A 72,089-nucleotide genomic window follows, 5' to 3' on the forward strand; every position below is an offset into this window, starting at 1 on the left:
AATTGTATCCTGGTTTGGATTCCGTTGAGTGATGGTTCGGAATCCCTCTTACTCCGTGATCCCGTTGAGTGATGGTCGGGGATTGTATCCACCTTAGTTCATTGAGTTTAGTTTGAGATGGTTGCAAAGGTGTAGGCTTTAGATGAAATGTGTCGCCTTACTTCTACTTTCATTGTGTGTATGTGAATATGGATGTGAGATGTTATGGTTGTTTGAAATGAACTTTTGGATGTCTGGGTGACTCCCTCGGAGTTTTCAAAAGTTTGGTATTGATTTCTTATGAAAGATTTATATTCAAGGTTTATAAATTATGATTGATGGCTGGTTTTATTATTGCATCACATGCTTATTTTATTGTCCCTCACCCGAGCCTCTCAGCTTATCTGAGTGCCTGATTTGCCAATGCACCAATTCCATAATATTGGCATTGACTTTACATATGACAGGTCTGGGTAGATTATGAGAAACCGCTTGATATTTTGGTTCCATTGAGTAGTCCGGAACCCAATGTTGTTGGATTCCGTTGAGTGGTCGGGAATCCTTGCTCTTGTTTATTCCGTAAGGTGATCTTAGAATCCTAAATTCAAGTAAATGGGAATTACCCACAATAGATATTATGAAAATAAATTAGAATCGCCATGTTATTATTCATAACCCAAGTTAGGAATTATGTAGAGTTCATTAATTAAATTCGTGAAATGATATGTTATCTCACTGATTGATTAACGTAATTAAATGTTAATATTGTACTTCGTGATTCCTTGATATGTTACAAGCTATGTATTGAAATATAACGTTGGAAGTATAGTGATTAGTATGATGAAGTGAAATGTGATTTGACTTGTGTATTGGAAATGGTTGTGACATGTGATTGAAACGCATATTGAATTGCTTAGGAGATATGAGGTCTAGTAAATGACCGATGATCCATTGTGATGTGGTTTTTGCTCAATATTGCTTCGTTTCGTTAAGTTTCGTGAATTGAGTAACTTGAATAATGTCTTGTTCCTTCGAGCCGTTGTTATGTTTCTTAGACTTCCGTTCAATTCGGTTGGGTGGATTGGAACTGAGTTCTGTTTGGATTCCGTTGAGTGATGGTCTGGAATCCCTTTTGGAGCCTGGGTCCGTTAGGTGGTCCAAAATCCCCTTTTCCAAAGATGTAGTCTTCAACTGAATTGTGTTGCTCTAGCCTTGCGTTTCGACTTGTTGTATGTGTTTTTGATGATGTGATGGTTGACATTATTGATTGATGTGATTATGGAATGACGTTGGATATGAGTGGAGTTATCATGAGTATTTTAGTTGATTAATATTTCTAGAGAATAATGTGTACTTTGTTAATTCTTAACTATGTTACACACTATGAAATGCGATTTTATGTGGAAAAAAAATGATGATTTATGTGATGGTTGAAGTGGAAATGTTAATCGTTATGTGGGATTGTTATGTTGGATACCATGGTTATTGTTATGACTAGACTTGTTGATAAATATGGCTAGAGAATGGTATTGTGCTTCGTTGGTTCTTTGAAGTGATATATGTTGTGAATTGCAGTATCATGTTGCGACATAATGATTTATATATAGATGGAAGGGAAATCATGATTTCAGGTGGGTTTGTTTTGTAACCCTGAGTCAAGTAATTTCATGCTTGTCGAATTCTATTGATTGATTGAGAAACGTTATGCCTTTCGACTTAATCGGACTGTGTTATATGTCAATTATTGTGCTTGATGAACTACGAATGGCTTGATCCCTGTCTAGGGTACGTAGGCAGTCTAACAGGGAGGTTAGATGCAGCCATAAAGTATACGAAAAATAACTATGTGATTCGATTTTTGAGTTGTGTTTGCCCATATCCCGGAGGTGGGATATGATAGATACGGATTTTTGGTGACGTCACGCGTCAATTCTGGACGTATGTCAGGATTGGGGCGTGACACACCCCCTTTGGCAGAGATTTTATGAAGCCTGGAGGTGGTCTTGCAATCTTAGTGTTGCCTAGCTATGTCAAAGGTAAAAATGCATTCGTCTTGAGCAACTTTACATTATCATTCTGCAGCTATGTGTCGGGTTTGCTTGATCCAGTTTCGAAAAGTGGAACGGCTGAGAAAACTTTAAAATGGTACCACATATATTAGAGGTCTTTGAGAGAAAAAGGAAGATCGACAATATCAATATTCGTATGTGGTTTTACCTCAAAGCTGAGAACTCGGGCCTCAAGTATATGTTGGAATGTAGCCTTCATTCCTAGATTCGACCATTTTTGGATGATCTGTTTGGCATCGAGGTAGGTTAACGCCAAATCAAGAGACTCTTGGCATGCTTTAGGCAGGCCATAACTCCCGTATTTATTCCAAAACCTCACTGAGAAACGGTGGGTGGTTATTCTGTTTGACCTTAATTAATGGCTCTTGTGGAGGTAGCGGATGAAGTTTACTTTCGGCTTCCTTCCAGAAATGCTCGAAGCAAGCTTTCATCTTCCCTAGTTGAAGAATGAGTTTGATCGCTTCTCAGATTCTTCAATTGTGTTGTGGTTTCAAAAACACAATTGATTACCTTCTTTCCTTGAAGCGTCTCGATCATGATTGCTAAAGGTTGTTGGTCATCTTCGTTACCTACTGTTTCTTTTGGCTGCCACTTGGTAACTAGGGTAGTCTGGGCTGCTTGTTAGTGAGCCATACAGTTTATTCTTTGGCAACAACGTTTCTGCAATTTGGATAGCGATAGAGGAGTTGTAGCTATACCAATGTTGGTCGCATGATTTAGATGGCTTGAAGGTTCGCATGTTCATGGGTGAGCTTGAGCTGCTAGTGTTGCATATATAATAATCTTCATTGTAAAATGGCGCATCAAAATCAAGTTACTGTTTGGCCAAAGACGACTTGTTATTCTATGTTTGAAGGCCGAACCTATTGAAAACTTTCTAGCGTTAGCCTGCACCAAGCATATTTTGAGATGTTACCGCAATTGCAGGCACAAATTGCGGTGTTTTAGCCTGAAATGGCTATTCATTCAGCTCAGTTATAATGATGCTTGATTGGCACCGACTACATAAAACCATCACCCCATTAGTTTTCTCTGTACTAAAGTCCGACATTGACTCGACATAAATTGGGTTTGAAAAGTATTTGGGTGGCCTATTCGAGGATAGATCAATCTTCAATCATGGCCAAGAATTCTAGTTAGGGATGTATTGCGTCGGGATGAACTCAGATTTTCCTGTCCTTTTATCCTTGGGTAAATAAACAGCTACCATGCTTACAGTCACTAGAGGGAAAGGATCGGCGTCCATAATCATTTGAGGTTTCTTAAGAAACTTGAGTTTCCCATTGTCGATCCAGCTCTGGATAACGTCACGAAATATGACACAATTATTTGTCGTATGCATGTTTGAGCTGTGATATTTGCAATACGTCTTTCAATTCAAACCTTCAACCTTGGGAATATTATGCCTTAGCCGAAGCTTGACGATTTTTGCAGGTAACAACTGGTTAAAGATGGCGTCAGCCTTGGTGATATCGAAAGTGTATACCTTTGACGTTTTTGACTGTGGCTTCCATAGAGGTCGAATGGGTTTTAACATCTTTGGAATTAGCATAAGCCAATGCTTTACATATGTATGGTTTGTCAGTTACTATCTTGGCCGTATCTATACTAGCATATTGGGACTCTTTGCCTTCGACCGATGCATAACTTACCGTTAGGTTTTTGTAGATCGTCCCTCAGGTTGGGGATTTCGAGATTTTCTCTTCTTGGAGTAAATAATCATATTGCTTGACATGTTAAGCCAGTTTGTACATATATCGGAAGTTTGGCTCCAAGAATTTCTTTTTGTACTCTATATCTAGGCCATTCAGGGCAAGCCTGGCAAACTCGCTAGCACTCAGCACCAATTTTTGGCCTATTTAAACCTCGTAAGATATTCCATTGGTGAATCATTGGAAGATTAAGCCATCTTGGCCAAAGAAAAAATTGACATTTCCATCTCTGGCTGATAGAATGGCTTATGAAATTTCTCCACTAATTCCTCCCAACTTTGAATGGAGTTGGGCAGGAAGTTTATGTACCATACGGATGCTGAGCCAGTTAACAAGAAATTGAACAGTCTTAGTTTATTAAAATCACAGTTAACATCTCCACATTGAGCAGTGAATCGAGCCACGTGTTCTAATGAGGACAAGGATGATTCTCCAACGAAAAGGCTTAAGTCTGGAATCTTGAATCCCTTAGGATATTCAAACCTTTCGACAAAAGTTGGATATGGGTGAATGAATTTTGGGAACTTTAGCCCATTTTTAAGGCCGAATCAATCATTATCTAGACCTCGATCATGTCAACAGGCACTGTTTCTACTCCTTGATCAATTCTGACCAAGTTGCTGCTTGGTTTGCCAATCTTTTATAAGCCAATCATTTTGAGTCGAGCAGATCCTGTCTCGGCCTGTATCCTTGGCAAAGGATTATTCTTTAGAAGATGAAGCTGCCTAGTTCGATCAGCTAGTCCAATATCATAGACTTTATTAACCAGAACTTCGAGCAATCTGTTGTGTACAAACTAGTATCACGCATCTCTTCAAGTATGCTCTTTACCTCTTGCCTGAACATTTGCTTAAACTGCCAAGATTGTTCTTCTAATCGTCGTTGAAGAAAAGATCTAGATGGTGGATCATAAGCCTCATCATTGTCGTCGTCACAATCTTCCACTAGTCATTTGATAATAACCCATTTTGTCGTTTTGGTAAGGATTTCTGCATCATGAGTCTAACTGCCAAGATTAGCTCTATTTTCTTGGCATGTTGTATTTGTGGCTTCAAGTGTTACGACAGCGGGAGGATTTTATGTCTGTGACAAACCATCTTGTCCTGGGCTCTGGACTGTAGGTAAAAGATTAGTCGTTGACTTACCCATGATTGTTTTCTTTTTTACTGACCGTGTTTTAATGGTCATGAACTTCGTAGCTTTAGCAAGAGTCCTACTGGGCATGCCAAAATGTTAACCCTAAAAACTACTAAGCCTACGTGGCATGCAAGCCGAGTAACTAAGAAGCTAACTACATCATTAGATTGTGTGTAGGGTGTGCCAACTTATCTGCCGAGTTTGGCCAGGGAGTAAAATATGTTGATGTGGCGTTGGGTGCGCTCTTGACTTCTTGAGCTTGCGATTACGGCCAAGGAAAGAACATTTCTCGTCCTTCGGATTCTAGAGCCTAAAGACAAGGCTGCTAGTTCTGCGAAGTTCAATTTCAAATTTGGTTTTTAATGTGCTGAATGTAGTAACCTAGTAACCTAGTAACACCTCACTTCGCTGAGAAAGCTGATTAGATGACCTCTACCAACGAAAACTCGAAAATCCTTGTTGACCGAGACTTGGATAAATAACCAGTGGGTCTCAAAGTAGTGTTGTCTATCTAAACTGAAGGTACTCATCGGTTGGCTGATTCTACAGCTCCAATACTGTTTATCCAAACTAAAGATGTCACCAGTTGCCTTCACAGTGTTGTCTATCCAAACTGAAGATGTGTTGACGAGAAAAAAAAGGAAGAAGAAAAAAATCTCAAGGTTGTTGAGAAGGTTTGCGCATGGCAATTTGTGTGTTGATTTGAATAGGGCTTGAATGATGCACTCCCCATTCTATTTATAGTAGCGAACCCCCTCATAGCCGAACTAGAAATTTACTAAGATTTGAACTCCTCAACCTAATCTAATAAGGTTTCGGCCAATTCTATTCTCTATAGGAATTTTAACCAAGCTCCTTAACGAACCATATTCATCCCCTAATCCTAAGCATCCTTAGCTTCAAGACTCTTTGTTGCACTAGGGTTCGACTACCTCACCCTCATCTAAACCAATCCTCTTCGTAATAAGATTCTGCTGACCTTTACTGGATGGCCTATTGACAAGATTCCAAATGAATGTTATTGGACCAAGAACGACTCTAAGCTTGGCCCAAAATATTATTTTGGGCCCAAACAATATGTCATGATTTATTCGTTTTGAGAAACCTCCTAATTTCATTGTTCTTGGTTGGTTTCACTTAAAGTGGAGGCTTTAGGCTTATACGTATCAATTGATTTTTAAGAGGGACAAGGATCATCTCCAGATCCTTTTTGTGGGGATCCGGATATCAATTAACCATGTCCGTTCATTGTATATCGTACGATTAGAAATCATTTTAAATTTAAAATTTTAAATTGAATATAAATAGTACCTAACGAAAACTGACTGCATGATATATGATGAACATACACGATTGATTGATCACCCGGATCCCCACAAAGAGGATCTGGAGATGATCTTATTCTCAACAAGGACGACTTACCTTGTCCTTTTGTTAGCTAGTCTTTTTGGGGTGCTACGAGGGGACGTTGGCACTTAGTGCAACGTCGATGTTACTCTGTGCTTGTGGCCCCCTGTTGTTGTTTATTGTTGATTATGTTTTCGTTTGTCTTGGTGTCGGTTTTCTATGTACTCAATTGGCTTTTGATGAATTTCCAATGTTTTTTAAACAATATTTATTCACCAAAAAGGGCTAGAGCTCGATCTTCAAAGTCCTGCTCAAGTCATTTAAGCTCAAAATATGATTTTTCATATCGTAATTTTTTTTGTTTGAAGATAAATGATAGCATTTTATTGAGAAATCATAAATCAAGAAACATCAGAAAGGGCCTCCACGGTCAAGTCCAGAGGCTCCTCATACCTAGAAGAAGGAACAACCAACTTAGCCATACCATGTGCTGCAATAGCATTTCCACCATAGTAGGGTTCGATGTAGGGGATATTTTACGAACAAAACCTCCAGCATAGATACCGACTTTGTCGCGAAATACCGCACTTACACCTCCCATATTGGATCCAGTATGAAAAGAGCCATCAACATTAATTTTCACCTACCCAGTTGGAGGGGACTCCATCACAACGACGCCTAATGAGGGTGGGAATTGGAACCAGGTTTGGCTTTCTTAAACTCAGCCAGCTGCAACTTAGCAAGGTGATAGACTAATGACGGATTACTCGCTTTGTTCTCCCAAAGCAGTAAGTTCCTAGCACACTAAATACCTTGAAGAATCATGAACAGTAAATTCACTTGGCTTTTGGATATATGTTCCACACATAGTGACAGCCAATCACAAATTGAAACTTGGCCCGCAAGCCTTGATCCCACACTCAATGAAGAGGTAGCGTATACCGCACAAGCGAATGGACAATCTTTGAACACATGTAGCTCTGACACTGAAGAGGAACTACAGAACAGATAAATATTTTCCATAACAATTCCCTTGGTTTCCAGATTAGCCCGAGTAGACAAAATATCACGGCAAGCCCTCCATCTTTACACTACCTGGAATAGTCGCCCTCCATATTGCTTTCTACACGGAAGCTCCCCTCTAGTTTGATTGTGATGATGAAGTCTCAAAGCAACGATTAAACGCAACTTTATAAGCATTATTTACAGAGAACAAGCCTTTCGCATCATAATGCCATATTAATTTATTAGATAAGAGTCTACAGCTTAACGGAGTAGCAAGAATCATTGCAGCCTCATTAGGAGGAAATAATTCATTAACCAAGTTGACGTTCCATGACGCCGTTTCTGGAACAATCAAATCAGCCACATACTTCACCCCAACAGTTGGAGAAGGAGGCATGAGAGGTCGGAAAAGATGGGGACGATCAAGCCACCGATCCTACCATATCCTAATCGAGCTGCTATTTCCCACCCACCAACGGGACCCCTTTTCCAGAATTGATCATGCTTCCAAGATGCCCCTCCAACACACTGACGGGGAAGATCTTAGTGGCGCATGATGGAAAGTATTATGAGGAAAGTACTTGGCCCTTAATAGCCAAGACACCAAGGAATCACGGTTCTGAACCAACCGCCACCCTTGCTTGGCAAGAAGCACAAGATTGAAGTCATACAACGTCACAATTTTTTTTATTACAAGCAAAAATGTCTAATCTAAACTTTAATAAAAAATAAAAAAAAAAGAATTGGAACTTGAACGTAATAAATTGAAAAATAATGCCCTAATTTCAAGTGGAATTTGCCACTTGCTTCCATATTGTTAGAATTAAAAAAAAAAAAATTGAACTCGAACGTAATAAATTGAAAAATAATGCCCTAATTACGAGTAGAATTTACCACTTGCTTTCATATTGCAATTCTAATTTAGAAAAATACGGCAAAACCTCTAAAAGTTAGCCACACGTGCAAAAAGTTGTAAAAATTTGAATATCATTTAAAATCATATTATTTCTTTCTAAGAACTTGTTCAATCTCCATCCTTTCGACACTCCACAAGAGTAAAAGAACTTGGGGCTCGTTGTGTAAGTTAGATGAGATTGACCCTTAGAGATAGGGTTGATAGGGATTGGTTACGCTTTGAATCCCAATCCATTGTTTGGGAAACACTTAGTTGGATGAGGCTGAATTGGACTTAAATCCAGTCCTTTGTCTGTAGATGACTAGATTGGACTTAAAAATTTCATTTATGTTTTTCAATTTTCATTTATTCAATGCCACATATAATTAATCCAAACAAATAAAAGAACCACATATTTGATAATAAAATGTCATCCATAAAAGTCCGATTTTTGGATTATAACAAAGTCGAAATTAAAAGAGAATCACTTATCCTAGCCAGCTCACCAAATTGGTGCTTCGTGTACAAAAATCCAATTGATATCGATGAAGATCTCATACCGGGCTCTTGTATATTAATCCAGTCCAAAAATTAAAAAGGAAAATATTTTATTTCTTTAGGGTTTTTGTTTTATGTTATTTTATTAAAATTTAGGTTTCTCTGTTTTAACTTTTAAGGAATTACGTTGACATAAGATTTCTATCCTAGTTTAGCCTTACTGTATTGCTATTTATACCCCACATTCTATAACGCAACCACAAAATACCGAAATCACCTGTCCTAGCTAGCTCATCAAATAGGCCCGTGTGTACAAAATTCCGATTGACTTACTCTCTATATGAAGTGATTGTGACACCACCAATTAATATTGATTAAGATCTCATACTGGGCTCTTGTAGATTAATCCGGTCCGAAAATAAAAAAGGAAAATATTTTATTTCTTTAGGGATTTTGTTTTATGTCATTTTATTAAAATTTAGGTTTCTTTGTTTTAACTTTTAAGGAATTACGTTGACATAACTCTGATTGGGTTTTGATGTGATAAGATTTCTATCCTAGTTTAGCCTTCCTTTATTGCTATATATACCCCCCATATTCTATAAGCCAACCACAAAATACCGAAGTCATAAAGGTTAGCCTATTTTTCTGTGCGCACCAGAAAAGAAAAGATGAAGAATAATTCGAACTCCCCTTCAACAAAAGCACTAATATTTCTCATTCAAATTGTTTGTCTAGTTGTCTTTCTTCCAACCAGCCACTGCAACAGGCTGACGGTCTTCTTTCCCATGGATGCCAATCTGATCGCACAAACATGCAACCAAACACCATATCCCGATCTTTGCGTCTCTACGCTTCAATCAGACCCTCGAAGCGCCAAAGCAGATGTCAAAGGCTTAGGCATCATAATGGTTGATGCAGTTAAGGCTAAGGCACACGAAGCTAATCTCCGAGTCGAGGAGCTGGTCGATAAAGATCCGGGAAATGTAGCCTTACAAGACTGCAGATTTAACTACGACGATATTTTCCAACTTGATATTCCTCAAGCTGTTGAAGCTTTCAGTAAAGATGATTATAAGTCAGCAGAGCTAGGCATGACCAATGTCGCCGCAAACGAAGATTCATGCGAAAGACGTTTTTCCGGTGGAAGTCCTTTCAAAGATGAAAGCCAAGCTCTCCATGATGTTGCTTATGTGGCTGCAGCAATTGCCAAAGTATTGCGCTCTTGATGTATTCTTCTGTTGTCATGATAGAGTAGTAAATTTGATAGAATAATCAAGAATAGCATTTCTTGACAGCGACTTCTCATTTGATGGCGTCAATATTTGATCTATGTGGTCATTTCAATAATTGAAAATTGTAAAATCCCTTTACAATTTGGAATACAATGCCGTATAGGATAAAAGATGTCCATAAATTTTAGGTTGTTCATAAGATCATGCCACCAAATCCCCGATATAGTGCGTATTATTTTGGTAGACATTTAATTTGTTTATTTTGTTTGGCGATATCTAAATTGTTTAAGTAATTTTTTGGGAACATTACACATGGAGGCAAAAATATATATATTATTTCAAGAAACCCCTTTGATTTTAAACATTTCGAGGAGAAGCAAACAATAATACCTAAAGCTCAATCTAAAATATGAAAATAATTTTTAAAATACCAGCATACTCCAAACAAATATGTTTGCTAACATAGCCCAGGCCACACAACTTTAAAGAAATCAATGTGTCATCAGCTTAAATCCTCGTTGGTTATTTGTGCAAGTTCATTTTCAGAACTATATGTAGAATCAATTTGTATCCTTTATTTCTATAATTTGTCCAACCTGTCCTTGATTATTTTTGCATAATTAGTTTCAAATACATGTATAATCAATTTTATATACTTTTTAGTCGAATCAATTTCTATAGTTTATATATATGCCATCAGTCCCACCCATTCTCGACATTTGCAGAATCAATTTCAAATATAAGTAGAATCAGTTTTGTGTACTTTTTAGTCGAATCAGTTTGTATAGTTTTAGTAGAATCTGTTTATATATTTTTAACAGAACTACATACATGCCATTATTTCTACCTGTCTTCGATCATTTTTGCATAATCAGTTTCAAATATATGTAGAATCAGTTCTGCGTACTTTTTAGTAAAATCAATTTGTATAATTTCAATAGAATCAGTTTGTATATGTAATTTCAACAAAATTATATATATATATATATATATATATATATATATATATATCATCAGTCCAACCTTTCATCAACTATTTTTGCGAAATTAGTTTCAGATATGAATAAGTTTTGTATACCTTTTAGAAGAATCAGTTTATATAGTTTTAGTAGAGTCATTTTGTATATATTTAACAAAATTACATACATGCCATCAGTCAAAACAGCCCTTGATAATTTCTTTTTTCTTTCCAGAATCTGTTTAAAAAATATGTAGAGTCAGTATTGTATACTTTTTAGTATAATCAGTTTGTATAGTTTTCAGTAGAGTCAGTTTCTATAGTTTTCAATATAATCGGTTTGTATATTTAAACCTCTCTTCTTATCTTTTCTTCTTTCTGATGAATGACAATGTTTGCAAAATTTCACTAATCATTTTTTGATTTATTAAATCCCGGGTGTGTTCAATAAATTTCCATTTACGCGGCTTGATTTTACCAATTTACAACCAATCATACAAATGTTGATCAAGGCAATGCAGTCCTCTTATATCAAATTGCATCTGCTTCCAGGTCTTTTGTTACCCAAACTACAATCCACCATTTCCGTTTCTCCCTTTTGAACCCAAGGTCCCATGCATAAATGCTAGCATTGTAAGTTCACTAGTTTTCGCGAGTTTAGTGACCATGGTCGGTATCCTTCATCGCATTGAAACTCGGTTTTGCTCTTTACAAAAATGAAACACACTTTTTTTGTGAGTTCATTGCTACCTCTTAAACATCTCAACCGTTGATAACAGCCATAAAAATACCATGTTCTCTCGTTCAGGAGAAATTTGAAACAACATAAAAACCTTCAAAAGCATTTACCCAAGCACCTTTGTAAACTTTTTTAACTTTTAAATGCCTCCGGAAATCATATATCAAAAAATCCCCTACGTGGCTGCTTACGGATTAATTGGGTAGACATTTATTTATTTATTTTTTTAATTTTTGTGGTCAACAGCATTTAATTTGTTTAAGTTTTTTTTTTCTTTGTTTGGAAATTCCTAAATTTAAATTCTCATTATTTATGTGTGTGTACATAGCTAATTGTTATGGGCATTCCAAAGATGTTGTCCACCTCAAACGTACTATATTAAAAGAAATAATCTTATAAAGACTGCACAATTAAAATCGCAAAAGAAATTAAAAATTACTCCAAATACCAGCAGATTATGCACATCCTATTTGGGTGTTGTATAATTACATGCATACTTGAAGGCTGTCGTACTAAAAGAGATTTTACAACTCCAACATACAAAAAAACAATCACACTGACAAATACACAGCTCATATAAATATATTATCTAGCAACACCGTTGATTTGTTTCATAAATTTAAATGACAAAACGATTTCTAATTGTACCACTTCGATGATTATTCAAGGGATAAAAACAAATCAAATTCTTGTTAATTTCCTCCAAAATCGATATATCAGTCAATAGGTCATGATTTATTCGTTTTGATAAACCTCCTAATTTCATTGTTCTTTGTTGGTCTCACTTAAGAGTGGAGGCTTGTAGCCTTGTAAGTAGGAATTGATTTTTAAGAGTACGAATCTATCCTTCCTCTCTCTCTCTCTCTCTCTCTCTCTCTCTCTCTCTCTATCTCTCTCTCTCTCTCTCTCTCTCGTTTTTTTTTTAATTAAACTATCCTTCCTTTTGGCTTCTCTTGTAGCCAAAACAATGTTTATTCACCAAAAAGGGCTAGAGCTCGATCATCAAAGACCCGCTCGAACGAAATGTCTAATCTAAACTTTATTATAAAAAAATTTGAACTCGAACGCAATAAATTGAAAAATAATGCCCTAATTACCGGTAGAATTTACCACTTGCTTCCATATTGCAATTCTAACTTTGAAAAATACGGCAAAACCTCTAAATGTGATCCACACTTGTACAACAAGTTGTAAAAATTTGAATATAGTTTGTCATCATATTATTTCTTTCTAAGAACTTGACCAATCTCCATCCTTTCGGCACTCCCCAAGAGTAAAAGAATTTGGGGCTCGTTTTGTAACCTAGATAGGATTGGCCCCTAGAGATTGTTGGAAATTATATATTATAATATGAAATATTGTAATATATAATTTTAATAATTGAATGAAAAATAATGTTAACCAATTTCTTAGAAAGGTTATGTTGTTTAGGTGATTTCCCTTGATAAGTGATGTATACTTATAGATGAAATGTTACATCTCTTTAATAAGTAGAAATTGGATTCTATATAAACCCATGAAACCATTGGTATTAAAGATAGAAAATTAGAGTTAGTTAGTTTTTACTGTTGAGAAATAGTCCACTTTGTTTCTCTCATACTTTGTGAGTCAAATTCCGAGTCGTGTCTTGAGAGTACGGAATATATAAAGTTCGCCAGAGTCCAAAGATTGAAGTGCTTTGACTTCGGATTATAGATTGTAGAATCCTGGGAGATGGACGCCTACCGAACTACAAGCACAAGAGTAGGGACGAAATCCTATCTTTAGGACATTGCATTTATGCAAGCCTCAATCTCCAAGTTTGTCAGTTATTCTAACTTTCTCTCTAGTTGTTTATATTAATCTCATATATAATTGATGTTGTGAATTTCTTTATAATTATTATCATTGGAATTATATTGTTATTTTTCATATTTTCTAATATTGCTCCAATAATCTAAAGATAGAATCTTTTTATCCAAGTTTGGAGTAATTAGAAAATATGATGATGTGTTTGTAAGATGTATATGCAGTTTACAGGAAAAGCAAGGGGGAAGTTCATACTGCAGCTTAATATCAATCCTTGGGATAAGTTCCTCTTTAAGGAAGGAACTTCATTTGAATTTGATGCATTCGATTGATATATATATATATGCGACTAAGAACTTGTGCCAAACAGATCAGAAATGGCGAATCAGTTTCATATTCGGTGGATTTAGAGAACTGTCGAACGGTTCGGCTATTCATGGAGTTTGACTCATGCAGATACTCGTGTCTGTTGGTGGAAACATACCAGTATGTATAAATTAAACTATACGATCTCTACAATTTGGGTCCGTGATGACAAGGCCAAGGTGAACAGGTATGATTGTTTGATTTCGATAATGAGCACTTGGGGGTTCACTCTCGCTTGTGCCTGCTAAAAATGGTTTCTTAACCATGTTTTTATGAAGTGTCCTACAAGAGAATCAAATTGATATGTAGTAGTACATTAGTTTAGAGAATCCCATTATTTAAAATGGAAGATGGAGTGGCTTCATGATCCAGACAAATCATGAGCTCTGATGTTTTAGGTTCTGTGAGCATCCACTGGAGCAATCAGGGCAATTCAATAAAGCAATGATGTAATCCTTATGAACGGCCATTCTATTTTGAAACAAAAATTAAGTCATTTTGTTTTGGATGTATGTTACTCTAGATCGCAGTGCTATCATAAGATGTTTGTTACAGAACCAAAAAACTTCCACAAATGCTTGAAAGCGGTGCTTCATGCATATAGATGTTCTGATGTAACATGATCACAATGATCAATTCGTGGATGACAGTCATCGCAAGGCGATGAGTAGGCCAACTTACAGGCCTACGCATGGAAAATGTGAGTGTGCAAGACGAGAACAATTTTGACACCGTTATTTGTCACAAGGAAAGATGTGGTTTGCATCTTTATTATAGACACTGTGATTAACAAAAGAAAACAGCATTACTACGTTAGTATGTTGTGAGATTAATACTAGTATGAGTACTAGTAACAAGAAGGCAATCAGAATTTAGAAATATGACAATAGTCAGAAGAGTGTCTTGTCCCTTTATATGTTAGTCATGGGAAAGTCATTGAATTGGACTTCACGTTGTGGCAATATAAATAGGTGCGGTTCTTAGTCAAATATAGATTTAGAACTCACTTTGGATAAGTTAGTTTCGTCTTGGAAAAAATGACAATTGAATTGTGGAGGCCAATGCCTGCTTTCGAGAATTGAGAAATCTAAAGCAAGGCGTTAACCATGAGAACTTTGAAAGTTCGCTAAGAATCATGAAGGTGCCTCTAAAATAAAGTGCCAAATTCTCCTATTTCAAAGGGCTGGTGAGGCTAAAAGGCTTAGCAAGTGAAGATAGATGGAGAACTTATCTTTGACATGTTCTTACTTCTTTAAGTATGAAAGTGAATTATTGATAGCATTAAAAGAAACTACAATTATGAAAGAATTGTAGGGGTTGGTTAAAAGTAGTTTGCTAATTGAATGACATTTAAGATGTCATCTCTTGTAATGAGTAATTGTTTAAGGTATGGGCCGTATGGCAAGCTTAGAAATCTTCTTACAAATACGTTAAATGTGGGGGAGTTTTCCCAAGTGCTTATTGTTAGCAAACTACCTAGTAATTAAGTCCTAATATAAATTTTGAGGACTTGACATTTCAAACAATGTCAAACAACTACTCTCGTATGAAATATAATTTCATAATATGGAACTGCACACCATAAGAGTAGTCAACCTTAGTGATACCAATTATTAAAGGTTTGACTAGAGAGTAAATTGATCATCAAGGGGAATGAGGCTAAAGCCAACACAACTAATGAATCAGCCAAGCGGAAACTAAACTTAGTTGATTGGAGTTCCCATGGTCTAAGTTCAATAGGCAAACTGGTTGGGCATGATTCAAAGAAGTTAACACACTATATACCTCATTTCTATGGTGGAAGAAGTGTGTTGTCTGCAGAAGTTTTAGGATGTATATTTATACTTAATGACAGTGATATCTTATAAATAAGAGGAATAGAGTAGACTGTTCTTAATCAGTTGTCACCTATGTGAGAGTAGAAGTGGGTCGCTTCTATGAGTATGAGATGACTAAATTCTCTAAAGCTCTCATGAATTCGGGATTTGTTCAAGAACAAAATGAACACAACCGTATGAACCGGAATATATTAGGATTAGTGGTGTGTGCTGCTTATTGTCTCGGTTTACTATTGCGGTGAACAGTTCAATATTCTATATTCACTGCATTACCAAGTAAATCCGATAAGTATTCACTAGGGTAGGTTGAAGTCCAAAAGAGACCTCTCCTGATGCATCTCTTGTTCGGCTGTACTCTCAAATTCTTGCTAATTTTTCATTCATGTGGGGGATTGTTGGAAATTATATATTATAATATGAAATATTGTAATATATAATTTTAATAATTGAATGAAAAATAATGTTAACCAATGTCTTAGAAAGGTTATGTTGTTTAGGTGATTTCCCTTGATCAGTGATGTATACTTATAGATGAAAAGTTACATCTCTTTAATAAGTAGAAATTGGATTCTATATAAACCCATTAAACCATTGGTATTAAAGATAGAAAATTAGAGTTAATTTTTACTCTCGAGAAATAGGGTTTCCCCACTTTGTTTCTCTCATACTTTGTGAGTTAAATTCCGAGTTGTGTCTTGAGAGTACGGAATATATAAAGTTCGCCAGAGTCCGAAGATTGAAGTGCTTTGACTTCGGATTATAGATTGTTGAATCCTGGGAAATGGACGACTACCAAACTACAAGCACAAGAGTAGGGGCAAAATTCTATCTTTAGGACATTGCATTTGTGCAAGCCTCAATCTTCAAGTTTGTCAGTTATTCTAACTTTCTCTCTAGTTGTTTATATTAATCTCATATATAATTGATGTTGTGAATTTCTTTATAATTATTATCATTGGAATTATATTGTTATTTTTCATATTTTCTAATATTGCTCCAACAGAGATGGGATTGGTTAAGCTTTGAATCCCAATCCAATGTTTGGGGAAACATTAAGCTAGATGAGACTCAATTGGACTTAAATCCAGTCCATTGTTGGTAGATGACTGGATTGGACATAAAAAAATTCATTTATGTTTTCTATTTTAATTCAATAATGCTATTCATACCATATTTTTGTACCACATTTCCATACCATCTTAGGTGGCATTTAATATGGATAGCCACATCAATTTGAATTAATCAGATTGTTTAATTTAATTCATTATTTAACTAGCCAATAATTAAGAAAAACTGGTTGATTATACGATGATTGTGGTATATGAGAAGTCTTTCTAATTCATTCCCTTGGATTTTGCAAATTTTCATTAGGCATAAAACCATGAATTTGGTGGGTTTTGCAACTTTTTCAATAGAGATTCAAATGAAAGAACAAAACATGCAAAACAAGCACATCAAATCATGAAATTTTGTAAACCCAAATTTCATTGGGGATAGAAAGGTATGAGATTTGTTGAGTTTTGCAAACTTTTCACTATGATTCAAATGAGAGAACAAAACTGTAGAAAATAGCACACCAAATGATGAAAATTTTCAAAACCCAGTTGGAGTGGAGGCGAGAAAATCAGAAAAAGAGAAGTAATGAGGGAAAAGAAGGGGGAAAAAAAACCACCCAACCCGGACTTTTTTTTTTTTTACTCGTAACCCGACCCGATGGGTTCCCTGTTTTCAGACGCTTTCTCTGGCCAAGTTCGGGTGAATTGCACCGGGCCACTAACTGGAAATTTCTCCTCGACCTCTTCTCTTCCATTTACATAAAAAAAAAAAAAAAACCCAGTCAAATTGACCCTGATTTAATGAAGAACGAAACTCGTTGATTCTGCAAGTTCCGACAACCACCACCAAACTACTCCTCTTAAGGCCAGGAACAAACCCCAAACAAGTTTAGGGGCGATGGAGCACTGGAGAAGATAAATCGAAGTGCACCCATTTCCAGGGTTTCGGGCAGATCGAGGAATTTTCAGGCCACTTCCCAGCCGAATTGGACTTCGGCCTAAGTATGAAAATTGCTTCCCTCATTGAGATATACAATTATGTAAAATTTGATAATTTTTGGAGCTAGTTGAATTTTCCAGCAGTCGGGGCGGCCAGTCGCCGTGTGCAGCTGCAGGTGGGCCAAGGTAACCCCTGACCTTCCTAGACTAAATTTGATACTCCAATTCCATAGTTTTGATACCCCCTGACCTTCCTTGGTGAAGTTTGATTGACGAAATCTCATTGTTTGAACATAGTTTTGATAGAGACCGTCACTTGATCATTATATGAATTGACGTTCCAACTGCTAGATCGACATCAAACTTTAGTGTGTTATAGTACGTAATATTTGAGGATATTAGAAACTAATGGTTCGGGAATCTGATATATAGATCTTCTCGGATTGGTTTCCTAAGTTTGTAAAACTAAACGTTAGCCGCCACATAATTTTAGTGATTGGCAGAGATCCGACCGTTGGATTGTTCTGAAATTTTAAGATATTGTTCTAGAAATTTAAAGAGACTCTTGGGAAGTTACGGATTAGAAATCTGATAAACGAATCTTCCAAATTAGATTACTAGGATTGTGGACCCTACCCTTGACACCTAGCCCGAATTATTCTAGCGTGTTGTTTATCTTAGAGTGTTATTGAGATTTCATGGAGCTTAAGGGCTCATCGTGATGACATGTGTCTCGATATATGTATTAGTGACACCATATTGAGTTATACTTGTTTATGATTTCTATTGAATTGTTATTTTTATTTTTAGCCATCGATCTATCTTTAGCCATCGATCTATCTTTATTAATTATGATTCGACTGTAGCTTGGAAACGTTTTTGAAATGTGGTTTGGTTTGTATGATTGGTATGATGTGTATGATTGTTTTTATGACAATGTGAACCTAGAATCTTATTAGAAGTATTATGTAGAACTTTTATGCTTGTATGACAAGATAGTTAGTGGTCATGAGAAGTTGATAGTGTAGGTGCCTACGTTGTAAATCATAGGGATGAGGTAGGGGCATATTGTGTGTTGAACTGATTGCACCAGATCATAATGGTACTTGCATGGTCTTGCTTGGTATATCCGCGATAGAGGACCATACGTATTTCAGGGGTGATCATGCTTGGTATATCCGTGGTGGATGTTCATTGCCTGCACGGTTAGACTATGCTTATGGTCCTACTTGATTTATCCATAATGGGGGACCATACACATTCTAGGGGTGATCATGCTTGGTTTATCCGTGATAGTTGATTATTACCTAGAGTTAGGACGTGGTCCTGCTTGGTATATCCGCGATAAGGGACCACACGTTAGACTATGCCTATGGTTTTGCTTGGTTTATCCGCAATGGGGGACCATACGCATTCTAAGGGTGATCATGCTTGGTATATCCACGATAGGTGATCACTACCTAGACTTATAGGATACAGTCCTGCTTGGTATATCCGCGATGGAGGACTATTAGGAATGATCATGCTTTGTATATCCGCGATGGGTGATCACTGCCAGCACGTTTAGATCATGCTTATGGTTCTGCTTGGTATATCCGCAATGAGGGACCATATGCATATTAGGGGTGATGATGATTAGTTGTAATTGGTACATTTCGATAGGCGACCTTATTTTAGTTGGATTCCGTTGAGAGGTCCGGAATCCATACTCTTGCTCATTTCCATAAAGTTAGTCTAGCCTTAGATTCGAGTGAATAGTAATTGCTCACAGTAGGCATTGTGTTTAACAATTAGATTTACCATGTTATTATTTATAATCTAAGTGGGGAATTTGATGGACTTCTTTTATTTAATTTTATGAGGTGATACATGATCTTGTTGATTGATTAACGTAATTAAGTGTTAATATCGTGCCTCCTTGATTCATGGAATTGGTTAATTGAAGTGATTGTGGTATGATGTTGGATATAAATGTTATTAATATGATTAGATTACTTAATGAATGTGACTAGAGGAAAATATTTTGCTTTGTTGATCCTTTGATATGTTACATGCTTTGGATTGCGATATTATGTTGAAAACATAGTGATTTTATGATTGATGAAATGGAAATCTTGAATGTCATGTGGGTTCGTTATGTAGCTTGAATCAATTAATTCATGCTTGTCAAGTCCAAATAATTGATTGAGGAATGATATGCTTTCCTATTAAAACGTATTGGGATAAGTGTCATAGTTTAGTGAATAATGAACTACGAATGGCTTGATCCCTATTTAAGGTATGTAGGCAATCTAACGAGGAGGTTAGATGCAGCCATAAAACGTATGAAAAACATTACTACGCGTTTGGACATTGAGTGGTGCTTTATACATAGCATGTCGATCTTGGACTTACGTTGGGATCGGGGCGTGACACTAACAAATACATAGCACATATAAATATATTATTCGGTAACACTGTGTATTTGTTTCATAAATTTGAATGAAATAAGATTTTTTATTGTACCACTTCAGTGATTATTCAAGGGATAAAAACAAATCAAATTCTTGCTAATGCCTCCAAAATCGATATATCAGTCAATAGGTCATATGATTTATTCGTTTTGAGAAACCTCCTAATTTCTTTCTTTGTTGGTTTCACTTAAAAGTACGAATCTATCCTTCCTCTTTCCCCTCTCTCTCTCTCTCTCTCTCTCTCTCTCTCTCTCTCTCTTTTTCAATTTTTAATTTTTTAATTTTTTTATTTTATTAAACTATCCTTCCTTTTGGCTGGAATGGTGAGTCGGGAGTATGGGATTGGTTCGGCAATGCATGCGGAAGCTGCTGCTGCCCGGGCAGCAACTGTGTTTACGCATAGATGGAGTGAGGAATAGGTACAGATGAAAGGGGATGCTCTATTGGTAGTAGCTGCTATTCAGAATGCCGGAACAACATTGCATGGTCGCCTTGGTCATCTCTTTGCGAATACATGGCAGATCCTTCAGGGGTTTAAGCAATGGAAGATTTCTTTCAGACCTAGAGAGACGAATAAAGTGGCACATCAACTTGCACAGTTGAGTCTTACGCTTGATCATCCACTTTCTTGGTTCGAACAACCTCTTGATATTATTAATGATTTATTATTAGAGGATAGTCTCAATAGTTAATTGGTGCGGGATACTCTTTTTTCCCTCAATCGGGTTGAAACCCCGACAAAGTTTTTATTGAGGCCCATTATTAGCACCCTATCCTCAATTATGTATGTATTTCTCTATTCAATTAATATCGTACTTTATCTCTAAATAAATAAATAAATAAATAAACTATCCTTTCTTTTAGCTTCTCTTGTAGCCAGAACAATGTTAATTCACCAAAAAGAGCTAGAGCTCGATCTTCAAAGACCCACTCGAGTCATTTAAAGCTGAAAATGTGATTTTTAATATCACAATTTTTTATTACAAGCGAAAATGTCTAGTCTAAACTTTATTATAAAAAAATTTAAACTCAAACGCAAAAAATTTAAAAATAATGCCCTATTTATCAGTAGAATTTACCACTTGCTTCCATATTGCAATTCTAACTTTGAAAAATACGGCGAAACCTCTAAATGTGATCCACACTTGTACAACAAGTTGTAAAAATTTGAATGTAGTTTATAATCATATTACTTCTTTCTAAGAACTTGTCCAATCTCCATCCTCTCGGCACTCCACAAAAGTAAAAGAATTTGGGGCTCATTTTGTAAGTTAGATGAGATTGGCCCTTAGAGATAAGGTTGGTAGGGATTGGTTAAATTTTGAATCCCAATCCATTGTTTGGGGAAACACTAAGCTAGATGAGACTCAATTGGACTTAAATCCAGTCCATTGTTGGTAAATGACTGGATTGGACATAAAAAATTCATTTATGTTTTTCTATTTTAATTTATTCAATGACACATAATTAATCCAGACAAATAGAAGAACCACATATTGATAGTAAAAAAGTCTTACTACTTAATTGGTCGGGACACTCTTTTTTCCATTTGACCCGGTTGAAATCCCGGCAAGATTTTTATTGAGACCCATTGTTAGAACCCTATCCCTTTTCTTTGTACGTGTTCTACCTAATTAATGAATATCATACTTATTCTCAAAAGAAAATCACCTATACTAGCTAGCTCACCAAACTGGCCCTTGTGTACAAAAATCCGATTGATTTACTCTCTATATAAAGTGATTGTGACACCACCAATTAATATTGATGAAGATCTCATACTGGGCTCTTGTAGATTAATCCGGTTCGAAAAGAAAAAAAGGAGAATATTTTATTTATTTAGGGATATTGTTTTATGTCATTTTATTAAAATTTAGGTTTCTTTGTTTTAACTTTTAAGGAATTATGTTGACATAACTGTGATTGGGTTTTGATGTGATAAGATTTCTATCCTAGTTTAGCCTTCCTGTATTGCTAAAGTTTACATAATTCTATAAGCCAACCACAAAATATCGTAGTCCTAAAGTTTACCCTATTTTTCTGTGCGCACCAGAAAAGAAAAGATGAAGAATAATTCGAACTCTCCTTCAACAAAAGCACTGATATTTCTCATTCAAATTGTTTGTCTAGTTGTCTTTCTTCCAACAAGCCACTGCAACAGGCTGACGGTCTTCTTTCCCATGGATGCCAATCTGATCGCACAAACATGCAACCAAACACCATATCCCGATCTTTGCGTCTCAACACTTCAATCAGACCCTCGAAGCGCCAAAGCAGATGTCAAAGGCTTAGGCATCATAACGGTTGATGCAGTTAGGGCTAAGGCACGGGAAGCTAATCTCCGAGTCGAGGAGCTGATCGATAGAGAGCCAGGAAATACACCCGCAACAAACTGCAGACTGAACTACTCCGATATTTTTCATCTTTATATTCCTCAAGCCGTTGAAGCTTTCCCTAAAGATGATTATAAGTCAGCAGAACTAGGCATGACCAATGTTGTCGCAAACGCAGATTCATGCGAAAGAGGCTTTTCCGGCGGCAGTCCTTTCAAAGACGAAAGCCAAGCTCTCCATGATGTTGCTTATGTGGCTGCAGCAATTGCCAAAGTATTGCGCTCTTGATTTATTCTTCTGTTGTCATGATAGAGTAGTAAATTTGATATAATAATCAAGAATAGCATTTCTTGAGAGCGACTTCTCATTTGATGGCGTCAATATTTGATCTATGTGTTCATTTCAATAATTGAAAATTTTAAAATCCCTTTACAATTTGGAATACAATGCTGTATAGGATAAAAGATGTCCATAAATTTTAGGTTGTTCACAAGGTCATGCCACCAAATCCCCGATATAGTGCGGTTTATTTTGGTAGACATTTAATTTGTTTATTTTGTTTGGCGGAAGCAAAATTGTTTAAGTAACTTTTTGGGAACATTACATATGGAGGCAAAAATATATACAATATTTCATGGAACCCCGTGGATTTTAAACATTTCGAGGAGAAGCTTACAATAATACCTCAAGCTCAATCTAAAATATGAAAATAAATTTTAAAATACCAATCATACTCCAAATAAATATGTTTGCTAACATAGCCCAGCCCACACAACTTTAAAGAAATCAATGCGTGTCATCAGCTTAATTCCTCCTAGGTTATTTTTGCAGGTTCATTTTTGAAACTATATATAGAATCAATTTGTATCTTTTACTTTTTAATTCGTCCAACCCGTCCTTGATTATTTTTGCATAATTAGTTTCAAATACATGTATAATCAATTTTGTATACTTTTTAGTTGATTTAGTTTCTATAGTTTTAGTAGAATCAATTTGTAGACATTTAACAAAACTATATAGTTGCCATCAGTCCAACCCGTTCTCGACAATTTTTCTAGAATCAATTTCAAATATAAGTAGAATCAGTTTTGTGTACCTTTTAGTCAAATCAGTTTGTATAGTTTTATTAAAATATGTTTATATATTTTTAACAGAACTACATACATGCCATCAATTCAACCCATCTTCGACCATTTTTACAGAATCAGTTTCAAATATATGTAGAATTACTTTTGTGTACTTTTTAGTAAAATCAATTTGTATAATTTCAATATAATCAGTTTGTATATGAATTTTCAACAAAGTTATATATATGTCATCAGTCCAACATCTCATCAACTATTTTTGCAAAATCAGTTTTGTATACCTTTCAGAAGAATTTGTCTATATAGTTTCAATAGAGTCATTTTGTATATATTTAACAAAACTATATACATACCATCAGTCAAACCCATCCTCGATAATTTTTTTTTTCCAGAATCTGTTTCAAAAACATGTAGAATCAATTTTGTATACTTTTTAGTATAATCAATTTGTATAGTTTTTAGTAGAATCAGTTTGTGTAGTTTTCAGTATAATCAGTTCTTATATTTAAACCTCTCTTCCTTATCTTTTCTTCTTTGCGATGAATGACAATGTCTACAAAATTTCACCAATCATCTTTTGATTACTAAATCCTGGGTGTGTTTAGTAAATTTCCATTTACACGGCTTGGTTTTACCAATTTACAACCAATCATGGACCCATCATATATACAAATGTTGATCAAGGCAATGCAGTCCTCTTGTTGTATCAACTTGCATCTGCTTCCAGGTCTTTTGTTACCCAAACTACAATCCACCATTTTCCGTTTCTCCCTTTTGAACCCAAGGTCCCATGCATAAATGCTAGCATTTTAATTCACTGGTTTAGGCGAGTTTAGTGACCATGATCGGTATCCTTCATCACATTCAAACTCGGTTGTGCTGTTTACAAAAGTGAAACACACTTTTATTGTGAGTTCGTCGCTACCTCTTAAACATCTCAACCATTGATAACAGCCATAAAAATACCATGTTCTCTTGTTCAGGAGAAATTTGATACAACATAAAAACCTTCAAAAGCATTTACCCAAGCACCTTTGTAAACTTTTTCAACTTCTAAATGCCTCCGGAAATCATATGTCAAAAAAATCCCCTATATGGCTGCTTACGGATTAATTGAGTAGACATTTAATTTTTTTAATTTTTGTGGTCTACAGCATTTAATTTGTTTAAGTTTTTTTCTTTGTTTGGAAATTCCTAAATTTAAATTCTTACTATTCATGCGTGCCTACATAGCTAATTGTTATAAGTATTCCAAAGATTTTGTCCACCTCAAACTTACAATATTTATATATAAAAAAAAAAAATACTCTTATAAAGACTGCACAATTACAACTCCAATAGGAACATACAGAAAAACAATCACATTGACTGGGCAATCCCCGCCCAAAAAAAAAAACCAAAAAAAGAATATGCCAAATGGCAGTGGGTGAAAGGGCACCCAATCAGAAAAAGAGGGAGGAATGTGAGGTGACCAATGAGAAAGAGAAGTAAGGAGGGAAAAGGAGGAGAAAAAAACCACCCAACCCAGACTTTTTTTTGACACGCAACCCGACCCGGCGGGTTCCCTGTTTTCCGACGCTTTCTCTGGCCAATTTCGGGCGAATTGCACCGGGCCACTTCCTGGAAATCCCTCCTCGACCTCTCCTCTTCCATTTACATAAAAAAAAACCCCAGTCAAATTGACCCCGATTTAATGAAGAACGGAAGTCGCCGATTCCGTGGGTGTTCCGACGGAGAACCGTCGATTCTGCAAATTCCGACAACCACCACCAAACCACTCCTCTCGAGGCCAGGAACAAATCCCAAACAAGTTTGGTGGCGGTGGAGCACCAGAGAAGACGAATTGATGTGCACCCATTTCTAGGGTTTTCGGCGGATCGAGGCATTTTCAGGCCACTTCCCCGCCGAATTGGATTTCGGCCCAGGTATGAAAATTTCTCCCTCATTGAGATATACAATTCTGTAAAATTTGATAATTTTTTAAATTAGTTGAATTTTCCAGCGAGTCGGGATTGGATCGAGGTACCCCTAACCTTATAACCCAATTTCATATGTGAAGTTCGATTGACGAAATCTCATTGTTTGAACATAGTTTCAATGGAGACTGCCACTTGATCATTATATGCATTGACGTTCCGACCGCTAGATCTAGACCAAACTTTTAGTGTGTTATAGTACGTAATATTTGAGGATATTAGGAATTGATGGATTGGGAATCTGACATACAGATCTTTCCAGATTGGTTTCCTAAGTTTGTAAAACTAAACATGGGCAGCCACGTAATTTTAGTGATCAGCAGAGATCCGATCGTTGGATCATTCCGAAATTTTAAGATACTGTTCTAGAAAATTAAAGAGACTCTTGGGAAATTACGAATCAGAAATCTGATAGACGAATCTTCGGGATTAGATTACTAGGGTTGTGGACCGTGCCCTCTACCTTGATTGACGGTTGACTTTTTAGTCAATTAGCCCGAATTATTCTAGCGTGTTGTTTATCTTAAAGTGTTGTTGATATTTCATGGAGCTTAATGGGCTTACCATGATGACGTGTGTCTCGATTTATGTATTAGTGACACTATATTGAGTTATACTTATTTATTAAATGTAAAATTCGTTTTTATTATATTAAATTCCAGAATCAACATTTTCCAAACTTTGTTTTCAATAATTAATTAAGAGTTGGTTTTAAACATAAATTATTCATTCAATCCCTGTGGAAAACAGGCTTACTTGAGCTACTATACTACGACAACCTTATACTTTTGTAAGTATTTTTAAGTATTTTTATCCCTAGTTTTGCAGGTGGTATCAAGGCCTCAATCACGGGACTATATTCCTCGGGAATTAGTATCAGTAGGTATGGAAAAAAGACCAGGGTTTCTCTGAAAACTTTTCCTGCAGCCCCTGCTTATCCTTGGACAAGCTCTCAATTTCTTGTTCCATCATTATTCATTTGGCACCTTTTCCCCATTTTCTGGTACGCAGCATGCAGCTGTTCCATTTTCTCACCAGACTTTTCTTGCATTGCTTCAAATTTCTGCCGATACTGAGCTTGTATTCTGTTCATCTTGTACTGCATTTCCAATTCCCTTTGGCCAATGTAGAACATGACACTTTTGTGTGCACTCTTCATTACTAGGAATACTGTAAAGGGATTGTCCTGTCCATTGTCCCTATACAACACATTGAATATAATACGATAAAAACCTAATCAAGTTCCATCACTCCTCCTATGAAGAAATGCACCAATCACCGGATCGGATTATTCAATTGCAGACAAAATATAAAAGGATACATATCTGTGGAGACACTCCAATCATGGCCATCTGAAACAGAATATGTTGTGAACGTTATCAAAAGGAAACAGAAGCTACAAACGCAAAAGGAAAAGTAATATAGGGTATGAAGTCAAGCTAGGTCTAGTCAGTGAGTGCTTGCTTACCCATACCATTCGTTATTTGGATTGATATCAAAAACTTTCATATGACTGCCAAGAGGAAAGCCAAATGAGATGGGTAAAATGAAAATAATGCAACTGCTATATGTAAGTAGGAAATAGGTTTGCCAAAGTGCTTCTATTCAAAACACAAAGTTTTATTGGTGGCAGGAACTGTCATATTATCGCTTGAATCTTCGGTTCTGTCAAGAATTGCTCAACTAGTCGCTGAGCAAAAAATGATTCTGCAGCAAGCATTGATGCTAGAAACAGACCAAATTTTGTCTTCAGTAGTTATTCCACACAGTGCATATAGTTACAATCGTTAATAAAGAAAATATGTCATATTATAGCTTGACGAATAGATCAATAGAGTTTCTTACCTCTTAGAGAGCACTTGATAACAAACGGGACACGCACCGTCACTGCCAAGGATCTTGCCAGCATCCTCTGTGCCTTTTCACACTGTTAAGGAAATTAATATTCATACATACAACAACCGTAGTTCTACAAGAAAGTTAAAGTTACACAAATGTCGAGGAAAAATCTTCCTCTCCACAGGATACACAAAAGGTGGCCACATGGTAGAAACTGCTCGCCCTTCCAGTTCTCGCCAACATGCATTCCATCTCATTTCAACCTTCAAAGACAAAATCTAATGCACCGGCATATCTGGGGCATACAAAACATGGTAGTCAGCAACGCATATCTCAAGGATCTTGACTAGTTTATGTCAGTGACAATATGATTTCCATTTCCTCATCGATAAATAAGCAATGCTTAATATACGCAGGTTCCTTTGCTTTTTAACATTTTCTCAGCAACCAAACAGTGAAAAGAGAGTTGTTAACCTTTTTTATAATTTTTTTTATAGAGAATCAGACCTGATCGTTAACCAAAATCTTGCTCCAAAGCCTTGATGCCGAGGATTTCGGAACAAAATCTTCAGCTATCAAACTACAAACCGTCCGATCGTGATGTTCCGCTCGTCCAACTCAGTCGTCTCTCCGATTCGTACGAATATCTTCCCGAAACGCCCAAAAGTAAACGAAATCGAAAATTACAGATGACAGAGAATAAACTGGCGATGAAATTCGAAATTGTAATACTTTAGAGAGATTTACCGCAAAAGTTGAAAATTTCTTTGTTCTTTTTCGCCTCTTCCAATCGGAAAGATGAAGTTACAGCTATTCGAAGAGGACGCAGAGAAAGAAGTGAAGAGAAACCCTAGAGGTTTGGGAACAGATTTGGCGGGAAATGTTCTTGCTGCCGGGATGACTGGTGCGCGTAAGGCTTCTGATTCGAAAGAAAAATACCCGTCGAGATATGAGACTCGGGTCGGGTTAATATGAATGTGAAGTAATGGGCTGACTCGAGCCCAAACTCTCAACTCTGTCTTAGCCCAGCACCGAAGGTTCTGTTTCTGTTCGGCACAACCTACCGAATATCTCAAGTGATTTCGGAAGTAAATTCCTGCCAAAATGATGGATCACGAGCCTCTACCGCATCATAGAACTAACTGAGTTTTTATTTTTTTTTATTTTTTTTTAAGAAGGACAACTAGTGGTAAGCCATGGTTATCTACCCCTTTAGAGGGTCGGGAAAACTTACAAATGCATTTCAACCTTCTCCTGACCACAAATTTGGCTTCCACACCAGCAACGGGTTTCGAACTCGAGACCTCTAGTTTTCAGTTTTAAGGAAACCTCGTAATTCACCTTTTATCAATAGGCCACCAGCTCGTGGTTAGAACTAACTGAGTTCAACAAGCACGATTTGATCTCGTTCAATCATTCATGAATCAGTTTTACTTCTTCAAATTTCGATAAACACTAAGGAGTCGTTTAATATTTCATTTTTAATTTTTTATAGTCAAACAGAAAAACATCTCAACGTTTAAAGGTGTGTCAATGTGATATTTTTGGAAGGAGGATCCTCTCCGAATCCTCCAATCACGTTCGTTCATCGTACATTGTGCGGTAAAAAATCATTATAATTTTTTTTAATTTAAAATTGAATATAAATAGTACCTGACGAAAACTGATCGCATGATATGTGATGAACGGACGTGATTAGAGAATCCTCAAGGTCCTCACAAAAAGAATCCGCAAAGGATCCTCATTCATATTTTTGCACATTCAGATTTCAAGTATATTAGATATGAGCGTCATTTATTTTACTTTCATTCAAGTAAGTGAACATTTTCCAAAGATCAAAATTTCAAATCGACCTTGCTTGAAAGAAAGCAACAAGTCACCTTATCATGCCTAGGAGAACAACCTATATAAAATATGTGTGTCATCAAGTAGCGGTCAAGTTCATTAATGAAATAGCATATTTAAGTTCTTTTCATATAACATTGCATTATTAAACAAAACCGCACATACCAATACACATGTTTCATATAAATTGTTCATCACACGTAATGCCCAGAGAGCTAATTATTCATGAAAAATTACTGCTTCCTATATAGATTATATTATGCGATTGTACAAATAACAGATAAGATTAAATAAGGCTTTATAGCCTCAATAATCCTTTCAATATGGACACCTACCCTTAATTAGTTCCTACATCTCATCTCATTAAGGTTTTGCCAAGAAAGGTGTACCATCCTAGGCCTGACAATTTCTAATACAATCCAATAACCTGACACAAAATGACACAAAATTAATAGGTGTTCAGGTCGACACGATAACGAATTGGGTCGTTATCGGGTAACTCAATAAGCACCTGTTAAGATAACGGGTTGGTTCGGGTACACGCGAGTAACACGATACACAAGAAGAAAAATATTAATTTTATAATTTTATAACCCTAAAAAAATACTATAATAATTATATATATATATTAATTTAACAATTTTATACCCCTAAAAACTATAATAAATATATATATATATATATATATTAAATTAAATTAAAAAAATTGGTGACTATTGGACCGGCTGAGATTTAATCTCAGTCATCCATTGTGCATCAGGTTGGAGGCTATCCTTCTCTTCTCTTTCATTCACTCTAACATGCAAGCTTTGAGTTCCATTGGCAACATTTAAATTTTTGAAAAAGGCTTCACAACCTTGAAAACAAAAACTCTTTTCATTTTGCATATTCTTGCACATTTAATATTTTGTAATAGACTAGCAGTATATAAATGTTTTTTTATTAGACTCTTATTTTCGAGTGTAGATGTAGTACTTAAACGACAAATGTGTTTTAATGTTTTGAAGTAATATTTATGTGGCAATGTGTGGTATGTGCAAATTTAAGAAGAAACATATTTTTTTCTTAACAAGTCATAAGGGGTTGGGTCACTTTACCCTTTGAGTCAAGTGACCCAACCTGTTAAGGACCCGTTAAAATAACGGGTGTGACATGACATGACCCGTTAAGATAACAGATGTTACACAAACACGACAGACACGACCTATTTGCCAGGCTTATACCATCCCATACCAAACAATGCCAGTCCTTGAGTGAGCCCTCTCATTAATTTTGGTACCCTCCATATATTGCCTACTTACTCCGGCCGGTGTCCTTTCAAAACTAGGCCGTCGTTTTGTGGATTCGGGTGGTGTTTATGTTGTGGGACAAGTTACCTAAATCCGAAAACAACAATTTAAAATTTAGTATGAGGATGATTGTTATTTCATTCCAACTTGAACTAAAACTAATATAAAAAAGTATAAAAAAAAAACACCGTTGTGTTATAAAAAAGCGTTTTCCGCAATACTTTCAGTTAATATATAAAGGGAGTGCATTTGTTCTAATCAATTTAGCCACACTCACATCACTTTAAAATAACATGTTGAAACAGAATTGGCTAATTCATCCAAATTACAACCGACTTGTCCAAACCCGTTTTGCTAGTTCAACTTTCAAACCCAATAGATAAAAGCCAATCAAAACCCGACCCGCATGAAGTTGTCAATTTTTGTTTCTCGGAACGCAGTGTCAGTTGAGCTCCTAAAGACATTTGTAAACAGAAATATCATCCAATTTACAGTTGCAAAGCAACGGCGGCCTCCTAAGCCACGACACTTGTTAAAACCCTCCACGTGTCACCTTGAAATTGCTCGCTGTCTCATTTTTCACTCTCGCTCCTCATCCTTCAACTGTAGAGACAGAGAGAGAGACACCAAAATAACTCACAAAAGCAAAGATTTTGGAAGGGTTTAGAGAGAGATGAAGATATAGTACAACGTCTGCGAGGCAGCGAAGGTGAATGTCCTCTGCTGCGCCGACGAGGCGGCTCTCTGTTGGGCGTGCAACGAGCATGTTCACAAAGCGAACAAGCTCGCGAGCAAGCACTAGAAGGTTCTTCTGTCCTCCTCCCACCAGGCCCGGCCCAGGCCCAATGCTACCAGGGCAGTGGTCTGGGGCCCAAAATTGAAAAGGGCACCAAAAAATAAAAATCCACATAACTAGGTATAAAAAAAAAAAATATCCAAAGCCTAAAATAGGGGCTGGAAAGCAAGAGCCCAAGTTTGACAAAAAAGTTGAACGGGCTTAGGTTTTGGGTCATTAAAAAAAAAAAAACAAAAACATAAGAGGGACCACTTGTCCCCAATTAACCCTAAGTTCCAAACATATCCTTCTTTTTCCCGATTCCCCACCCCTACCTTGTTTCCCACTTTCCCCACTGCCCTACCTGCCGTCTCTGTCCTTTTCTCCTATCCATTGGCTGCAAGTGCAGCAATTTAACCCTCAAAACTCACTGCAAGCTGCTGCGCTGCAGCTTCCAAGTCGGCAAGCCCAACAGGTCCTTTTCATTCAGTGCATTCACCAACCCTTTTGAGTTTTGAGGTAAACTAAGTTTAAAATTTGAATTATTAATTCAAAATTTAATATAAAATTTTGCAAGTGACATAGAATTATATGAAACATGGGTTTGAACAATTAAAGGCTTTTAAATATATTTTTGGCTTCTTGTGTGATGCACCGAAGTTAATTTCATCGGATGATCAAGAGCTAAAAGAAAATTTTATGAATCTTGAAGCACATTTGAAACATGAAAATACCATGGATATAGATGGAGCCGATTTATGTTCCGAATTACAGGTTTTACAAATGATGTTACCTGAAGAAGCATTTCTCTTTAATAACCCTTGGACATCCATGGAAATAGCAAACTTTGTAAAAAAAATTGACATGTTTCCTAATTTCTTGATTGCTTATCGTAATTGTTGACTGTACCCATGACTGTGGCATCTGCAAAAAAGAAGTTTTTCAAAACTGAAATTATTAAAATCTTATTTGCGGACCACTATGAATCAAGATAGGTTAAATGGATGAGTGATCTTATGCATTGAAAATGATGAGATTGAAGGTTTGGAGTATGATGATATAATTGATAATTTTGCTTCAAAAAATGGCAGAAAATAATTTCGTAAAGGTTGAAATTTCAAGGAGCTTTGCTAGGAGTGGTTGTATATGATTGTACTTTTGATTGTTAGGGTTTAGTTACTATGTTCCCTCCGTTGTATATTTTCTCAAGTAATATAATTTGGGCGTGAGGGCCTAGCCCCCCAACTTCGACTGGGTTTCAGCCCTCGTTATATAATTTTTTTATAACATATGTTTCCGTATTAAAAGATGGCACATTTTGAGCTTTCGCACATGGCATCAAAAAACTTAGGACCGACCCTGCTTCCACATACCCAAATGCGATATCTGCGAGGTAAACTTCAATGATTCAAATCCCACAACGAAAAAGTTGAGGAATTTGATCGTAAAAACACAAAATTCGAATTGGGTTTTGCTTTAATTTTTTAGATGATGATTTGCAAGAGGCGGTTGGATAATTTTTCTGCTTAGAATATCGAGCTTTGCTCTGTAGAAAATGTGATGTTGCCATTCACACAGCCAATAGCTTTGTATCAGCTCACCGTAGGTTTTTGCTTACCGGAATCAAGGTTGGACCTGAGCCGGCTCAGTCGGATTCCGGCGATGGTTATGGGGTGGTTGTTGGTGTTGGTGCGTCTTATTCTACTCTGAAGTCACGTTCTGGGTCTGGGCCTGGATGTAAAACACAAAACCCATTACCGGTGAAGTGCAAGGCGGCGCTGCCCGGTGTTGCCGGGGGGATGTCGTTTACTGGGGGTTCTGCAGTTGGGACTGTTCCACAGCGTTGTATAGATGAGTTTCTTGGACTCTCTGATCTTGATCAGAGCTTTGGCTACATTGATAATGGATCTTCAAAGGTGTGTGTGTGCTCACTACACACATGCCATCACTTCAATCCATTTTCGACTATTTTTAAAGAATCAATTTCAAATATACGTAGAATCAATTTTGTGTACTTTTTAATAAGATTAATTTGTATAATTTCAATAGAATCAATTTGTATATGTATTTTTAACAAAATTATATATATGTCATCAGTCCAACCTCTCATCTAACTATTTTTACGAAATCAGTTTCAGATATGAATCAGTTTTGTATACCTTTTAGAAGAACCAGTTTATATACCTGTAGTAGAGTCATTTTGTATATATTTAACAAAACTACATACATGCCATCAATCAAACCCATCCTCGATAAAAATAAAAAATTTTCTTTCCAGAATCTGTTTCAAAAACATGTATAATCAGTTTTGTATACTTTTTAGTATAATCAGTTTGTATAGTTTTCAGTATAATCAGTCTGTATATTTAAACCTCTCTTCCTTATCTTTTCTTCTTTACGATGAATGACAATGTCTACAAAATTTCACTAATCATTTTTTGATTTACTAAATACTGGGGGTGTTCAATAAATTTCCATTTACACGGCTTGGTTTTACCAATTTACAACCAATCATGGATCCACCATACAAATGTTGATCAAGGCAATGCAGTCCTCTGGTTGTATCAATTTGCATCTGCTTCCAGGTCTTTTGTTACCCAAACTGCAATCCACCGTTTTCGGTTTCTCCCTTTTGAATCTCATATGAATGCTAAGAAAGTGGGTTTTTGTGGAGGTGTAGGGAGTCCATCAGAGGACTGCATATTATTGAAAGTAGCCATTAATAATGAAATAGTGCTATTTATCTTCATAATCTATTTTAACATGGTTCCTAATTATGCTTGCTAGAAAAAATGGCACACACTGCTCATTCACCATGGTCGGTATCCTTCATCACATTCAAACTCGGTCTTTGCTCTATACAAAAATGAAACACACTTTTACTGTGAGTTCATTGCTACCTCTTAAACATCTCAACCGTTGATAACAGCCAAAAAAATGACATGTTCTCTCGTTCAGGTGAAATTTGAAACAACATAAAAACCTTCAAAAGCATTTACCAAGCACCTTTGTAAACCTCTTCAACTTTTAAATGCCTCCGGAAATCATATATAAAAAAAATCCCCCATATGGCTGCTTACTGATTAATTGGGTAGACATTTAATTGTTTTCAATTTTTGTGGTCAACGGCACTTAATTTGTTTAAGTTTTTTTCTTTGTTTGGAAATTCCTAAATTTAAATTCTTATTATTTGTGTATATAGCTAATTGTCATAAGCATTCCAAAGATTTTGTCCATCTTATACTTACTATATTAAAAAAATACTCTTATAAAGAATGCACAATCAAAACCGCAAAAGAAATTAAAAATTACTACAAATACTAGCAGATTATGCACATCCTGTTTGGGTGTTGGATAATTACATGCGTACTTGAAGGCTATCATACTAAAAGAGATTTTAGAACTCCAACTATATTGGGAACATACAGAAAAACAATCATATTGACAAATAAATAGCTCATATAAATATATTATCTGGTAACACCGTCGATTTATTTTATAAATATGAATGACAAAATGATTTGTGGTTGTACTACTTCGGTGATTATTCAAGGGATAAAAACAAATGAAATTCTTGCTAATGCCTCCAAAATCGATATATCAGTCAATAGGTCATGATTTATTTGTTTCGAGAAACCTCCTAGTTTTATTGTTCTTTGTTGGTTTCACTTAAAAGTGGAGGCTTGTAGCCTTGTAAGTAGCAATTGATTTTTAAGATTACGAATCTATCCTTCCTCTCTCTCTCTCTCTCTATCCTTCCTCTCTCTCTCTCCCTATCCTTCCTCTCTCTCTCACTCTCTTTATTTTTTTTCATTTTAATTAAACTATCCTTCCTTTTAGCTTCTCTTGTAACCAAAACAATATTTATTCACCAAAAAGGGCTAGAGCTTGATCTTCAAAGACCCGCTCGAGTCATTTAAAGCTCAAAATATGATTTTTAATATCGTACTTTTTTTATTACAAGCGAAAATGTCTGGTCTAAACTTTATTTAAAAAAAAAAAAAAAATTGAACTCGAACGCAATAAATTGAAAGATAATGCCCAAATTACCAGTAGAATTTATCACTTGCTTCCATATTGCAATTCTAACTTTGAAAAATACGGCAAAACCTCCAAATGTGATCCACACTTGTACAAGAAGTTGTAAAAATTTGAATATCGTTTATAATCATATTATTTCTTTCAGAATCGGACCCCCTCCGGATCCAATTAAACTGAGCCTAAGGATCAAGAGATACGGGATGTTGAAAATTTAATCAAACGACTTCAATTATTAGAACTTTTACAGGCCCCCTATTTGCAGCCTTTGGATCAAATTTCAATGGCCTAGATCCTTTACTCAGGAGGCTCACTTCAATTGGGTCCAAAGGAGATCCAATTCCTTTTTTATGTCCAATCCAGTCATCTACTAACAATGGACTGGATTTAAGTCCAATTCAGTCTCATCCAGCTTAGTGTTTCCCCAAACAATGGATTGGGATTCAAGGCTTAACAAATCCCTACCAATCTTAACTCTAAGGGCCAATCTCATCTAGCTTACAAAACAAGCCCTAAATTCTTTTACTCTTGTGGAGTGCCGAAGGGATGGAGATTGGACAAGTTCTTAGAAAGAAATGGAATTGGATCCCCTCCAGACCCAATTAAATTGAGCCTCCTGAACAAAAGATTGGGGTTGTTGAAATTTGATCCAACGGCTACAAATGGAGGGGACTTTTAAAAATTATAATAATTATAGACGTTGAATCAAATTTCAACGGCCCATATCCTTTGATCCTTAGGCTCAAGGGGGCCCTTTATTTTAATTTATTCAATGACATGACACATATAATTAATCCTAACAAATAGAAGAACCACATATTGATAATAAAAAAAGTCTTGCCACTTAATTTGGTGCGGGACGTTATTTTTTTCCCTTTGACTAGGTTGAAATCCCGGCAAGATTTTTATCGAGACACATTGTTAGCACCCTATCCCCTTTCTTTGTACGTGTTCTACTTGATTAATGAATATCATACTTATTTTCAAAAGAAAATCACCTGTCCTAGCTAGCTCACCAAACCTTGTGTACAAAAATCCGATTGATTTACTCTCTATATAAAGGGTGCATTTTTGCTTACCACCATAAACTATAGTGTATGCTCACCATACACCTAATCAATTCACACGTCTCCTTTCACTTAACCTTGGTTAATTTTTATTTTTTTTCAAAATTTAAAAAGTAAAATTTAATGTGAAAGTTAACTAGAGTTAGGTGAAAGGACACATGTCAATTGATTAGGTGTATGGTGAGCATACATTATAGTCATGGTGGTGAGCAAAAATGCTTCCTTTTATTAAAATTTAGGTTTCATTGTTTTAACTTTTAAGGAATTATGTTGACATAACTCTGATTGGGTTTTGATGTGATAAGATTTCTATCCTAGTTTAGCCTTCCTGTATTGTTATATATACCCCCCATATTCTATAAGCTAACCACAAAATACCGGAGTCCTAAGGTGTACCCTATTTTCTGTGCGCACCAGAAAAATAAAAGATGAAGAATAATTCGAACTCTCCTTCAAGAAAAACACTGATATTTCTCATTCAAATTGTTTGTCTAGTTGTCTTTCTTCCAACTAGCCACTGCAACAAGCTGACGGTCTTCTTTCCAATGGATGCCAATCTGATCGCACAAACATGCAACCAAACACCATATCCCGATCTTTGCGTCTCTACACTTCAATCAGACCCTCGAAGCGCCAAAGCAGATGTCAAAGGCTTAGGCATCATAATGGTTGATGCAGTTAGGGCTAAGGCACACGAAGCTAATCTCCGAGTCGAGGAGCTGATCGATAGAGAGCCGGGAAATACACCCGCAAGAAATTGCGGATTTAACTACGACGATATTTTTCAACTTGATATTCCTCAAGCCGTTGAAGCTTTCCCTAAAGATGATTACAAGTCAGTAGAGCTAGGCATGACTAATGTCGTCGCAAACGCAGATTCATGCGAAAGAGGTTTTTCCGGCGGCAGTCCTTTCAAAGACAAAAGCCAAGCTCTCCATGATGTCGCTTATGTGGCTGCAGCAATTGCCAAAGTATTGCGCTCCTGATGTATTCTTCTCTTATCATAAGAGAATAATAAATTTGATATAATAATCAAGGATTGCATTTCTTGTTAACTACTTCTAATTTGATAGCGTCAATTATTTGATCTATGTGGTCATTTCAATAATTGAAAATTTTAAAATCCCCTAACAATTTGGAATATAATGCCATATAGGATAAAAGATATCAATAAATTTAGGTTGTTCACAAAATCACGCCACCAAATCTCTGATATACGTGTTACGTATTATTAGGGTAGACATTTAATTTGTTTATTTTCTTTGGTAAACGGCATGTAATTTGTTTAAGTAATTTTTTGGAAGCCTTACATATGGAGACAAAAATAAATAAATATTTCCACTCCCCTAGTTTTTAAACATTTCTAGGAGAGACAAAAACAATAACCTAAAATATGGAAACAATTTGTTAAAATATCAGTCATACCCTAAACAATTATGTTTATTATTATAGCACAGCCCATACAACTTTAAAGAAATTAGTGTGTGTGTCATCAGCTCAATCCTCATCGACCATTTTTGTAGGTTTACTTTCGAAATTATCAGAATCAATTTGTATCCTTTATTTCTAGAATTCGTCCAACCTATTATCGACCATTTTTACAGAATTAGTTTAAAATACATGCAGAATTAGTTTTGTATACTTTTCAGTCAAATCAGTTTTTTTATAGGCTTATTATATTAACACCCCACAAATTGTTGAATAAACCCCACATACTTAATACACATTTGTTTTTTCAATTAAAAATTATCTTAATACACCCCACATATTTCCCCATAATACCCTCACACCCCACATTCTTAATATACACCTTACCTTTTCTACATGCATCCCATATTTTCTATACACCCCACATTTCTCAAATCTCATAAAGTTTTTAATTTGGACAAAAAATGTCCACTAGAATTTTGACAAAAGATGCCGCCTGGGATTTAAAGCATACGTGGGTTGTTTTCAATACCACCATTAAAACCCATGTTGACACACCCTGACCGAAATCAAGGCGTGCTGGCTGTCACACCTTGATTTTGGTCGGGGTGTGTCACGTGTCGTCTATTTTTAATATTTGATGATAATTTTCACGTGTCGTCTATTTTTAATATTTGATGATAATTTGAAGTGTTTAATTCTTCATGTAATCTCTGTAATCCCCAAAAGATGAATACGTACATAGAAGCTTGAATAACGCATCAAAAGCAAGATTAAATAATTATCAATGTCGTCAAAATCACTAAAACAATAAAAATATGAAGTCTTACCTAATGTGAGCTTCCGAAACATCAATTTTGTGCTCACCATATGCAGAAAGTTGAAAACATCGAGTCCACCCTCTTGATTCAATCCTCCCTGAAAAGAAAAAATATTTAAATTAAATGGCACGGAATTCCAGCAGCAGATTAAACTACTCCATACAACCGAGAAAAGCCACAAGTATGTTAAAAATCATATTTACCTCTCTCGTGTCCCACAGGATATCAAACCTGGATCCACTACCAACAGCAACATGTTTACCTCATGAACAGGATGCAACTATGCTTGACAAAGAATCCATGTCCATGTGGCACTTTTCAGCACCTTTCATGGTGTAATGAAACTACAATTAGTTGTGACTGTAGTTAATCTAACCACGAACTAAAGGTACATGCCACTCACAGAATTAGGCAAAAGAATTCAATTACTCACAAAACATGTTGCTTCTGTAAATGCTACTTAAATATTCAATGCTCGAGATAGTGCTTTATATCCACTAGAATTAAGCCGACAAAATTTCCAGCACGTCATGCTATTTGCCAGGAGGATAAGCTGCTCCTTCAAAATTTCCAGCGCGTAATCAATCCAAAAATGTATTCTTAATACGAAAGTAGGATAAGCATCTCATATCACCCAGAGGGCCAGAGTTGGTATAATATGATCCAATTTTTCTTGAAAATTAAAAAAGTTAAATTACATAAGATGCACAATACAGGCCTAAAAAAGAAGGTGGCATGCTGGAGGAACCACAAACACACCACGCAATTACAGAAAAATTGAAAATTCAAAAGGAGGTTCATACTTAATGAAGATCATTCAAATTAAAGGCCGATCCATAATTAGGGGTTACATAATATAGTATAGAAAATAAATCATTGTATAATAAAGTATACATACAAATATACACACTTACTGATGTGATCAAGCATGCCCGCCAGAAAATAAATAAATACGGAAGCAAAGAATTAATTGCTATGAAGAACAACAGAAGTCTAGCAAGTCAAACACTCCGAAGGGAGAGAAGCTTATTACTCACAGAAGCTACTGGACAGTAAAGGTGATAATTTCCTAGCAATGCAGCTGCAAAATATGATCCACTAAACATAATATTATCGCGATACGAACTTGTTAACGAACGATAAAAAGGGCGAGTTAGTATCAAACAGCAGATTTTGACACAAGGAACTATTTAATTGGTATTGTATGAGTTAAATTTCAGATTTTTTCCTGTGTACTTCTTGATTGGTATTGGTCCTATTGGATGAATCTTTCATTCTTTCTAGAATCAGGAGTTTTTTCCTATATTTTCTTACACATGGATGAAGTGCAATTTTCACTTGACAGAAGATGTATTGACTAGTGAGTAATGAACTTGGCTTGGAGACAACTAAGTCAATGTCTAAAATTAAGAGTTTCAAGCTGTACAAAAACATAAAATGACTAACAAAGTTTTGAGTTAGTGTCAATACGTACAGCTTGGAATAAATTATTTAGGTTATCTTGACACCAATAAAACAAGATACACAGCACGACTACAACCCATAATATAAACAATTAACCACAAAAGCTAGCATGGCTTCTGAATCCTGATACAGATGATTCGCACTACAAAGAAGGAAAACTGTGAACCTCCAATTTACCTGAACTGCTTGACCAAAAGCACAAGACACTCCCAATAGTTTCTTGAATCTGTTTGTTAGCACACGGGATGGAACGCCTAGTGCCAATTAGGTGAAGCACAGGGAGGCAAGAATCGAGAATAATTCTCCATGCATCACCGCTTTGCTTGACAACAGATTTCTCCAGAACAACATCCAAAGCCCATTCACCCTTTTTGAGCTTTATTTGGGCTTCTAATCCAAGTTGTTGTATCTGGATAAATCCAAGATTATATTTGCTAAGGAAATCCGATGGTCACCTGTCCATTTTAGAGACATTAAGACTTTACTAGTACAAGAGTTAGAAGAGTTATAAAAATAGTTTCCAGCAGTTAACAACATGTCCCCCATCTAGTAAAAACTACAAAAGTCAAAGAAAAAAAACTGCTCCAATCACCGGCATCAAAACTCCAAAGATCGGCTAACTGCACCCAGTCTGATCAATGTATCATGAAAGGACTATCTCAATTCAGGCGCAATGCTTACAGTTACAACGTCCAAAGCTTCAGTTTATCCGTCAAGGCCACTGCACTAATCCTAACTATTCCTCCAATTTTCTAGCAATAGTATCCAGCCAAATCACCAAAAAAAAGCATATCATACCCACGCAGCTCCACAAAGCTTTACTTGCCTCCTCAAAGTACAATGTTTTCAACTAATAAATTAATTACTATAAAAGACACGAAAGTGCACAACTCAACCTAGAATCAAATGATGAATATGTCAACTGCATTCTTGCACATTTAACACCAAACGATTGATAGGCACATATTTGGTCTCTTATGTTGAATGATCACAAGTAATGGCCATCCCGCAGGCAACTAACAAGACAAAAATTTGTACATTGGGATGGGATGAAAAAAAAAATGTGAAGATGAGGTTCATGAGACAAAAGAGCAATAGGATTTTTCTCCCAAAAAAAAAAAAACAAAATGAAGTAAAACTGCAATCAGACAGACAGAAGCGGAACACACAAATTGCACATAATTACTAACATTTCTGTTTAGATGTGAGTTGGCAAAACAAATCAAAAGACCAATATCCACTGGAAGACAAGGAATCAAATAATAAATTAGTATTTCTCTCATTAGAAGATCGCTCTAAAAGCTACCTTTTATTATATTGTTTCTAAAAGCATAGGGCAAATCAAGTCAGCATAGTATTGCGAACTGGTGTCCAACTCTTCAGTAGCTTGAAGGAAGACATCAAGCACGGGGAGTCAGATCTTTCTTCTGCAATGGAATGATGAAAAGAGCAATGCTCAGTGCAAACAATGAAGCATTTATCAATAAGTAGTTTTAATGACCCCTTTCCTTTAGACATGAAAATTTCAGTATCTCTCGGGCTTTTAGATACACACACACACACACGGACACACGTTTTATTGTAACAAGAATGATCTGCCCATATTACTATGGTGGACTTTGTGCTGGTGGTGTTTCTCTTATCAAGCTATTGTGTTTTCAACTCCCTTTCCTTTCAGAACCTTTTTCCTTCCTTTATCTTAGTGAAGCATAAGGATGCAAGTTCTGTTATTACCCTCACTCAGAATAAGGACCCCTCTCTTTGCATCATGGCATGCCACATACTCGTAACTGACAAGATTCAATCTGTCCCTCAGGGATGTGACAAGTGCTACATCTGGACAAATTGAAAACCGAAAAAATAAAATAAAAATAAAAAAAAAATAAAACAGACAGAAGGAGATATTACAAGCTGAAAATTTATGCAATACATTTCTTAGATACGAGGTGAAAGGTAGGTCGAAAACCTTTTTGCGCGAAAAAAATTATGGGTCAAAAGAAACAGGGAAACCAGAACTCAGAATTACGGAGAATAGTACCAATTACAGCATATAGTGCACACAATGCATGAAGGTCAAGTGAACGATCCTGTAGACAATGGAAGGTTGTTTAGGAAGTATTACATCCAAATCAAATGTAATAGGTTTTGAAACTTGAAATAGATGAAAAACAACTACTGCTACTGATCATAATGGCGATTAAACTACTACACTCTATATAATAGTGCTAAGCAGGAGAGATATAATTCCATGACAGAGGAACTATAACCAACTATTAAACCTTGTGCCATGAGTCTAGCATTTCAAATTCAAATTATGCCTGTGAATGTGCTATCTTCGTACAGAAAGTTAATAAAGACAGACCAATGGCGTCATACATAAGCAGCACATCAACATCCTTCGTATTAAACTCCACTAAGTACCAAATATGGCCTTTCAATATCATGGAATAGTTACTTAGAAAAATCAAGGGCATACCAGGTGACGCATTGGGACAGTGGTCAAAGTTCCAAATCTGCCATTAATTCTCCCAACAACTTCATGAACCTGGCTTGTAAGTTTTTGATCTGCGGAATGCAAGATACGTAGTTTATACCTCATAATCAAGATAAAACAAAGAAATGAAACGAATAAATAGATCCTAGCCTATCCTACACGCAACTAAGAGTACAAAAACCACTTGACAAAGCATCTTAAGGAGGGGGCATACACTCTGGAACATCTGTTCTTGTTGGCGCCATTATCTTTTCAAATGATTCCTCACCATATCAAATCACAAGGTGCAGTTACCCTCGTTGTCACTGGATTGAAGCCAACACGGAGCACCATTGAAGAAAGCTTATTTATATCTTACTAGTAATACCAGCTGCAGGTCTAAAGTCCACAGGAATAACAACAGCGCTGATACTCTTCCAATAGCCGCCGGTCTAATGATCAAACCTCAATACTTCTCCCCTGAGTTATCATATAAAATATCGCTTTGTATAAAAATAAAAAATAAAAAATAAAAAATGCTAAGTTCAGCATACATGGTTTATAACAGCAAGACAGTTGAAGTTATTAGCCATCAATAGATAAACATTGAGGAGTTCATATTGAAAGAATAATCCAAAATATATTGATTGAGAATTCGAGATGAAGGTGTGCATAACTATAAATATACCTTTCCATGACAAAGGAGGTCCCTCTAATTTATGTACAGATGAGGGAATCTAGTTGACATCCTAAACTTTACAATTAAGCTTGACAAGGAACTAAAGGTGTTAACAAGTCTCAAGTGATGTATTGACATGGATATATAGATAAGGTTCACAGCCCAGACCAGCTTTAGGTGTGTCAGCATCATTTTAACAGCACCGGATAGGCCAAGAGTTGATCCATCAACCTTGCATCACAAGTACACCATAAGTCCGTACTTTGCCACGTTGGGTTTGCGGAATAGATATGGAATAAAGCAAGAAATGTAGCAGAAACATACCTTTGGAAAATTAACTCTAATCAACAAGAATTGGTCTGGCTGAAGGGATTGGTCTGGCAGATTGGTTTGACAATGAGTTACATCTGATAGAAAAGAGAAATAAGTAATTATTGCAATAAGATCACTGCTAAGTATATGTCATAACGAAAGACAAACATTAAACTCAAAATGTAATTCACATGCCTTTTAATTCCACCCGCAACCAATCTTGTGTGCATACCAAAGCCTCTCAAATGTCAAGATTCAGTAGCTTCGACATTCATCAAGCACTCTACCACCAGCGTTGAATGCCGATTCTGGCGCAACATTTTACATAGGAGTTCCCAGAACGTCACGTGCCATCATGGACAAAATAGGGTATCTTGGCGCGTGGACCTTCCACCAATTTAATTTCTTAAAATCACAACTGCGCGGAAAGACTGGTTCCTCTAGATACTTGTCCAAGTCTGATATCATATTTTGGCTCTGACAGGTCTCGTAGAGAAATTTATCAAATCCCTTCAATCGATCCCTACTATCAGTGCTAGTACTGGGTAAGCTGCTACCGGGCGAAGCTGGACCTTGATCTACCATTGTTGAGCAAATTGAATAAGCATAAAAAAGTTCCTTGAGGCCATCGGAAACTTTTTTATGGAGATCCAAGAGCAGTACTACGGTATATTTGAGAGTAGTAATACTCCACCAACTTCAATTGAATTGGGGATCCAAGATTGCTGCTACTGCCAAAGCCAAACTGCACTTGGTGGATTACTTATTAAACTTAGCTTTCATCTTTAGTGCCAAATCTAAGGAAAATATATGCTTGCAGTTGGACATTTATTGCCAGAAAAAACATTAGTGATTCCAAAAGTTTCAGATAAACTGTAACAAACCTCGTACATTCCCATTCTGTGTCAGTTAAAGCTGATGTGTATGAAGGGTCTCCTCTGAGGCTGTTTCAAGCATTAGACACTAAGGCTTTTTCAAACCTCGTACATTCCCATTCCCATTCTGTGTCAGGAGAGAAAATGCACCCCTGTACTCTAAGGCTGTTTCAAGCATTACATTAGACACTTTGAATTCCATCGAACTGGGAAATCAAGAACTAATCTCCTCTGACTCTCTCGTAAGTCAATCATTCATTCAATACAATATACAGAGCAAATGAAGACGTCAAAATACACAGAGAAAATATTACATCACTTTCTCTCTCTAAAATTCCTTTTCCCTTTCCCTTTTTTCTACACTTACTCAACTATTACAATGTAGTTAAGACATAAGTATAAAAAATTTCAAATTGGAGTACTCAAGTTAGATGGGTAAAAGAGGTTTAGTTGCTCAAATTCCAAAGAGGTTTAGTATTTACCAATGTAATGAATGAGCTTTCAAGATCAGGTAACGTGACTGCAAACTACTAAATTAATTGAAAAACAGTAATCTGCAGAAAGCAAAAAAAAATAACCTTTACTGACGGAAAATTACCCAGAAACAGACGCTTCAGAGATCACAATTTGTTTGAAAATCGTCACAAAAAATGCTTTAATGACTTCTGGAAAGTTTCTGCAGCTTTTCTGTGGTTATTTTTCATTTTTTGAGCTTCTAAACCCCCCTCAATTCTCAATCTAGGTCAATTCCATCCCCCAAACCTATTTAAAAACATTAATTCAACAATTATAACACGTTCGCATCATCAAATTGTCTGGAAAAAAAATCCAAAATTAGTCTAGGCAGTTAGATTGATTAACTGAAATATGAACTTAATATGCATTTTTATTCTTTCTTTGGCCAACAATAAACCACCCCAAACACATATGCAATGACTAAATAAATATCTAGAAATTTCCTGTAGGATTGCTCCAGGGAAGTAGTAGTTAGATAAATGTGTAACAATCAGGAGTTCATATTGTAAGAATCGAAACACTAAATTGATTGAGAACTTGGGATGAAGGCTTTGTACACACATAAAAATGTATAGATTATTGATTAAGCATCCAACATTTTGTCAAATTCAGCTTCTATTCAATCTAAACCATGAAGAACCACATCTTACAAAGGAAGAATAGAATGCCCAAAAATCAAAGATACACCTTTCAATGACGAAAGAGATCAGTCTAATTTACGTACAGGTATGGGAATCTAGTTGATATGCTAAATTAACAACTAAGCTTGACAAGGAACTACAAGCAATTAATGAGTCTCATGTGATGTATTGACATGGAGATATAGATAAGATTCACTGCCCTGACCAGCTTTAGGTGTGTCAACATCATTTAGACAGCACAGGATAGGCCAATAGCTGATCCATCAACCTTGCAGCAAATGTAGCAGATTCATACCATTGGAAATTTAACTCTACTCAACAAGAATTGGTCTGGCTGAAGGAATTGGTGTAGCAGAATGGCTTGACAATGAATTGGCATCTGATAGAAAAGAGAAATAAGTAATTATTGCAATAAGATCACTGCTAAGTATGCATTATAACGAAAGACAAATGTAAAACTCAAGCTGTAATTCTCATGCCTTTTAATTCCACCTGCAACCAATCTTGTATGCACACCAAAGCCTCTCGAGTGTCAGGATTCAGTGGGCTTTGACATTCATCAAGCACTCTACCACCAACGTTGAATGCTGGTTCTGGTGCAACAGTTGACATAGGAGTTCCCAGAATGTCACTTGCCATCATGGACAAAATAGGGTACCTTGGCGTGTGGACCTTCCACCAATTTAATATTTTAATATCACAACAGTGCACAAAGACTGGTTCCTCTAGATACTTGTCCATGTCCGATATCAAGTTTTGGCTCTGAGAGGTTTGTCAAATCCCTTCAATCGATCCCTACTATCAGTGCTGGTACTGGGTAAGCTGCTGCCACGCAAAGCTGAACCTTGTTCAACCATTACTGAGCAAATTTAATAAGCATAAAAAAGGTTCTTGAGGCCATTGGAAACTTCCTTAATCCTGTCCAGAGCAGTATTACCGTATATTTGAGAGTAGTAGTACTCCATCAACTTCATTTTGGATCGAATCCAAGATTGCTGCTATTGCCAAAAGCCAAACTGCACTTGCCCCAGTACTTGTCAAACTTAGCTTTCATCTTTAGTGCCATAGAACTAAGAAATTTGTATGGGATTTTGCACCATTTAATTAATTGTATGTGACCATCACACACAGGAAAATATATACACTTGCAGTTGGACATTTGTTGCCAGAGAAGACAGTAGTGATCTCAAATTTTTCAAATCCCTAAAAACTGTGCCATTTTCTGCCTTTTCTATCGTCTTGGCGACCTGAATGAGGATTGAATGGATGGATATCATCAAGAGCTGCAAATGAATCATTCGATGGCCCTTCAACTGACCCAGCACCCCCTCTCAAACAGAATTGGAAAAGTTTCTTCACTGTTGGGTCCATCTCATCACTTGTCGAGGGATTAGGGTCCAAGACAAACTCTTCAACAGCAGCCTTACCTTCGAGCATACTCACAACTGCAGACATAGTGGGCCTAAGCTTCGAAGTGGAATTACAGCAGTGGAGAGCCACATTGATTGTAGCCATTATCTCTTCATTGTTGAATTCTGAGCTCAACTTTGGATCCACTAAGTTCATCAAATTCCCTTCCGATTTGAGAACATGCGCCTAGAAACATGAAAAGAACAAAAGCAACAAAGAAGATATAAAAAAATAATAAAAAATAACGTGAACTTTCAACAAAGAAGATATAAAAAAATAATAAAAAATAAAAAAAGCCTTCTATAGTAGTAAACAACTTCAACAAAATCAAAATTAAATTTCAATTAGAAAGTTACCCAATCAAGAATATAAAATCCTTCTGCATTTGTCTGCTGAGTTGAGTTCTTCTTCCCACTGATAATCTCCAGTACAACAATTCCAAAGCTGTAGACATCTGCTTTGTCTGTGAGATGACCCCGAAGTGCATATTCTGGTGCCATGTATCCACTGCAAAATCATGAAATCATGACATCAATTCAATGGTTATAGACATGTGCCGTAATATAACTATATTGGAAGGAGAAATATAAGAAGAGAAGTTAAAAAATGGACTCACAAAGTTCCAGTAGCACGGGTGCTTATATGTGTTTTATCTTCTTCGGCAAGTTTGGCCAACCCAAAGTCCGATATCTTCGGGTTAAGATGTCTATCAAGCAACACGTTCGTGACCTTGATATCTCTATGGATAACCTTCAAGCTTGATTCCTCGTGAAGGTAAGCCAAACCTTTTGCTATGCCAACACATATATTATGCCTTATTGGCCAATCCAACTTCAAATGACTTTCTTCTGCCCCTTCAGTTTGTCAAGTTAATCAAAATTAGTCATAATTTTGTGCATACAATCTTTTATACCATGTGCATGGACCAAAGGAAATGTAGGCGTACAAAAGTGATACTTACCAAACAAAGCATGAGAAACGCTATTGTTTTCCATGTACTCATAGACAAGGTATAGTTGATTTCCATCAATACAACATCCGTATAGGTTTACAAGGTGAGGATGTTGCAAAGCGGAAATCATGCCTATCTCATTCACAAATTCTCGATTTCCTTGCTTTGACTTGGAAGAAAGTTGCTTAACAGCAATCAGGGTTCCATTTGCAAGAATGCCCTGTATTTGACTAAGATAGTTAATACAAATCTCTTCACGCGAGAAATTAATCATAATTAGGATGGCAATTATTAAACAAATTAGAAAATAAATTATTTGTTTCAAAGATTACCTTATAAACAGTACCAAAACCACCTTCACCAATCTTATTGGCTTGGTCAAAGTTGGCTGTGGCATCTTTGAGTTGCGTATAGGTAAACTTGCGAGTTTGTAGTTCCACACCTTTCAAATCTGCGTGAAAAGTAAAACTCATAAGAAATTGTTGTGTCTAAGAAAAATTTAAGAACAATTTCATTGTTTTATCTTAAATCCCACTATTGTTTGAAGGCCTAGATCTTAACAACTATCTGGAACTATAGGCATGCATACTTCGCATCGTGAGTTAAAAAAATATACTGTACTCTAAGAGCATCAAGCTGTCGAAAAGTTCAATATCTAGACAATTATTATCTCGGAGTGTGCACTTAAATATGCATGAGAAGTCACAAAATAGGATAAATGTTCTTAGAAATGGAACAATGAAAACAAAAGGCAATATAACGGAGAAACAGAAAATACCATCCTCCAATGTTTTTTGTCGTCCTAGGAGGCCTCTCTTCCAAAGAATAATGAGCGCTAGTAATACGATGGCGATGATGATGACTGCTATTGCGCATCCAATTCCTACCATTGTGCCTATAGGCACATGACTCCTAACACGCTCTACGTAGCTTAAATTTTTTTTTGGAGGTTCAAAGTCTGCCAAAATAAAGCATAATTTTATTAGAATAAATGTAAATCTAATAGATGAGGAGGTACTTGCAAATATTCAACAACACACGTATATCGTACTTGGCGTCACACTAATGGCTGATATAAGAGGCCCATAGACACCTGTATGAGGAATGGCAGTCGTCCCTTTTCCTGCCCAATATAGGTGGATCTCCAGTGTGCTACCAATAACGGTGACATTGTCAAACTCTCTGACAATGCCCTTACCAACACCTCTTGCTTCTTCCATAATGTTGAAGTCTTTCAAAACCAAGTTCCCCTGCACATGATCACACAATTTCAATACGGCATTAATATACTTCTGCATTTCTTTTAGAACTTCGCATAAAATAACACCCAAATAAAGCAGCTAAACGGCATATGACCTTCCAAACAAGTATCGTGGTCTAGTAAATGCCAAAAGAAAGATCATGAACAGTTTTCAGAGCATATAGTGTGATCTATAATGGAATGCGCCAAACAAACTAAATGTTGCCCATTGAACCTTCTGTAGTGTTTGAAAAAAAAAAAAAAAGTTAAATAAACTAGCAAAGAATCACAAATAATAAATGAAAGTTTATTTGTACTCACTTGAATTGAGATGTCAAACAAGCGTTTTCCGAGACTGCTAAATGTTTGGTCATCCGTGAACATAATCTCCGAAAAGTAGAGCCGCACTTTGTAGTTGCCTTTGAGCATGCAAAGGCCATAGTACTTAAGGGAAAGAGGGGCAATGCGCGCTGTTTGATATAAATCTGGCCTGGTAATGTTCAAAGATGTTGCAATGTAATTTGCATCGAGGTTGCTCATATCCACGCCGGTACTGCTGTAGCCCCACTTTTGAGCCGACGAAACAAAGTCTGATGGTCCGAAAGAGCTCAAGTCCTCTTCATATGTATGACCATCAAACTTCATCTTCCTCCCTCCACAATTGATAAATATAGAATGGTCTGCATTTGCAACAAGAATAGTATTAGAATTTTATACTTCAAAATTCATATGTACGACACATATAACAACCATAAAATCATAAGGACAGCATGTTAGATTTCCCAAAAGCTATGCCAAGAAAAGCAATAAAATAAAGAATAGAAAATTTACTAATTAATTAATTAAAAATGACGGGAAGCAGTCGGTTGAAGCATGTGGAAAGTGGAGCACTTCCTCCCCTACTTTCCTCCAACGTGCAAAAAGGAGTTAAAGAAAAATACCCACTTTCTCCATACTTATCCACCCACAACCTCCACAAATTCCAGTCTATAAAAAACTGCAAAAGAAACAGGATAAAGAGGAGAAAAAAGAGGGCATAGAGAGAACAAACGGGAAGAGGAGCAAAATACTGCCAAGGGACACAGAAAACGGGAGACCGAAAAAGAGGACAACGGAGAGACGGCGGAACACAGCCGAGAAGGCAGACGGCAGAGGAGAAAAGAAAAACAAAACAAAGAAAGAGCAGAGAAACACAGCAAAAGCAAGAAAGAAACAAACGAAAGAAAAGCACAGAAACAAATACACGGCAAAGGAAGCAACAAGCATTCAAAGCACTCAAAGGTATAAACCGATGGAGACATTTGCAGCAGCATCGTCAACATCAAACGGAAGCCCAAACGGACGCTGCAGCCATCGCCTGGAGAAAGAAGATTCGAAATGGAAGACTCATGTTCGCTCTCCCCAAACCAGTGCCCTCCATCCATGCTCTCCGTTCATGCCTAGAAGGAAAGAAGCAGTACGTGCCACTTGCCGCCGTGGCATTGCTGTTAGAAGGTTCTAGGCCATTGAAGACCCGGTCCCTATAGAAAGGCTACCAGGAAGAAGATCGTCGAGTCGTTGTCGGAGTTGCCCAATAGTGCAGGCCTTGTCCCGTAAAAAGCAACCAAGAAACAACCTCAAAATTCTGTGCACCAAGTCGTAGAAGATGGTTCTATACAAGCAACAAGGCAATGGTGAAATGGTGTTTCCATCGTTTCGTTACTCCCACAAACATGCATGAACCTACAGCGGATGAAGACAAAAAGAAACTCGTCCCCGCTGTCCACACTCGCACATGCAGCAGCCCCTCAACTGATGCTCTCCAAAATCAGATCGTCACGTTCTCTCCCGGTGATTGCAGTGGCTCGGCGTAGAAGAACAAAAAAGTGGTCCCTGCCTATTAAAGAGATACCGAAGATGTTTGGAGAGTCTGCATCAAATTCGACTAAGGAAGAAGCCAAGAAGGTGCAGCACAAGCAAAGTAAAACATCTGCAAATCAAGGACTTGAAGCAAACCACAGGAACAGAAAACTTCCACTTGCAAGCCATTCACCATTCGTCAAAGAAAGTAGCAACAAGCTTCAAGTATGGAGGAATAAGGTTGCAGAGAAGAAAGACAACAACCAACCCGTCTCCGTTGTTTATATCGCCTCAGTTCACTTGCCACTGAAGCTCTACAAAGGAGCAACCCGACCGCTGCCATCGCTGTCTTGAAGTCAAGAAGAAAAAGCTGCTGCCACTTTGGAAGGGAAGGCTGTGCTGCCCTCACAGTGCACCAAAAATGGTGCGGGCTGCTGTCTAAGTCGCTAGCGGAAAAGAAGACGGTGCAGGTGCCATGGGGTTGCTGTTTTCTTTCAAGCGGTTATATTATAACTCCTAGTTGAATTCATAGAAGACAAAGCATCCAGCAAAGAAAAGAAAGGATGGAGTTCTGCTACAGACAAATTACTCCCCAGATAAATAGGAATATTGCTCCACATGGAGATTAAATAAAAAGAAGAAAAACAATGGCTTTTCCATTTTTGGCTCTGTGAATAAGAATTGGGCCAAATAAAATGGCACTTGACATCATGGTACCGGTTTCAAACGGTTTAAAACAAGAAGTGTGGAGACCATGTCCTCGAAAACCTGTCCTTCGTTAAATCACCAACCATGCAGAAACTTGTTGGCAAAAGTTGAACGCGACTCAAAGAATTTGGCTCGTTGCGGCTGGCTGCTCCATTCTTCAAAGAATGTTCCAGAAAAAGAGAAAGAAAGAAATAGTCTTGCTCATCACATGGGTCAAAATGGCATGTTCCATGAATCCAAAGCCACCAAAAGTAGCTTTTGGAAAGTTCAAATGGAGGAAAGGCAAATTTAAAAAAAGCTTTGAAGCATTAACATCAAGCCTAAAGTGGTTGTGCTCCATGAAGAGAAACAACAAATCGTAAAGAAAAGCGCCATGGAAATGCCCAAATTCCAAAATAGCAAAGTGAATTGGAAGAAAGCTTCATAAAGAAAGTCAATTGTTGCTAGCAAGCCCCAGGGCAGTTTCTTCTTAATCAAAAAAGGACTAGATGACAAGCATAACTACATGCCCAATAAGAAGAGTTAGCAGCTAGCTACAAAATCAATTGCACCACGACAAGTCTCAAATGGCACAAAGCCACTTCAAAATTTAAACAGCACAAAGCCGTCCCAAATCTCAAAAAGAATACAAAATCAAATTCCCTAAAGGGCACAAAACCATACCAAAATCATAGCTTGAACTACGTCGGTTTGATTCCATTAAAGGATACGTAAGCAATCTAATACCATATTCTAGGCTCAACCGCAAACACAAAAATACTAAATTGAATCCCTAGTTCACCTCTACCAAACTCACTACCAAATCCAAATCAACTCCCTGGTTCCTTCAACCAAATTCACCCAAATAAACCAAACACCAAATCATTTTCAATGGATCATTCACTCACTAAAAATCCCTAAACCATGAACTACGAGTGACTTAATCCCTCAAAAGGGTACATAGGCAATCTAGGACTCCACCTAGGTGAGTCATTCACTCACTAAAAATCCCTAAACCCTGAACTACGAGTGACTTAATCCCTTAAAAGGGTACGTAGGCAATCTAGGACTCCACCTAGGTGAGTCATTCACTCACTAAAAATCCCTAAACCCTGAACTACGAGTGACTTAATCCCTTAAAAGGGTACGTAGGCAATCTAGGACTCCACCTAGGTGCAACCACAAAATCAAACAAAAATACCAATCCCTAAATTTCATATTTTTCATGTTAGAATCAAAGAGGATTCTTTTCCCAAAAGAACGGTCATAACTAATAGGCGCGAGTCTAGAATGGGTCGAACTCAAATTAATAAAACCCTCTTCGGAAAAATGAACGAGGGTGAAATTGTGTCGAGTGAATTATTTGTTCTCATGACAATTTTTGCTCTCAACACCATCAATTTGATTAACAACATGCAACATCTAACAAAAGTACCCAAAAAACCCTAGACTATACAATCAACCAATTTACTAGGATAGATAAAAGAAAAAATTATATGAACTTAAACTCACATTTCGGTTTTGAGGAGCAAGGAAGGTCCTTCTTCAAGCACCACCTACGCGTTGAAAGAATTAAGGTTCAGTCATGACTCATACATATATCTTTTGATGTTTGATAAACATGAGATCACAAGTTTTTGTGAACTTACAAGTTTTCTGATGACGTATAACTAGAAACCAAATTCCTGTAATAATCAAGACAATTAGCAAATGATATTCGACGGAGAAGGAACATATAATAAGTACATAACGACTTTAGCCAATAGCATTAATATTGATAGACTTACACAGGCAAGTGTTGACAACTGACGGAAGGTGATCCTGTAAAATTGTTGTATGACAAGTCCCTGCAACATATGTTGTGTGGCATTGATGACATCTCTAAATTCAAATATGGAGAAACAAAAAAATGAAATTGAAATCGAAGCTGGCCAGCATTTTGCTTTAAAGATACAAACACAAATAAATTAAAACTATTAAGGATGAAAGTGTAAATATCTCCTCGAGATAAAACTTAGAGACTAAGTAATTGTTACAGTTTTGTTAGGACAGTTAGTCATTGTTAGATTTAGTTAGGACAATTTGTTAGATTTGGCTTACATGTGTATATACTCAAATGTAATCTTATTGTGATTGATGAAATGAAAAATACATTTCTAATAAAAACTTCATATATTAGTATTACACTATAGACTGACCGGTAACGTTTGCTCTGCAATATCCAAATTGGTACTTCTCCATTCAGTATGTTGTTGCTCAAAGACCTGCACAAGTAAAAATTAACGTTCAATGAAAATGTAAAATATAGTTGACTTGAGAAATATTGAAAATGTGCATTGTTTGCACCAATAAATGAATGCATCATTTGACCGACTTACATGAAAGATATATGGCTAGCACGTTCAATTGTCTGTGGAATTTCTCCAGTCAACTTGTTAAAGCTTAAGTCTCTATATAGAGGGGAAAAAAGCATCATATAACATACGTCAGAGGTTTGTTTTGAACTTTTGAAGATTTATTGAATCCACAAGTAATAGAAAAGAGGAGAGGGCCCTCTAAAAGCCGTACTGCTGTTGTTTTTCAACTTGTTAAAGCTTAAGTCTCAAATTCTTGTTCAGTCTAGCAATAGTAAATTTGTAGATCTATACAACTATATTGATTATAAAAGCACTCACAATTTTCTTAGATTTGTAAGCTCGCCAAGGTAATTAGGGATTGTACCACTAATTGAGCAATTTCTCATAATCCTGTATCACAGAAATGCGAACAAAAATTAGAGAATGATTGCGTTAGGGATAAACTGAAGTATAATTTCAATAGGGTTATGTAATATGAAACTCACACTATCTGTATGTCTTTCATATATCTCAGAGTAGGAAAAGGCATACTTGGTCCGTGCAAATCTGATATCATTCTGATACAAAAGACACATCAGAAATAATTATTTGTTTTATAGTTCAAGATTTGGAATATTGGATAATTACAAGATAGAAGAAAGTGGTCTTACAATTCCTTTACATATTTCAAGGAAGATATGGTGTAAGGAATAGGACCTTCCAAGGATGCACCTTGCAAATCACTGCAGTAGATTTCATCTAACTCGTGATCCAAAAACTGATAGGATACAAGTATATTGAAAGGAAGGAAATGCAGGAACAAAAAGGAAATGCAGAGAAAGGGAACACAAACAAAGATATTCAATTCATTTAACCGATATCCTCTCCCTGATGGCTAAATGCCCTTGTACCACTGAGTCCAGATTTTCTGCACTCAAAACTCTCTATGGCCTCCCTGTGCCTTGTATCATTGCTTAACACATGTCACCAAAGCTAACTTCATCTAACTCTGTTATATAATATTACTAAAATTAGGATAAAAAATTTAGAGAAGGAAGAAGCCGGTAGCCATGCCTCCGACGACCACTCAACCCCAAAACAACTTCAGCCTCCCTCTCCAATCGAGGCAAACCCCGCCGAACCCAATCCTTCCCATCTCTCGCTGCCTCCCTCCCCTTTACTGGTCCAACGACAGAGATTGAGATTCTAATATATCATATATGCACCTAAGCCCCTCCTGCGTTGATTCCGACTTCCATTTTTTCTGGCGCCCCTCCTGCGTTGATTCCGACTTCCATTTTTTCTGGCGTGAAGATAAAAACAAAGGCAGAGAAGGTGGAGAAGATGACCCATTATTTTTTTTTTTTTTTCTAATAAATTAACTCAGAAGCAGAGAAGATTGAGATTCTTATTTAATATTAATATTATTTAACAGAGTTGGATGTAGTTCACTTTGGGGCAGGTGTCAAGCAATGATGTAAGGCACAGAGAAGATCTGGACAGTATAAGACTAGAAAGTAACTAAGAAGCCTCTTAGTACCCGATTAAGCCGTAACCTAACCACAACATGATCCCTGTAACAACACTCACCATCTTCTCATTTAAACCAAAGTAATTGTACACATATATCTAATTGAAACGTCATGTGATGATGAACTTGTTCCTAGAGTAAATGTATGTATACAATGACATTAGTTTTAAGTTAACTCGGTACAATATATCTAAAAATTATCCTAAAAGAAACACTCACAGTAAAAGATGGGAAATAAAGAGTAAAAATGGAAGATGACTATAATGAAGAGCAACACTCACAGTTTTTGAAGTTTGCTCCAGTTTCCAATAAATTCAGGTATCTTCCCTGATAATTGGCTCCCACCTATCCTACTGCAAGCATTAAAAGAAGATGAGAATTTTTGCGTAAAACTTATGCACATTTGTATAATCAAGCCATTTTGCATTACTTACAAATCAATTAAGTTCTTCAGATTTCTGTACGATTCTGGTATCGTACCAGTAAAATTGTTTCCAGAAAGAAGGCTGTTGAAACATACAAAAGAGTCATAAGATATTCCAATGAATTTGTGAAACATTTACAGTACCATACAAAATAGCAAAAATTTCACGAAATTTTGATTTTTGAAAAAGTTTGGTCAAAAGAAGAAATGAGAATGCAAACTAACATTCTTTCCAATTGAGTCAACCTCCCGAGGTTTAGCGGAAGAGGGCCTTCAAACTGATTGTCTTTTAAGTCCCTGGAACAAATGTAATTTGTCAATCAAGGTTATACATATTCCTTTTTTTTTAATTATCAATAAGTAAATAAAATAATTACAAAACTTACAACTCTCTGAGCAAAGTAAAGTCACCAGAAGGAATTAAACCACTAAGTCGATTCCCCAAAAGATACCTGCAACACACTAACAACAGTTACACGCCATACTTAACAGATAATAAATGCATCCGTGCGGCCATTATTTAAGGTCCTTAGAAATCACTTACAGAAAACGAATGGGGGAGCGGGAAAGGCTGGCAGGGATTGATCCACTAATGTAGTTGCGAGTGAAATCACTGTTTAATGTGAACAAGCATTAGAAATTCATATCCATAATTCGTAATCCAGTTAATGTACATAACAAATTTAAACTAACAACGTAATCACTTACATTTTTTCTAACTGTGTAAGATTTCCGAGTTCCTCAGGTATAACTCCAGTTAAATTTAAACCCTTCAGCTCACTGTAAAACCAGCATTTAAAGCAAAGCTAATCATTATAAAGGAAGGATAGAATTCAGAACAATAGAACTTTGGACCAACAAAATCATGCATGACTGTGATACCGACTTTAAAGCAACACTTGTTAATCAGTTGTACTTAAAACAATAAAACTTTAAGCTAATAAAGCCTTACATGACTGTGACATGGCAAGTATTGTTTGGAAAGGAACACTTGCAAGTCACATTGCTGAAAATTTGGTCAGCAAAGTATTTGAAGAAGCCTGCTCCACCATCTTGGCAAGAACTTTGGCTGATATTCTTCCAGTGAGGGTTTCGTAATTTTCTAGAAATTGTTTCCAAAGTTTTCACTGTAAAACAAAAACAGCTCTTGGTCAAAATCACATGCAATTAAGAAGGCATGGTCAATCATACATGTTCACCCTACAAAGGCGTAATTGAATAAAAACAATGCTAAAATCCTTCACCTTACAACTCAGTTGCTCAGAAAAACATAATAGTACATGTTTAAACCAATAAGAATTGCCACATCATTTAATTATTGGTAATAAGAAATTACCATATTATGCAATTATTGGTGCCTTGTGAGGCAATCAACATATACTACAAATCAAACAGATGAATCCTTTACTGCCAAACTATGCAAGTTGCACTGATATAAATTGTTTAAGAACCATTATGTCTATTGGTTTAGTAAATCATGGTAAAGAAGTTGTAAAAACCCAATTCCTCTGCATTTAAAGAAATACGACGATGGAAAAGATTGTGGAAAATTTGAAACTTTTATACTAATCAGTGGCAATTTCCCAAATTCTATTTTTGCTTGTAATTTAAAAAAAATCATGAAAAAATGTAAAAACAAAACGAAATGATAGTGATGTAGAGAAGAATAAAATATTAGATTATAGAATTATAAGAGCATCTCTAAAGAAACAACAATACTGACTCCAACCGATGTACAATTTTCTTACGTTATGCCGTCACCACCCCTTGCTGTCAATTTTGACGCCAGTTGCTTAGGCATTGTTCATATTTGTTGTTTCATTAACACAAATTTATTTGAGGAAACAATGGTAGCCGTATCGACTAGAGCAAATATACTCTCCCTCTATTCACCAAGTTCAAATCATCCAATTATTTTGGATTACTTAAAGTAAATATTCTTTGTTTAAAAAGAAGTGGTTCTGTGCCCAATTCCAATTTCCATGGACTAGCAAAAAAGGAGATTAGCTAGCCCACCCCGTTAAATAGATAATCAGCCTGAATATATGGGTTAACTAACGGATGGGCTGAAGAGAGGATTTAATCTTGACCGTTAGTGCAAGCCCAAAGTTTCTCCATGGCATATTCATTCGGGTCCAAATCGGTATTCGGAGTTTTAGTCTACTCATGTCGTGTGTGCGTCGGAAATATTCTGATCGGCAGGAAGTCGCCGGCCTTAGGCGAATGAGATGCCAGCGAGAGACCTAAAACCATAAACCCAACGCCCAAAAACCCTAATTAGTGTCAAACAAAATGTCCAGTACATGTTTACATGGTATGATTTTTCAAATGAAATGATATCAGGACAGAACCTCCATTTTTGTGGGTTCAGAAGAAGATTTGAAAGCTTCTTGCTTTAACTTAGCAATGCCTGATGGCTATCTCCTAGGGTTTGAAATTTCTAAAAATAGAAACTGAAACAGAGAAGACACAGATGCAGAGTAACGAGTCCAAAAACAAACAATGAGGAAAATTCCAAATTTCTTTGCTTTCCAAGAAGAACTTTCCCAGGAACCAAACAGAGCAGAGCATTTCTCACAACACAAAACCAACTGCAACCATCCTCACAAAGCAACAAAAATCTTCACAAAACCCAAAATTATTCAAGAACATCCATATTTGCAGTAAAAGTTGAGATATTTAAAGCGAGAAGGAAAATAATGATTTTATTTTGTGCTGACCTTCTTCCAGAGGCAGAAGCTGAGCACAACTCAGAGCCAGAAACCCGATCAGGAGACCAACAAAAATCACGGAACTCGACATTGTCGTGATCACGACACAAAAACAAAACCAGAGAGTGTGTTGGTAACTTTGTTAGAAAGAGTGGTTTTTGTTTTAAATTTTTAATGGTTTTTTCTGAATGTGATTTTTAGGAAAAGAAAGCTTCAAACTCTTGTCAATCAAAATTGCAACAACTTTTTGGCTCTGTAATTTTACTTACTCCTCATGAGAGAGAAAGAGGCACAGCTAGTTAATTAAATTAAATTTCCCTTTCTGGTATTGGGGCAGAAATCTGAAGCTAGCTACTCTTACTCCAATTTTAGTATCAGAAAGTAACTTCTTCTGCCGTTGGGAAGAGGACAGAAAGTTCACAAGTTTATTATTTTTTTATGAACTTAAAATGGTTTTGCCTTTGATGTGTCTTTTCTCTCAGTCCGAGGAAGGAATGAGTGTTGTCAACTCCTCTCATCTCCAGTCTCCACTCTCTCATTCAAACGTGTCTTAAAATTTAGGCTTTAACTGAAAAATAGTATTTTTCTCATTAATAGTTTGGGTTAAAATTTTAGTCCAAAATTATTAAAAAATAAATTTTAACTAGATTATGTTTTCTGTAAAATAAAATTTAAGTAAAATATCATAATTTATTGTTATTAACATTTTAACAAAAAAATATTATAATCCCGATGAAAGTTGAAAATTTACTAAACCAACCCATTAAACATGTATATATAGTACGTAAATATATGTGTGTATTATTCGGCTCATTCTTTAAAAACATTTAATTCTTGTTTATTATATTCTTTTTCTTTAAAAAAATGTAACATTTTACGTGTATTATTAAAAACTTTGTGAAATAATGTGTATAAAACGTGACCTACATTCATAATACAGAATAAGTACGTTGGAGTTAAAGAAAAAAAAAAAAAGAGGGTGTAATTTAACACATTATTCATACGCAAAATTTTCTATATTAAAAAAAATATTCAAGTGTATAATACACATAGAATTAGTTGTAGAAAGTCATTCATGAATGATGTGGAAAATTACAAAGGGGTAAAGTGGCCTTCATGTTAATTATTATCAGATTAAAATTCAATCCAACCCCATTTTTAAGTTCTAATGTCGCCCCTAGTGTATTTATGTGTTTATATTAGGGGTGCAAGTTGGAATGTTATTTTTGATTCCGCCAATAAAATTTCTGAATCATAATCCAAAAATTTTGAATTAGAATATTTTTCTGAAAAATTAAAACGGAAATAGGAATGCATTCAGAGATTCCCAAAGAATTTCCTGGGCAAAGTTTTTGGAGTGTTATGTGTGACATCCCACATCGCCCAGGGAAGTGATCCATATATGTATTTTCCCATCTCTACCTAGCACGAGACCTTTTGGGAGCTCACTGGCTTCGGGTTCCGTAGGAACTCTGAAGTTAAGCGAGAAGGGGGCTAGAGCAATCCCATGATGGGTGACCCACTGGGAAGTTGCTCGTGAGTTCCCAAAAACAAAACCGTGAGGGAATGGTAAGCCCAAAGCGGACAATATTGTGCTACGGTGGTGGAGCAGGCCCGGGAAGTGATCCGCCTCGGGCCGGGATGTGACAATTTGGTATCAGAGCCTAACCCTGGCTGCGTGTGTGCCGACGAGGACGTCGGGCCCCTAAGGGGGGTGGATTGTGACATCCCACATCGCCCAGGGGAGTGATCCATATATGTATTTTCCCATCTCTACCTAGCACGAGGCCTTTTGGGAGCTCACTGGCTTCGGGTTCCGTAGGAACTCCGAAGTTAAGCGAGAAGGGGGCTAGAGCAATCCCATGATGGGTGACCCACTGGGAAGTTGCTCGTGAGTTCCCAAAAACAAAACTGTGAAGGAATGGTAAGCCCAAAGCGGACAATATTGTGCTACGGTGGTGGAGCAGGCCCCGGAAGTGATCCGCCCCGGGCCGGGATGTGACATTATGAACTTATTCCGATTCCACCAATAAAATTTCCAAATCCGAACCTAAAAATTCTGAATTCGAATATTTTCTGAAAAATTGAAACAGAAATAGGAATCCATTTAGAGATTCTAAAAATTTGGAAATTTCAAGGTGAAGTTTTTAGAGTGTTCTGAACTTATTTCGATTTTGCCAATAAAATTTCTAAATTTGAACCTAAAAATTCCGAATTTGAATATTTTCTGAAAATTGAAACAGAAATAGGAGTGCATTTAGAGATTCCAAAAATTTGGAATTTCCAAGGCGAAGATTTTGGAGTGTTTCGAACTTATTTCGATTCCATCAGTAAAAATTCTGAATTAGAACCTAAAAATTCTGAATTCAAATATTTTCTTAAAAATTGAAACTAAAATAGGAATGCATTTAGAGATTCCAAAAATTTGGAATTTCAATGATGAAGTTTTTGGAGTTTTCCGAACTTATTTCGATTCTACCAGTAAAATTTCTGAATCCGAACCTAAAAATTTTGAATTTGAATATTTTTTGAAAAATTGAAAAGGAAGTAGGAGTGCATTTAGAGATTCCAAAAATGTGGAACTTCCGAGGCGAAGATTTTGGAGTGTTTCGAACTTATTTTGATTCCACCAGTAGAATTTCCAAATCTGAACTGTGACATCCCACATCGCCTAGGGGAGTGATCCTTAAATATATATTCTCATCCCTACTAAGCACGAGGCCTTTTGGGAGCTCACTGGCGTCGAGTTCCGTAGGAACTCCGAAGTTAAGCGAGAAGGGGGCTAGAGCAATCCCATGATAGGTGACCCACTGGGAAGTTGCTCGTGAGTTTCCAAAAACAAAACCGTGAGGGAATGGTAAGCCCAAAGTGGACAATATCGTGCTATGATGGTGGAGCGGGCGGGGGAAGTGATCCGTCCTGGGCCTGGATGTGACAATTTGGTATCAGAGCCTAAACATGGTCGTGATGTGCCGACGAGGACGTCGGACCCCTAAGGGGGGTGAATTGTGACATCCCACATCACCTAGGGGAGTGATCCTTAAATATATATTCTCATCCCTACCTAGCGCGAGGCCTTTTGGGAGCTCACTAGCTTCGGGTTCCGTAGGAACTCCGAAGTTAAGCGAGAAGGGGGATAGAGCAATCCCATGATGGGTGACCCATTGGGAAGTTGCTTGTGAGTTCCCAAAAACAAAACCGTGAGGGAATGGTAAGCCCAAAGCGGACAATATCGTGCTATGGTGGTGGAGCAGGGCCGGGAAGTGATCCGTCCTGGGCGGGGATGTGACACGAACCTAAAAATTTTGAAATATTTTCTAAAAAATTGGAATGGAAATAGGAATGCATTAAGAGGTTCCAAAAATTTGGAAACTCAAGGGTGAAGTTTTAGGAGTGTTCCAAACTTATTACGATTTTGTAAATAAAAATTATGAATCCAAATATTTTCTGAAATTTTGAAATGAAAATAAGAATGCATTAAAGATCCCAAAAATTTAGAATTTCCAAGGCGAAGATTTTGAGGTGTTCCGAACTTATTCTGATTCCACCTGTAAAAATTTTGAATCTGAAACCTAAAAATTCTGAATCTGAATATTTTCTAAAAATTTGAAACAGAAAGAGGAATGCATTTGGACATCCAAAATTTTGGAATTTCCAAGGCAAAGTTTTATCGAGTGTTCTGAACTTATCCCAATTCCGCCAGTAAAATTTCCGAATCCAAACCTAAAAATTCTAGATCTGAATATTTTTCTAAAAATTTAAACAGAAATAGGAATGCATTTAGAGATTTCAAAATTAGGGAAATTTCAAGGCGAAGTTTTTGGAGTGTTCCGAACTTATTCTGATTCCACCATTAAAATTTCTGAATCCGAACCTAAAAATTTTGAATACAAATATTTTCTGAAAATTTGAAACGAAAATAAGAATGTATTTAGAAATTCCAAAATTTTGAAATTTCCAAGGCAAAATTTTTGTAGTTTTCCAAACTTATTCCGATAAAAAATACTTCTGAGATTTCCAAATTTTTAAAGTTAACGCCTCATATTATATATGTTTTAATCAATTTTTGTATTTCCCTTGTTTTGGTCGAATGGTTGAGATATTTAATACACTAATCTAGTTTACTTTTGACTTGTATTATTTTCCTTTTCCAGTTTTAGCATCCATTCCCATGCATAACCTTTCCAGTTTTGGCTTCCACGCAAGTAGCCGCTGGCTCCCAAACTTTCCATCGTTCTCTCTCCCCATCTGACTCCTTTTCTCTTCTTCCCGTCGCATAAAACAAACCCTTAGGATCCCCATCGAGATTGTTCCCATCGCATCAAAAATTTCACTTTCTTTTTCTACCTTTCTCCCATTTTCTCAGCAACCAAACAACACAGAAATCATGAAGGGAATAAAACATAATTGTTAATGGACATACAAGACGAACACAACTGAAACAGGGGATTCTAAACGTCTTGAGGAACTGAAGGAGAAAAGAGGGGTTATCGGAGTTAGAGTTCGCTGGAGAATCGCGGAGGGAGGAATGAGCAGCTTCTTCTTCGACATTCTTGGAGCATACAGTCGGAAAGAACTCGGAGGATAAAGAATCAGAAGACGGAGAATCAGACGGAAGGGTGAGTGATGAGGGACGGAGAAAGTGAAGAATCTGAGGGACGGAGAAAATGAGGATCCGAACTCAAACTCTGTTTTCCTCCGGATATGAGGATTCTAAAACCAAAATGCTAAACCCAAATGCAGTTAAATCCAAAAATTTGAAGCAAGCATGGACTACTGTTTGACCTTCTTCTAGGGGCAAAATTTGAGCATTCGATTCGAACCGAGTGAAGCGATTCAAAGCCAAAAACCCCAGCAGAAGAACGAAAACAATCCCAGAGCTCCAAAACTCGAATCCCATTTTCCTCCGCGACATCAAAAACTGCTTTTTTCCGATGCTTAGAAGAAAACCAAATTAGTCTTACGTTATTAAAAAAAAAAATAAAAAAAAAAGGACAACAAAAGGAGAGGGAAAGGGACAAAGAGGTGAGTGTTTTCCTACTTCATATAAGATGTAAGAAAGAAAGAGCGAAAGACGGGGGAGAGAGAGGGCTGCCGATAGGGAGTGAGTAAAATTACAGGTTTGGCATATTGCTTGTATTATTTCCCTTTCCAGTTTTGGCATCCCATTCCCACATATAACTCTCAAACCTAAACCTAGCTAGTTGTGAACTGCGTTACTAACATCATTCGATTAATTACTTGGAGACAAAAGCAAGATGAAACTAACTTCTTCATTGATCCATGTAAAGAAGGAATTTTCTATTCTATCACGGAGTATGGAACACTGCAACTGTTTTAACCATTAGAATCTTTCGTTCATTTGATTATTTGGAGACGAAAGCTTAGCTGAACTAGTTACTAGTCCAAAGTAACTTCGTCATTGGATCGTTTAAAGGGGACTTAAAGCTAGGACAATAAGAGAAATTTTTTAGTGTATCAAAAACATGCGTACCAGAAGTAATATTGCGGGTGGGCTAGCTAAAACGTCTAATAACTTTTTCTTAAGCGTCTGTGTAAGTAATAATGCTATATTGTCTCTTGAGAATGAAGGTGTGTAAAATTTTATAAGCAAAATTTATCCAGTTAGTTTATTTTCGAGCAAGACAAATACACATTAAAAATAGAATACAAACCATAAGTTTTTTGAATTAAATAAAGGTATAAAGTTATACAAACATACAATGAGGTGCACTTGGATATGTAATTATTGCCATAATTTGTGTTTAAAATATCCACAAAATTATCGGTATTTTTGTTAAAATATCCACAAAATTGTTGGTATTTTTGTTAAAATATCCATGATAGCCTTTGTGAGTGGCTCCATCACTGTGTATCAATATTACCTTAAAGTTAAAAATATTAACATTATTGTTGACTTATATTATAACACTTGGTGTACCATTTTGTGTTTTACATAAACATAAAAATACCTCATTGATAAAAAGAGTTGTAATTTATGAAAAAACAGTGGATGATGTTACTGACGTTCATCGATAAAAAGAGTTGTAACTTTTATTATAATACTTGCTATATGGTTACTTACATTCATAATACAGAACAAGTACGTTGGAGTTTCAAAGGAACATGTAATTTAACTCATTATTTATACAAAAAATTGAAGTATAATAAAAAGTTGTGTGTAATACACATAGAATTACCACGTAGAAAGTCATCCATGTATCGTGGAAAAAAATACAAAGGGGGTACCGTGACCATTGTGTTAACTATTATTAAACAAAAAAATGTGCGAGAACATGGGTTCGATGTTCCGAGTTGGTGTGTCTGTTTGATTGTTATCACGGACAAGATGAAATTTACCATAACCTCTTCGGGCTGGAAGGGGTAGATAATTGTGGCTTGCCATCAATTGTCCCCCTTTGTAGAAATAAAAATGTTTGACTGTTACCACAGATAAGATAAAATTCATTATAACCTCTCCGGGCCGAAAGGGGTAGATAAATGTGGCTTGCCATCAATTGTCCCTTTTTTTAGAAATATAAAATATAAAAAAATTCAGCAAGCCCCATTTTTAAATTCTAACCTCGTCTCTAGTGCATTTATGTGTTTACATTAGGGCTGCAAATTGGAATGTTATTTCTGATTCCGCTAGTAAACTTTTTGATTCTGCCTGTAAAACTCTAAAATCAAATATTTTCAGAAAAATTGAAACGGAAATGGGATGCTTTATTCCAAAAATTTGGAATTTATGATCCGAAGTTTTCGGAGTATTCCGAACTTATTTTGGGATTTCTGATTTTTTTTTAAAAGTTAATTTCTCATATTATATATTTAGTAATTAATTTTTATACTTACCTTGTTTTGGTCAAATAGATGAGTCAGACGATCACATGACTCATTACTCACGTTGAAGATGATCACTTTCAAGAGAAATTTGCTTAAATATTACCTAACTTGTTGTAGGGGTGTAGATATTTAACATCTAATCTAAAACAATTCATTATTAGTTAACAACTTAAACCTTGCTTCGTGTTGTAATTTACCATCTACAGTCAGTTGACAATGGTTCGTTTTTTAGATGATGTGTATATCACACGTTAATTGATGACAAAACATTATAAGAACATAACTCATTTACTGCATCAATTTTACAACGGACATTAATTGCCTGTTATAAAAAGTGACCATCTACCACAAATTTAGTCAGCATGTTATGAATGTTTTACAATAGACAAGTATGGTCACTTGGTCAGTTATAATAAAACAATTTACTAACGCGGTCTTAATAGTTCAAGTAATATGACTAAAAGCAGCATTCTTATTTTTCATAGAATATCTTCACCATGCCATGAATGATCTTATCAACACCGTAGATGATTTCTTACTTTGTACTTTCCATAAACTGATCAGAGAGCTTAATTACATTTTATTTTATTTTTTGTCAAAAGATAGAATTTTATTGAATTAAATTCGAATCGTTACATGAGCATCTTCTGCTAGAATATTAAAAAGAAAGGCAAGACCTAACTCATTCCAACCAAATCTCCCGCTATGCTTAACAACGTACGCCGCAATCAAATGAGCTGCACGATTACAATGACGAGAGATAAAGCAAAACCTCACCAACTGAAATAAGCTTGCCAGTCTCCAAATATCTTGGAGAGCTTAATTACTTTGATTGATGATAAATTAATGCACTAATCTAGTTGACTGGCTAGCACGTGATAGCTTGTGATGAGGTGTAATCATTAGCAGTAGCAGCATTGTGTGTGTAGGTACGTAAACAATTACAACTATCAACGTACTTGGCTCGTATTATTTCCCTTTTCCAGTTTTGGCATCTCATTATAACTCGTAAACCTAAACCTAGCTAGTTGTAAAACCGTGTTAGTAACATCATTTGACTAATCACTTGAAGACGAAAGCGAGCTGATGAACTAGTTACTCACCGACTACGATTCATTTAAAAGAGACTTATTAAAAGCCATTGACAAAAAATCATTTTTCAATGTATCTAAAACACAAAGTATTTAACGACTACATGCCATCAAGGGTGGAGCCAAAACTTTTATGGTAACCTTTGTGAGTAGCTTCTCATTGAGACCAACTCCAATGGTGGGCTAAAAGCCAAATTACCCCCCAAAATTTCCTCCAAAACGCACTCCAACCCAAGGGGAAATTTTGAGCTAAATACTAAATGCTAAACCAATGCCAAATTCTCCCAGAAATTTAGCCCAGAAATCGGGGTGGACTCTACCCAATATTTATCGGAATTTAAATTTTTTTAGATTAAAATGTTCATAAAATTAATTTACGATAGTCTACATATTTATTTTTAAAAAAAAATTAATTTAACAAAAAAAAAGCCTAAATTCATTCTTTAATAATCCTGGGCTAAAATTGTAGGGTAGAATGATTGAAGTAGAAAAACTGTTTTTGGGCTAAAAGCTAAATTTTTCGGGCTAAAAAATTTAACTTTTAACCCAACCATTGAAGATGATCATAATATAAATAAATGAATTTTAGCCTTTTTGTTTTGGTCAAATAGATGGATATTACCTTAAAACATATTATATCAACATTATCATTTTCATATTTATTATCATAATGTTTGGTGTACCATTTTATGTTGTTGTATAAACATATAAGTTTATCATCGACAAAAGAGTTGTAATTTATGGGACAACAGTGGATGACTTTTCCCATTGCACAGTTTTAGCTCATATCTGAGCCCCTCGTTTTGCGTAAATTTCCCACTTGACATACCACTCTTTGCACAAGAACGTATTCTCTAATTATTTTCATGAGAATTAAATTAATTATTTAAGGTTTTGACGTGTCTTTTTCTTCAAATTGAGGAATGAGTGTTGTCAATCCCTATGGATTTGGATCCCATCTGGATCCAAATTGTGGATATTATAGAAATCCTTACATTTTAGTCATTTATTATATATCATGTGGTCAAAAATTATTTGATTTTTTTTATTTAAAACTAAACACAAATAGTAAATAACAAAAACTGAACGGCTAAGGATGTGAGGATCCCTAAGATCCCCATAAAAAGAACCCGGAGAGGATCCTCATCCAATTCTTATAATCTCCAGACTCCAGTTTTCCAAAATATAAAATTGTGGCATGAAGGTAAAAATGCAAAATATCAAAATGGGTCTTTCATGTTCAAAGAGCGGTACTATGACTACCTATTTGACTCTATTTATTTTTCCAACTAGCTTATAGTTGTAGCTGAGTAGGCATAGCCTTACTCAATAAATTGGATAAAGTTGAAATTATATAATTAGATCAAGACGGAAAAAGCATATATAATGTGAAAAATACGTATGTGTATTATTCAACAAATTCTTTAAAATAGCGAATACTTGTTTATTTTATTTTATTTTATTTCTTTAACAATTTGTTTAGAAAGGTAAGCTTTAAGTGTATAATAAAAAAATGGTGGGAACATAATGTGTATTAAACGTCACTACATCCATAACAAGTAAGTTGAAGTTAAAAAAAGTACAATTTAACGCATTATTCATCTAGAAAGTATATCTTTTTATAATATACACTAATCTAGTTTACTTTTGACTTGTATTATTTCACTTTTCCAGTTTTACCATCCATTCCCATATATAACCCTTACCAGTCACTAAATTGTTGTATCATTGAGTGAAAAGTAGGTTTTTTTTTTATCATGAATAAAAAATTGAAAAACAAAGAGTTCTATCATATTATTCTTAATTTGGACGTTCTTAGAATTTAAAATTTTTATTTTTATGGATTTGTCTATAACTATATCAAATATATAAAAATTAATTAATTTGTCATTCTTCTGTTTATTTTAGACACATGAATTAGCATTTGAAATCCCACATTCCAAATTAACTACTTTTAAGAAAAGGATAATAATTTTTTAAACTTGAACAAATTCTATGACCAGAAAAGAATTGCATGAACAACCCAATTATTTTATATAATAATTCGTGGGGGTAGATGAGTACGTAGATCAATGTTATGTTTAAATAACACATGAACAAATTGTGGCAGGGGAGAGGGGCCCCTCTGAATATATATAAAGCGACTCTTGGCTTCCTCCCAAAGATTTTCCCAAGGAATATGGTGTTTGGCTGCATGGAAAAAGTCGGTCGTGGCAGCCGTTCATGGATGCGACGGTCTGTCCGATCGCACCTCAAACAAATTTGACCTTTTAATTTCCTGCTGGGACAATATTCGACATAAACTTTTGTTCCGGTTCAACCAAAAAAGAAGCATGAAGTCAAAGTAACGCTAGACTGCAATGTGTAATTTGGAGATTAAGATTAAGGAAAGAGATTTTTATTTTATTAAAAAAGAATATTTGTTGTGGGATCTGTTTTATATCGAACTTCAATAATTTAAATCGTCTATTTTGTAAGTCTAGATTTATAGATCATCTTTGCAAAAATCTAATTCAATTTGAAACCATTTGCAAATTTAATTATCACAATGAAATTTCAATGTTTTCGTATGACAAAGTGTTCGTAATTTTTTTGAACTCAATTGGATGTTTAAAATATTTCCAATTTGGCTAGTATTTTGCACGGATAATCTGTGAGGTACAACTTAAAAAACAAATGATTCAAATCCTTAAACTTCAATGTGATGTAAATTCCACAACTAATCCCTATTTTTATGAAAATTGAGAATGCCTTCTCTTAAATCCTCCTCTAGTAGATATTGTGGAAGGAGATAGTGTGGAAGGGAAGGGATTGGGACTCGGGAGGGTCTTGAAGCTTGATTTGATTGGGGGAGGCAATTTACAAAAGGACGTTGACATGCTCATCTACAATACGTGGGATTGGTAGAATTGTAGAGGGAAAGGGATCCTCTCCAGATCCCTTCTACCAACTCTACCAAGACCACAAATTCGGATATTTGAAATTTGATCCAGCGGCTATAAATAGGAGCCCACTTTAAAAGTTATACTAACTTTAGCCGTTAGATCAAATTTCAAAGGCCTGGATTTGTGGCCTTGGTGAACTTAGTGGAAGGGATCCGAAGAGGACCTTCTCGATCGTAAGCCTATGACTAATATAAATGTGAGGAGGATTCTTTTAAAGTGAGATTTTTTTATAAATTTTTTATCACCTCACAATTTAATGTTAATTTTTGTATTAATATTATAAAATATTGTGTAAAAAAATATGAGATAATGAGTTTGTGTTGAAGACTTGAAGTCCATATAAGCAACGACATTGACCGCATGTTTGCTTTTTAGAAGGCACTCATTACTTAGGGCTGGTTATGGGTAACATTGATCCACCAAAATCTAGGGTTCTTCCCGGGAAGAATTTCTCCCTCTCATTACAAGTAACTTTCATATCTAATATAAATAATGTATGATAATAATCAAAACAAAATTGTTATTAGCACTCTAAGAAATTTATTTTACACTCGCAAGACTCTTTGTAATGCAATTTATTTATTATATTCCTATTAAAGAGGAGTTGCCCAATGATTGGAGCGAATTCCAAACCCTTATTCCACATGACTCATCCTGAGTTTGATTTCCGGTTGAAATGCTTATGTGAGTCTTTCAACTTTCAGGAGAGTGAACTGTCGTGATTTCATCACCAGTTTGTCCTGTCAAAATAAAAAGTGTACTTAGAAACTTTTTAAAGTGTCAATAGAAACTGTATTAATTAAAATTCAACTTTTTAGGCCACTCAGTACTACGATCTAATAGTATTCCTTTTCACTTAGAATCGAGGGGTCTTAAGTTCAAATCTCATGGATCGGGAATTTGATACCAAATTAGGATGTCTATTGTGTGGCTTAGCCGAACTTTCCATCTTTCTATTGTAAAAATATCGATGTACTAAAAAAAAAAAAAATTCAACTTTTTAGTATTAGCTTGAACTTTTTTTATTAGATGTCGTCGTCATTGGTTGTCAATCGTGAATATATATATATATATATATATATATATATATAAAATTAACATAGAGTACATAAACTAATAATCGTCCAAATATACATGAAAACCATTGTCATTATAATTTTTGAATCATATGTTGTGGAGAACTGTTATGAGGTTTATTACAGCGACATCAGTCAAATTAGTAGTCTCTTAATTTTGATTGTAGTGGCAGTGAATGGCAAGAATCGAGGGCAAGAAGTTGTGTAGGGCAAAAGGTGCCTTTGCTTGGGTCGACCTATCCAGGAGGTTTGCCACCAGCTCTGAGTGTGCTGAAGAATGTGTTAAGCACAATCAAAAAGCCAGTGACATTGCTGGATATAACAAATCTCTCACTCCTGCGTAAAGATGGACATCCTTCAATTTATGGGTTGGGAGGCTGTACCGGAATGGACTGTAGTCATTGCCTCATTGGTGTCTTTGTGGAGTCCCAGATACAGGGAATGAGATTCTCTACATTTTATTCTTTGAGACATTAATTATTGAATACCATAAAAAAGATGGCGTCATATGATATTGAAATAAGGGCATGTAGATAATGCTAGAAATATAGGCGATGTGGAAGCTACTTCTCTTACAACAAAATACATAAATATTAGTAAATGAGAATTTATGTTGACATGGTAAATCATATAAAATAATAAAACAATACAATACTTGTGTTTTTTAGGTAGAAACACTCTTCGTTGATTCTTGATCAGAACAAGATTTTAGGTTAAGGCGTGGAAACTCACCTTTCTTAAGAGTAGATTTTGCTCCTTTGAGACAATGTCTTGGTGTAGCAGGTTATGATGTCTTACTCTGTAAGATACAACAACCTATGATCCTTGTAAACGTACACTTGCAATACTTGGATCGGTTGAACAACTCAATTTGTACGTTGGTATGGAGGAGGTGAAGAATATAATAAAGCTTTCACGAATCATTTGATTAATTACTTGGAGACGAAAGCAAGATGAAACTAACTTCTTCATTGATCCATGTAAAGGAGGAATTTTCTATTCTATCACGGAGTATGGAACACTGCAACTGTTTTAACCATTAGAATTTTTCGTTCATTTGATTATTTGGAGACGAAAGCTTAGCTGAACTAGTTACTAGTTCAAAGAAACTTCGTCATTGGATCATTTAAAGGGGACTAAAAGCTACAATAAGAGAAATTTTTTAGCGTATCAAAAACGTGCGTACCAGAAGTAATACTGCTGGTGGGCTAGCCAAAACGTCTAATAACTTTTTGTTAAGCGTCTGTGTGAGTAATAATGCTGTATTGTCTCTTGAGAATGAAGATGTGTGAAATTTTATAAGCAAAATTTATCCAGTTAGTTTATTTTTGAGCAAGACAAATACACATTAAAAATAGAATACAAAGCATAAGTTTTTTGAAAAACTTGAAACTCGTTGTCGCTTATTTTATGGACACGCATGACCCTTGGCCCTAGTTTGGTACTGAGGTAATTCTGAAAAAAGTGGCTATCAAAAAAAGTTGGGAGCTTTTTTATGTTTGGTACAGTTTTGGGTGAAAAAAGGCCAAAAA

At 36.0% G+C, this 72,089-nt stretch overlaps 5 protein-coding genes, 2 long non-coding RNA genes and 1 pseudogene across 8 annotated transcripts; 5 read left to right on the plus strand and 3 right to left on the minus strand.

Annotated features, from left to right (window-relative positions):
- Positions 1 to 9,268: 9,268 nt before the first annotated feature.
- LOC125477929 (cell wall / vacuolar inhibitor of fructosidase 1-like) lies at positions 9,269 to 9,929 on the plus strand. Its single transcript, XM_048585448.1, has one exon. It carries the CDS (start codon positions 9,314 to 9,316, stop codon positions 9,869 to 9,871), a length of 558 nt encoding a protein of 185 aa, XP_048441405.1. The 5' UTR covers positions 9,269 to 9,313; the 3' UTR covers positions 9,872 to 9,929.
- A 12,111-nt stretch (positions 9,930 to 22,040) lies between these two features.
- On the plus strand, positions 22,041 to 22,634 carry LOC125477931 (cell wall / vacuolar inhibitor of fructosidase 1-like). Its single transcript, XM_048585449.1, has one exon. The coding sequence runs from the start codon at positions 22,077 to 22,079 to the stop codon at positions 22,632 to 22,634; it is 558 nt and encodes a 185-aa protein (XP_048441406.1). The 5' UTR covers positions 22,041 to 22,076.
- Positions 22,635 to 24,705: 2,071 nt separating this feature from the next.
- LOC125477933 lies at positions 24,706 to 26,565 on the plus strand. Its single transcript, XR_007258787.1, has 2 exons — positions 24,706 to 25,356; positions 26,236 to 26,565. It is a non-coding gene; the product is annotated as an uncharacterized LOC125477933 (long non-coding RNA).
- A 4,488-nt stretch (positions 26,566 to 31,053) lies between these two features.
- On the plus strand, positions 31,054 to 33,269 carry LOC125478124 (annotated as a pseudogene).
- A 266-nt stretch (positions 33,270 to 33,535) lies between these two features.
- Positions 33,536 to 40,519, minus strand: LOC125477932. Of its 2 annotated transcripts, none has more exons than XR_007258785.1 (4): positions 40,151 to 40,519; positions 38,713 to 39,062; positions 38,519 to 38,606; positions 33,536 to 33,851 (listed from the first exon to the last, which is right to left on the minus strand). It is a non-coding gene; the product is annotated as an uncharacterized LOC125477932 (long non-coding RNA). The 2 variants fall into 2 exon arrangements; XR_007258786.1 differs by having other exon boundaries at positions 38,713 to 39,068.
- Positions 36,406 to 37,368, plus strand: LOC125477928 (cell wall / vacuolar inhibitor of fructosidase 1-like). Its single transcript, XM_048585447.1, has one exon. It carries the CDS (start codon positions 36,689 to 36,691, stop codon positions 37,244 to 37,246), a length of 558 nt encoding a protein of 185 aa, XP_048441404.1. The 5' UTR covers positions 36,406 to 36,688; the 3' UTR covers positions 37,247 to 37,368.
- Positions 40,520 to 45,371: 4,852 nt separating the features above from the next.
- On the minus strand, positions 45,372 to 55,183 carry LOC125477927 (probable LRR receptor-like serine/threonine-protein kinase At1g53440). Its single transcript, XM_048585446.1, has 17 exons — positions 54,605 to 55,183; positions 54,440 to 54,511; positions 54,273 to 54,344; positions 53,976 to 54,047; positions 53,796 to 53,861; positions 53,385 to 53,444; positions 53,247 to 53,282; positions 53,110 to 53,153; positions 49,393 to 49,751; positions 48,883 to 49,081; positions 48,610 to 48,789; positions 48,164 to 48,282; positions 47,841 to 48,051; positions 47,496 to 47,733; positions 47,236 to 47,386; positions 45,962 to 47,065; positions 45,372 to 45,848 (listed from the first exon to the last, which is right to left on the minus strand). The coding sequence occupies exons 2-16, from the start codon at positions 54,508 to 54,510 to the stop codon at positions 46,673 to 46,675; spliced, it is 2,271 nt and encodes a 756-aa protein (XP_048441403.1). The 5' UTR covers position 54,511; positions 54,605 to 55,183; the 3' UTR covers positions 45,372 to 45,848; positions 45,962 to 46,672.
- Positions 55,184 to 55,741: 558 nt separating this feature from the next.
- Positions 55,742 to 58,690, minus strand: LOC125478125 (probable LRR receptor-like serine/threonine-protein kinase At1g53430). The gene is made up of 8 exons (XM_048585912.1): positions 58,609 to 58,690; positions 56,891 to 56,990; positions 56,597 to 56,668; positions 56,433 to 56,501; positions 56,275 to 56,340; positions 56,114 to 56,185; positions 55,899 to 55,970; positions 55,742 to 55,817 (listed from the first exon to the last, which is right to left on the minus strand). The coding sequence occupies exons 1-8, from the start codon at positions 58,688 to 58,690 to the stop codon at positions 55,742 to 55,744; spliced, it is 609 nt and encodes a 202-aa protein (XP_048441869.1).
- Positions 58,691 to 72,089: the final 13,399 nt, after the last annotated feature.

The sequence above is a fragment of a genome, unplaced genomic scaffold (assembly GCF_019419815.1).
Source record: "Pyrus x bretschneideri cultivar Hongxiangsu unplaced genomic scaffold, Pyrus_bretschneideri_v1 Contig23, whole genome shotgun sequence".
Classification (NCBI taxonomy): Eukaryota; Viridiplantae; Streptophyta; class Magnoliopsida; order Rosales; family Rosaceae; genus Pyrus; species Pyrus x bretschneideri.

What these genes read in the sequence shown, in the direction of transcription:
- LOC125477929 (XM_048585448.1), top strand. Translation starts at nt 9,314, where the DNA reads ATGAAGAATAATTCGAACTCCCCTTCAACAAAAGCACTAATATTTCTC.
- LOC125477931 (XM_048585449.1), top strand. Translation starts at nt 22,077, where the DNA reads ATGAAGAATAATTCGAACTCTCCTTCAACAAAAGCACTGATATTTCTC.
- LOC125477928 (XM_048585447.1), top strand. Translation starts at nt 36,689, where the DNA reads ATGAAGAATAATTCGAACTCTCCTTCAAGAAAAACACTGATATTTCTC.
- LOC125477927 (XM_048585446.1), bottom strand. Translation starts at nt 54,510, where the DNA reads ATGATATCAGATTTGCACGGACCAAGTATGCCTTTTCCTACTCTGAGA. An exon ending in ACCCGTGCTACTGGAACTTT is followed by an intron (nt 47,387 to 47,495) that starts GTGAGTCCATTT and finishes ATGATTTTGCAG; the next exon opens with TGGATACATGGCACCAGAAT. An exon ending in GATTTTATATTCTTGATTGG is followed by an intron (nt 47,066 to 47,235) that starts GTAACTTTCTAA and finishes TCATGTTTCTAG; the next exon opens with GCGCATGTTCTCAAATCGGA.
- LOC125478125 (XM_048585912.1), bottom strand. Translation starts at nt 58,690, where the DNA reads ATGTCGAGTTCCGTGATTTTTGTTGGTCTCCTGATCGGGTTTCTGGCT. An exon ending in TTGACTCAATTGGAAAGAAT is followed by an intron (nt 55,971 to 56,113) that starts GTTAGTTTGCAT and finishes ATGTTTCAACAG; the next exon opens with CCTTCTTTCTGGAAACAATT. An exon ending in CTGAAGAACTTAATTGATTT is followed by an intron (nt 55,818 to 55,898) that starts GTAAGTAATGCA and finishes TAATGCTTGCAG; the next exon opens with TAGGATAGGTGGGAGCCAAT.